The sequence below is a fragment of the Euprymna scolopes genome, chromosome 22 (genome assembly GCF_053919585.1).
Source record: "Euprymna scolopes isolate OS-2025 chromosome 22, ASM5391958v1, whole genome shotgun sequence".
Taxonomy (NCBI): Eukaryota; Metazoa; Mollusca; class Cephalopoda; order Sepiida; family Sepiolidae; genus Euprymna; species Euprymna scolopes.
The window spans coordinates 89,775,080-89,847,168 of record NC_136503.1 but is presented as its reverse complement, the minus strand read 5'-3'; positions in this window follow the sequence as shown (position 1 = coordinate 89,847,168).

Here is a 72,089-nt window from a genome sequence, read left to right as displayed (position 1 = left end):
AAACTAAAAATGATCATTCAATAAGAATAAAATTACATATAACAGTAAACTAAAAATGATCATTCAATAAGAATAAAATGACACATAACAGTAAACTAAAAATGATCATTCAATAAGAATAAAATTACACATAACAGTAAACTAAAAATGATCATTCAATAAGAATAAAATGACACATAACAGTAAACTAAAAATGATCATTCAATAAGAATAAAATTACACATAACAGTAAACTAAAAATGATCATTCAATAAGAATAAAATTACACATAACAATAAACTAAAAATGATCATTCAATAAGAATAAAATTACATATAACAGTAAACTAAAAATGATCATTCAATAAGAATAAAATTACATATAACAGTAAACTAAAAATGGTCATTCAATAAGAATAAAATTACATATAACAGTAAACTAAAAATGATCATTCAATAAGAATAAAATTACATATAACAGTAAACTAAAAATGATCATTCAATAAGAATAAAATTACATATAACAGTAAACTAAAAATGATCATTCAATAAGAATAAAATTACATATAACAGTAAACTAAAAATGATCATTCAATAAGAATAAAATTACATATAACAGTAAACTAAAAATGATCATTCAATAAGAATAAAATTACATATAACAGTAAACTAAAAATGATCATTCAATAAGAATAAAATTACATATAACAGTAAACTAAAAATGATCATTCAATAAGAATAAAATTACATATAACAGTAAACTAAAAATGATCATTCAATAAGAATAAAATTACATATAACAGTAAACTAAAAATGATCATTCAATAAGAATAAAATTACACATAACAATAAACTAAAAATGATCATTCAATAAGAATAAAATTACATATAACAGTAAACTAAAAATGATCATTCAATAAGAATAAAATTACATATAACAGTAAACTAAAAATGATCATTCAATAAGAATAAAATTACATATAACAGTAAACTAAAAATGATCATTCAATAAGAATAAAATTACATATAACAGTAAACTAAAAATGATCATTCAATAAGAATAAAATTACATATAACAGTAAACTAAAAATGATCATTCAATAAGAATAAAATTACATATAACAGTAAACTAAAAATGATCATTCAATAAGAATAAAATTACACATAACAATAAACTAAAAATGATCATTCAATAAGAATAAAATTACATATAACAGTAAACTAAAAATGATCATTCAATAAGAATAAAATTACATATAACAGTAAACTAAAAATGATCATTCAATAAGAATAAAATTACATATAACAGTAAACTAAAAATGATCATTCAATAAGAATAAAATGACACATAACAGTAAACTAAAAATGATCATTCAATAAGAATAAAATTACACATAACAATAAACTAAAAATGATCATTCAATAAGAATAAAATTACATATAACAGTAAACTAAAAATGATCATTCAATAAGAATAAAATTACATATAACAGTAAACTAAAAATGATCATTCAATAAGAATAAAATGACACATAACAGTAAACTAAAAATGATCATTCAATAAGAATAAAATTACACATAACAATAAACTAAAAATGATCATTCAATAAGAATAAAATTACATATAACAGTAAACTAAAAATGATCATTCAATAAGAATAAAATTACATATAACAGTAAACTAAAAATGATCATTCAATAAGAATAAAATTACATATAACAGTAAACTAAAAATGATCATTCAATAAGAATAAAATTACATATAACAGTAAACTAAAAATGATCATTCAATAAGAATAAAATGACACATAACAGTAAACTAAAAATGATCATTCAATAAGAATAAAATGACACATAACAATAAACTAAAAATGATCATTCAATAAGAATAAAATTACATATAACAGTAAACTAAAAATGATCATTCAATAAGAATAAAATTACATATAACAGTAAACTAAAAATGATCATTCAATAAGAATAAAATTACACATAACAGTAAACTAAAAATGATCATTCAATAAGAATAAAATGACACATAACAATAAACTAAAAATGATCATTCAATAAGAATAAAATTACATATAACAGTAAACTAAAAATGATCATTCAATAAGAATAAAATTACATATAACAGTAAACTAAAAATGATCATTCAATAAGAATAAAATTACACATAACAGTAAACTAAAAATGATCATTCAATAAGAATAAAATGACACATAACAATAAACTAAAAATGATCATTCAATAAGAATAAAATTACATATAACAGTAAACTAAAAATGATCATTCAATAAGAATAAAATTACATATAACAGTAAACTAAAAATGATCATTCAATAAGAATAAAATTACACATAACAGTAAACTAAAAATGATCATTCAATAAGAATAAAATGACACATAACAATAAACTAAAAATGATCATTCAATAAGAATAAAATTACATATAACAGTAAACTAAAAATGATCATTCAATAAGAATAAAATTACATATAACAGTAAACTAAAAATGGTCATTCAATAAGAATAAAATGACACATAACAATAAACTAAAAATGATCATTCAATAAGAATAAAATTACATATAACAGTAAACTAAAAATGATCATTCAATAAGAATAAAATGACACATAACAGTAAACTAAAAATGGTCATTCAATAAGAATAAAATGACACATAACAATAAACTAAAAATGATCATTCAATAAGAATAAAATGACACATAACAGTAAACTAAAAATGATCATTCAATAAGAATAAAATTACATATAACAGTAAACTAAAAATGATCATTCAATAAGAATAAAATTACACATAACAGTAAACTAAAAATGATCATTCAATAAGAATAAAATGACACATAACAATAAACTAAAAATGATCATTCAATAAGAATAAAATTACATATAACAGTAAACTAAAAATGATCATTCAATAAGAATAAAATTACATATAACAGTAAACTAAAAATGGTCATTCAATAAGAATAAAATGACACATAACAATAAACTAAAAATGATCATTCAATAAGAATAAAATTACATATAACAGTAAACTAAAAATGATCATTCAATAAGAATAAAATGACACATAACAGTAAACTAAAAATGGTCATTCAATAAGAATAAAATTACATATAACAGTAAACTAAAAATGATCATTCAATAAGAATAAAATGACACATAACAGTAAACTAAAAATGATCATTCAATAAGAATAAAATTACATATAACAGTAAACTAAAAATGATCATTCAATAAGAATAAAATGACACATAACAGTAAACTAAAAATGATCATTCAATAAGAATAAAATTACACATAACAGTAAACTAAAAATGATCATTCAATAAGAATAAAATGACACATAACAGTAAACTAAAAATGATCATTCAATAAGAATAAAATTACACATAACAGTAAACTAAAAATGATCATTCAATAAGAATAAAATTACATATAACAGTAAACTAAAAATGATCATTCAATAAGAATAAAATGACACATAACAGTAAACTAAAAATGATCATTCAATAAGAATAAAATGACACATAACAGTAAACTAAAAATGATCATTCAATAAGAATAAAATTACACATAACAGTAAACTAAAAATGATCATTCAATAAGAATAAAATTACATATAACAGTAAACTAAAAATGATCATTCAATAAGAATAAAATGACACATAACAGTAAACTAAAAATGATCATTCAATAAGAATAAAATGACACATAACAGTAAACTAAAAATGATCATTCAATAAGAATAAAATGACACATAACAGTAAACTAAAAATGATCATTCAATAAGAATAAAATTACATATAACAGTAAACTAAAAATGATCATTCAATAAGAATAAAATGACACATAACAGTAAACTAAAAATGATCATTCAATAAGAATAAAATTACACATAACAGTAAACTAAAAATGATCATTCAATAAGAATAAAATGACACATAACAGTAAACTAAAAATGATCATTCAATAAGAATAAAATTACACATAACAGTAAACTAAAAATGATCATTCAATAAGAATAAAATTACACATAACAGTAAACTAAAAATGATCATTCAATAAGAATAAAATGACACATAACAGTAAACTAAAAATGATCATTCAATAAGAATAAAATTACACATAACAGTAAACTAAAAATGATCATTCAATAAGAATAAAATTACACATAACAATAAACTAAAAATGATCATTCAATAAGAATAAAATTACATATAACAGTAAACTAAAAATGATCATTCAATAAGAATAAAATTACATATAACAGTAAACTAAAAATGATCATTCAATAAGAATAAAATTACATATAACAGTAAACTAAAAATGATCATTCAATAAGAATAAAATTACACATAACAATAAACTAAAAATGATCATTCAATAAGAATAAAATTACATATAACAGTAAACTAAAAATGATCATTCAATAAGAATAAAATTACATATAACAGTAAACTAAAAATGATCATTCAATAAGAATAAAATTACATATAACAGTAAACTAAAAATGATCATTCAATAAGAATAAAATTACACATAACAGTAAACTAAAAATGATCATTCAATAAGAATAAAATTACACATAACAGTAAACTAAAAATGATCATTCAATAAGAATAAAATGACACATAACAGTAAACTAAAAATGATCATTCAATAAGAATAAAATTACACATAACAGTAAACTAAAAATGATCATTCAATAAGAATAAAATTACACATAACAATAAACTAAAAATGATCATTCAATAAGAATAAAATTACATATAACAGTAAACTAAAAATGATCATTCAATAAGAATAAAATTACATATAACAGTAAACTAAAAATGATCATTCAATAAGAATAAAATTACATATAACAGTAAACTAAAAATGATCATTCAATAAGAATAAAATTACACATAACAATAAACTAAAAATGATCATTCAATAAGAATAAAATTACATATAACAGTAAACTAAAAATGATCATTCAATAAGAATAAAATTACATATAACAGTAAACTAAAAATGATCATTCAATAAGAATAAAATTACATATAACAGTAAACTAAAAATGATCATTCAATAAGAATAAAATTACACATAACAGTAAACTAAAAATGATCATTCAATAAGAATAAAATTACACATAACAGTAAACTAAAAATGATCATTCAATAAGAATAAAATGACACATAACAGTAAACTAAAAATGATCATTCAATAAGAATAAAATTACATATAACAGTAAACTAAAAATGATCATTCAATAAGAATAAAATTACATATAACAGTAAACTAAAAATGATCATTCAATAAGAATAAAATGACACATAACAGTAAACTAAAAATGATCATTCAATAAGAATAAAATTACATATAACAGTAAACTAAAAATGATCATTCAATAAGAATAAAATGACACATAACAGTAAACTAAAAATGATCATTCAATAAGAATAAAATGACACATAACAGTAAACTAAAAATGATCATTCAATAAGAATAAAATTACACATAACAGTAAACTAAAAATGATCATTCAATAAGAATAAAATTACATATAACAGTAAACTAAAAATGGTCATTCAATAAGAATAAAATGACACATAACAGTAAACTAAAAATGATCATTCAATAAGAATAAAATTACACATAACAGTAAACTAAAAATGATCATTCAATAAGAATAAAATGACACATAACAGTAAACTAAAAATGATCATTCAATAAGAATAAAATTACACATAACAGTAAACTAAAAATGATCATTCAATAAGAATAAAATTACACATAACAGTAAACTAAAAATGATCATTCAATAAGAATAAAATGACACATAACAGTAAACTAAAAATGATCATTCAATAAGAATAAAATTACACATAACAGTAAACTAAAAATGATCATTCAATAAGAATAAAATTACACATAACAATAAACTAAAAATGATCATTCAATAAGAATAAAATTACATATAACAGTAAACTAAAAATGATCATTCAATAAGAATAAAATTACACATAACAGTAAACTAAAAATGATCATTCAATAAGAATAAAATTACACATAACAATAAACTAAAAATGATCATTCAATAAGAATAAAATTACATATAACAGTAAACTAAAAATGATCATTCAATAAGAATAAAATTACATATAACAGTAAACTAAAAATGATCATTCAATAAGAATAAAATTACATATAACAGTAAACTAAAAATGATCATTCAATAAGAATAAAATGACACATAACAGTAAACTAAAAATGATCATTCAATAAGAATAAAATTACACATAACAGTAAACTAAAAATGATCATTCAATAAGAATAAAATGACACATAACAGTAAACTAAAAATGATCATTCAATAAGAATAAAATTACATATAACAGTAAACTAAAAATGATCATTCAATAAGAATAAAATTACATATAACAGTAAACTAAAAATGATCATTCAATAAGAATAAAATGACACATAACAGTAAACTAAAAATGATCATTCAATAAGAATAAAATTACATATAACAGTAAACTAAAAATGATCATTCAATAAGAATAAAATGACACATAACAGTAAACTAAAAATGATCATTCAATAAGAATAAAATGACACATAACAGTAAACTAAAAATGATCATTCAATAAGAATAAAATGACACATAACAGTAAACTAAAAATGATCATTCAATAAGAATAAAATTACACATAACAGTAAACTAAAAATGATCATTCAATAAGAATAAAATTACACATAACAGTAAACTAAAAATGATCATTCAATAAGAAAACTGAAAAAAAAACTAATAGGGAATTAATTAAAATGCATGTTTAAAAAATATGTAAATTAGCTTGATTTTTTCCCAATGAATACAATTCCATGACGCATGTATTACAAAGTTGTATTTTCTTTTTAAATACATAGAAAAAGGGTTTTTAATATGAATATCAATACAAAAAATATATATAGAAGTATAGACTTTTAACTATTGTAAATTATTAGATGTTATCTTTTTTACATTCTCTTTGACAATTATTTGTAGTTTTGTGTTTTATAATAATCACACTTTTATGTGAATATTTAAAACTACTTTCAAATTCTTACAGTTCTAAAAGTAATTCATTTTTATTTTTCCAACTATTATGATTTGTCTTCATAATTATTAAGGTTCGAAATTTGGAAAAAGTGCTTTTTATAAAGCTCTAGAAAAACGAAATCCAGAAATCACTGTTCTTAGGGGTTAAACGACGTCAGGGTTACAGCATCAAAAAATACCAAACTAATTTTACATACACAAATAAAAACAAAAATATATGTGTTCGCTAATTCAAAGAAACCAATTTTTTTTAAACAGAAAAAGAACAGTTGTTATTAAAAAAAATTAAATGAAACCAGTAAAGGTTATGAATTTATTACGGTAGGTTATTTGTTTTTGACAAACACAAAGAAAGATAGAAGAATATAGAAGATACATTTACTACTTGAGACGATATATATGTTTGTATATGTATTAGTTCTAACAGGGAAGGTAAACAGTCATTAGTAATGCAGAAAGGGTGGAACAATTGGTTGCTGTTGTTATAATGTTGGAAAATAATTGTAATTGATGATGTGTGATGCAATATTTGTCCTAGCGGTAGGACTTAGAGGAGAAAATAGTGAATAAATTAAAATGCATGTTTAAAAAAATCTGCAAATTAGCTTGATCTTTTGCAGATGGATGCAATTCCACGAACCATATGTAACAAAGTTGTATTTTCTTTTTAAATAAATAGAAAAATCATTTTTAATATGAATATCATTACAAAATATTATAAGAGTATATATATATATATATATATATATATATATATATATATATATATATATAAGGGAGTTTTAAGCATGAAATGAGATCTCAAATAAAATAGCAGAACCAAGATATAAGCTCCGATTTCTTTTCAATAAAGTTCATTATTTACAACAAATAAATAAATGAAATTCCTATGTCAGTCACGTAAAATGAGATTCAACATTGTACGAAACATTTTTTTTATTCAAAAACCATTTTGTTAAAAGAAATAACTGCTTTAAATTATAGCTTAAATACAAGTGGGCGTGTATTTAAAATTCAATTCTACATTTATGTGAAATCAAAAGAAATAAGCCAGCTAAATCCGGAACGGATTATCGACGACAAAACGCATGTAATATTCGATAAAAAGCACTATAGCCTTTCAAAATATAATGTGACAGATAAATCGACCGATAAACCTGAAGCCGAGATGAGAGAAGGCATCGACTAACTGATGCCAATAATAGTCCGAACTAAATAGCTGCTGGCACGGCTTGCTGACTGCAATAGAGAGGCCGCGTCTTCGAGGAGTTCTGAGTCCTTGTCACGCGACTAACGTATTTGAATGGCGAGGAACAAGATTGGCCTTGCTTTTTATATGACAATCAGACGATTTGACATGAGGAAAGGTTTGGATGGAAATGGATAACAATTATAAAATTGTGAAAATCTATTTTTCTTTCTCGATTTCTATTTGGGTAATTTTTTCACTCGTTGTTTTCTTTTTATTCCTTTCCTTTTGTATTGTGTTGCTTCATGAATGTGTACTTTCTTACTTTCATTGTTCATTATTTATTTATGTATGTGTACATTCTTACTTTCATTGCCTATTATTTATTTATGTATGTGTACATTCTTACTTTCATTGCCTATTATTTATTTATGTATGTGTACATTCTTACTTTCATTGTCCTTTATTTATTTATGTATGTGTACTTCATTACTTTCATTGTCCATCATTTATTTATGTATGTATACCTTCTTACTTTCATTTTCCTTATTTATGTATGTGTATTTTTTACTTTCATTGTCCATTATTTATTTATGTATGTGTACATTCTTACTTTCATTGTTCATTATTTATTTATGTATGTGTACATTCTTACTTTCATTGTCCATTATTTATTTATGTATGTGTATTTTTTACTTTCATTGTCCATTATTTATTTATGTATGTGTACATTCTTACTTTCATTGTCCATTATTTATTTATGTATGTGTATTTTTTACTTTCATTGTCCATTATTTATTTATGTATGTGTACATTCTTACTTTCATTGTCCATTATTTTTTTTATGTATGTGTATTTTTTACTTTCATTGTCCATTATTTATTTATGTATGTGTACATTCTTACTTTCATTGTCCATTATTTATTTATGTATGTGTACTTTCTTACATTATTGTCTATGATTTATTTATGTATGTGTACTTTCTTATTTTTATTGTCCATTATTTACTTATGTATGTGTACTTTCTTACTTTCATTGTCCTTAATTTATTTATGTTTGTGTATTTCTTACTTTCATTGTCCTTAATTTATTTATGTTTGTGTATTTCTTACTTTCATTGTCTCTTATTTATTTATGTATTTGTACTTTCTTACTTTTATTGTCTATTATTTATTTATGTTTGTGTATTTCTTACTTTCATTGTCCATTATTTATTTATGTATGTGTACTTGCTTACTTTTTTGTCAATTATTTATTTATGTATGTGTACCTTCTTACTTTCATTGTCCCTTATTTATTGATGTATGTGTACATTCTTACTTTCATTGTCCCTTATTTATTTATGTATAGGTACTTTCTTACATTCATTGTCCATTATTTATTTATGTATGTATACCTTCTTACTTTCATTGTTCCTTATTTATGTATGTATGTGTATTTTTTACTTTCATTTTCCCGTATTTATTTATGTATGTGTACATTCTTACTTTCATTGTCCCTTATTTATGTATGTATGTGTACTTTCTTACTTTCATTGTCCATTATTTATCTATGTATGTGTACTTTCTGTAGTACTTACCAACAAAACAAACGCCCACGTGTTTGTGCCTTGTATAGGCATGCGCAACAACAAAACTTTGATTTTTATAAGCGGAAGTCTCGAGGTTGTCAGGAATCTACAGGCGCATGTGCAAGAGAAAGGATTGAGATAGTGCTACAAAAGGCAAGTCGAGTGAGAAGGTTGTGGTTGTTGTTGTCATTGGACGTTACAGTGACGCGTGGGTTAGCAGGTGATTAAGAGACTGGGTTTTTTTTGTGTGTCAAGTCGAGCACCTCGGTGAAGATCATATAAGTCATGCACCTCGGTGAAGGTGATGGTCATAAGCTATTTCGGCTATTTCGTTTTGTCTCTGTTCCAGGACAACTATGGCTGGGGCAAAGTTTGATTTAAAACTGATACCCGAATTCGACGGATCCACTTCTGTTTTCGACTGGGTCGAAAGGGTTGAGCTGACTCTGTGAAGTAAAGGGGGTGCATACCGTGATTCCCCTGAGATTGGCTGAAGGCGCCCTAATTGTATATCAGCAACTTAGTGCCGTGGAGAAGGCTGATGTTACCTGTATAAAAATGCTTTATACAAAGCATTTGCCATGGATCCCTGCACGGCCTACGAAACATTTGCCGCTAGGAAGCTCAAACCCTGGATTTATTCTTCGCGGAGCTGAAGAAACTTGCAGTTCTATTTGGCAATGGAGTGTCAGAGCAAACACTGGCGTATGCGTTTGTGGCCGGCCTTCCCACCCATGTTAAGCAACTGTTGAGGGCTTCCACCAGCGTATCTGTAACGCCCATGGAACATTTGTTAGAACGCGCTCGAGCCATTATCAGAGATGAGGAGGACCTGAGGGAACCGGTTGTAATGATGGCGCAGGCAGCCAAGACTAATGCTGAAAAGAGTCCCAGTTTGAGACCCACGACCAATGGGAGATGTTTCTGCTGCGGCCAGCGAGGCCATTTCGCAAGAAATTGTATTAACAAGGGGCGGGGGCGCCCGCGCTGTTTCCAATGTGGTAGTCATGGACATTTATACCAAGATTGTGCGGGAAATGCATCAGGAGGCAGGACGTCAGCGCCGCCCTGTTCCCCGGACAAGATTTAATTGAGGCGCAACCGACAATAAATGTGTACGTGGACCAAGTGCCTTGTTCAGCTCTTCTCGACTCCGGGTGCTCACACACCATCATGAGTGCCAAGTTGTGTCGAAACTGGACAAAGCAGAACATCAAAGTAACCACAATAGGTGGCAATACGCAAGCTTGCTGTGGAGTCGGAACTGTCAAAGTCCACACAGACTCTGGTGTGGCCGCAGACATTAATGTGCTGGTGATGCGAGGGGATTTGCTGGGATTCGATGTACTGTTGGGATATGATGCTATTAAGGCACTGGGGGGAGTGGTTATCGGAAGAAATTGGACTGTGCGATTTTTGGAAACCCCAGTGTGTGCTGCAGTTCACATTGATCGGCCTGATTTTAAGGTGGACTACGACCCTCACCGAAAAGCATGGACTGCATCGTGGAAGTGGACAGAAGGAAGGGCGCCAACCGAACTCAAGAATAGCATTGCAGAGTACTCGATACCCGACAAGGCCCGTAATGAATACGAGAAGGAACTTGAGGCATGGATCCAGAATGGATGGCTGATCCCCGACCCCAACAAGCTGGGACCACCCAAGGGTCTGATTCCCTTAATGGCGGTAGTCCAGCATAACAAATCAAAACTTCGTCCGGTGCTAGACTATCGTGAACTCAATAGATACATTGAGACGTACACTGCCGATGCTGACGTGTGCGCCAGCAAGCTGAGAAAATGGCGCCAGAAGGGCTCCAATGTGTCTATAGTAGACTTGCAGAAGGCTTATTTGCAGGTGCGAGTGGATGAGACATTGTGGCCGTTCCAGACAGTGTGGTTCCGGGGTCAGAGATACTGCCTTACTCGACTTGGCTTTGGGCTGAATGTGGCACCGTAAATCATGAAGACCATCGTAAATGCAGTGTTGTCGCAGGAAAAGACTACTGAGGACGCAACATCGGCCTATATTGACGATGTGTACGTGAATGAAGACGTACAATCTGCGTCGCACGTCAGAGAAATGTTAGCTCAATTCGGGTTGGAGTGCAAGGATCCCGAACGTCTGAGGGATGGAGCACGGGTATTAGGATTGGACGTTTGCGGGAAAGACGGTACCTTATGATGGAGGCGTGGCAGTGAGATTCCAAACATCCCTGATGTTATTATGCGGCGGACTATTTTTTCCTTGTGTGGGAAACTTATTGGTCACTTACCAGCGTGTGGCTGGCTCCGAGCAGCTGTGGGCGTCATCAAACGCAGGGCAGGTTTAGTAACTACAGGTTGGGATGATGTATCTGATGATGCTCTTCTAACTCTGATGACGACAGAAACCCTAGAGAGAGTTAACAAGGAGGACCCTGCCCGTGGAGAATGGTGTGTCGATGAGGACACTGTGAATGTGTGGGTTGACGCTAGTTCTTTGGCATTGGGAGTGTTATTGGAGCAACGTGGAAATGTAATTGAAGACGCGTGCTGGCTGCGACCCGTGAATGATGCTCAACACATCAACCTGGCGGAACTGGATGCTGGTGTGAAGGGTTTAAATCTGGCACTGCAATGGCAGTCAAAGAAGTTACACTTGTACACAGATTCTCTCTGCGTCTACCACTGTGTGTCCAACACTCTTTCGGGACGAACGAGAGTCCGCACTAAGGCAGCCAGTGAGATGTTAATCCGGCGGAGGCTAAACACCCTGAAGAGTCTGGTATCAGAGTATGACCTGTCGATGAGTGTAACGCTTGTGGCATCACATTGTAATCGTGCAGACCGACTAACCCGTGTGCCTCACAAATGGTATGAAGCTGTGAAGACAGGCGTGGAGTTCGCTGCTCGATCTTGCGCAGTTGGCGCGATTAGCTCATGCCAAATACAAAGAATTCATGTGCAGAGTGGACATCTTGGTATCAAAAGAACTTTGGATTTTGCGAGGCGTGTGGACCCGGCAGTGACAAGGGTGGATGTTAGGCAGATCATCAAGCACTGTGAGGCATGCCAGTCTATCGATCCTGCACCGGAGCAATGGCAGAAGGGGCGATTGGAAGTTCAGCATGTGTGGCAACGATTAGCGATGGATATTACCCATTACAGTGGTAAGCCCTTTCTAACCCTTATCGACTGTGGACCCACTCGTTTTGCAGTGTGGCGGCAAATGACCAGGCAGGACTCACCGAATGTTGTCCGCCAACTGTCATCTATCTTTTCTAAGCGAGGTGCGCCGGAAGAGATATTGACGGACAACGATGCTGCTTTTTGTAGCCACCAAGTTCGGCAGTTGTTGAATGAGTGGGGTGTCCGACTACGACTGCGATGTGCTCATGTGCCATCAGGGAATGGCATTGCCGAGAGGAGCCATCGCAGCATCAAGAGAATTGCTGCCAGAAAGCAATGTACCATTACGGAGGTCACGTATTGGTATAACATCACACCAAAGGATGGGAAGACACTAACAACAGCACCGGCCAATGCCATACACAAATACCGTGTTAGGATAAAGGGCATTGACACTGTCCAACCAATCGACGAGGAGAGTCATTACAAATACTAGGTAGGGGATCCAGTTTAAGTTAGACCCCGGAAACCGGTGCACCACCAAGTTCAAGCGAGGACGAATATCTGGAGTGGTCAGCCAGCAGTCGGTCCTTGTTGATGGAACCCCACGCCATGTGCGCGATCTTCGCCGAGCTAGTGAAGTACATCCCACAACTACAGAGAGCGATGAATCATCAGATGATGAGCTTCTGATGAGTGAGGTCACCGAGCAAGAGAGTGGTAGTTGTAGCTCGTCTGATCAGGCAGGATCAGAACCAGAACTAGAACCACACCCAGAACCAGAACCTGTGAAGTGAATAGTATCAGTAAGTAAAGAATTGCCTTTTAGAAAGGTTTTATTAACTGTAAAATACACGGACGCTCTTGAAAGGATCGAGCGGGAAAATGAAACAGAGGGCGCTTTTATTATGAATGTCAATCCCAAGGGGGATAACTCTTAACAACAAATTAAATCATAACATTTTCCCCGTCCTAAAGTATTCAAGTAAGGGGTAATTAATTATAGACAAATTTTTTTTTTTTTTTTTTTTTTTTTTTTTTATAATCACATAAGAATCATTTTATTTACAAATAACATATGAACCCAAACTGCAGTTTTTTCAGTATTTAGTCACAAAATCCTTATATTTACTAGGGAATTGTCGAACTCGGGACGACCTCCGCACAGATTGGCAGGAATGCTGATTTTCAGTATTATTTTTTAGTGAAATCTGATTTTCTTCAAGATCAGAGGATTGATTTTTGTCTTCCTCATGACCAATGTTTTCATTAGTAGAAGGTTCAAATAAAGTCTCTGAAGTAGTAGGATTATTATTAGAGTTTTCTTCATTTGATGAGTTTGGAGCTAAGTCTCGAACGATCCTTTCAAGAGCGTACGTGTATTTTACAGTTAATAAAATTGAAGTGAATAGTATCAGTAAGTAAAGAATTGCCTTTTAGAAAGGTTTTATTAACTGTAAAATACACGTACGCTCTTGAAAGGATCGAGCGGGAAAATGAAACAGAGGGCGCTTTTATTATGAATGTCAATCCCAAGGGGGATAACTCTTAACAACAAATTAAATCATAACAACCTGAATCCGAGATTGTACATACCACCCTTCGCAGAAGCTAACGAACTAAGAGGCAACCCCCAGAGTGCACTCTATGTGATCATCAGATCAGGGGGGAGTGTAGTACTTACCAACAAAACAAACGCCCACGATTTGTGCCTTGTATAGTCATGCGCGACAACAAAACTTGGATTTTTATAAGCGGAAGTCTCGAGGTTGTCAGGAATCTACAGGCGCATGCGCAAGAGAAGGGATTGAAATAGTGCTATAAAAGGCAGGTCGAGTGAGAAGGTTGTGGTTGTTGTTGTTATTGGACGTTACAGGGACGCGTTCGTTAGCAGGTGATTCAGAGGCTGTTTTTTTTTGTGTGTCAAGTCGCGCACCTCGGTGAAGATCATATGTCGTGCACCTCGGTGAAGGTGCAGGTCATACCTTCTAACTTTCATTGTCTATTATTTATTTATGTATGTGTACCGACTTCTTTATTAACCCTTATTTATTTATGTATGTGTACTTTCTTACTTTCATTGTATTATTTATTTATGTATGTGTACCGACTTCTTTATTGACCCTTATTCATTTATGTATTTGTACTTTCTTACTTTCATTGTCTATTATTTATTTATGTATGTGTACTTTCTTACTTTCATTGTCCTTTATTTATTTATGCATGTGTACTTTCTTACTTTCATTGTCTATTATTCATTTATGTATTTGTACTTTCTTACTTTTATTGTCCATTATTTATTTATGTATGTGTACTTTCTTACTTTCATTGTCCTTTATTTATTTATGCATGTGTACTTTCTTACTTTCATTGTCCCTTATTTATTTATGTATGTGTACTTTCTTACTTTCATTGTCCTTTATTTATTTATGTATGTGTACTTTCTTACTTTCATTGTCCATTATTTATTTATGTATGTGTACTTTCTTACTTTCATTGTCCTTTATTTATTTATGTATGTGTACTTTCTTACTTTCATTGCCCTTTATTTATTTATGTATGTGTACTTTCTTACTTTCATTGTCCATTATTTATTTATGTATGTGTACTTTCTTACTTTCATTGTCCTTTATTTATTTATGTATGTGTACTTTCTTACTTTCATTGTCCATTATTTATTTATGTATGTGTACTTTCTTACTTTCATTGTCCTTTATTTATTTATGTATGTGTACTTTCTTACTTTCATGTCAATTATTTATTTATGTATGTGTACTTTCTTACTTTCATTGTCCTTTATTTATTTATGTATGTGTACTTTCTTACTTTCATTGTCCTTTATTTATTTATGTATGTGTACTTTCTTACTTTCATTGTCCTTTATTTATTTATGTATGTGTACTTTCTTACTTTCATTGTCCTTTATTTATTTATGCATGTGTACTTTCTTACTTTCATGTCAATTATTTATTTATGTATGTGTACTTTCTTACTTTCATTGTCCTTTATTTATTTATGTATGTGTACTTTCTTACTTTCATTGTCCATTATTTATTTATGTATGTGTACTTTCTTACTTTCATTGTCCTTTATTTATTTATGTATGTGTACTTTCTTACTTTCATTGTCCTTTATTTATTTATGTATGTGTACTTTCTTACTTTCATTGTCCATTATTTATTTATGTATGTGTACTTTCTTACTTTCATTGTCCTTTATTTATTTATGTATGTGTACTTTCTTACTTTCATTGTCCTTTATTTATTTATGTATGTGTACTTTCTTACTTTCATTGCCCTTTATTTATTTATGTATGTGTACTTTCTTACTTTCATTGTCCATTATTTATTTATGTATGTGTACTTTCTTACTTTCATGTCAATTATTTATTTATGTATGTGTACTTTCTTACTTTCATTGTCCTTTATTTATTTATGTATGTGTACTTTCTTACTTTCATTGTCCATTATTTATTTATGTATGTGTACTTTCTTACTTTCATGTCAATTATTTATTTATGTATGTGTACTTTCTTACTTTCATTGTCCTTTATTTATTTATGCATGTGTACTTTCTTACTTTCATGTCAATTATTTATTTATGTATGTGTACTTTCTTACTTTCATTGTCCTTTATTTATTTATGTATGTGTACTTTCTTACTTTCATTGTCCATTATTTATTTATGTATGTGTACTTTCTTACTTTCATTGTCCATTATTTATTTATGTATGTGTACTTTCTTACTTTCATTGTCCTTTATTTATTTATGTATGTGTACTTTCTTACTTTCATTGTCCATTATTTATTTATGTATGTGTACTTTCTTACTTTCATTGTCCTTTATTTATTTATGTATGTGTACTTTCTTACTTTCATTGTCCTTTATTTATTTATGTATGTGTACTTTCTTACTTCCATTGTCCTTTATTTATTTATGTATGTGTACTTTCTTACTTTCATTGTCCATTATTTATTTATGTATGTGTACTTTCTTACTTTCATTGCCCTTTATTTATTTATGTATGTGTACTTTCTTACTTTCATTGTCCATTATTTATTTATGTATGTGTACTTTCTTACTTTCATTGTCCTTTATTTATTTATGTATGTGTACTTTCTTACTTTCATTGTCCTTTATTTATTTATGTATGTGTACTTTCTTACTTTCATTGTCCATTATTTATTTATGTATGTGTACTTTCTTACTTTCATTGTCCATTATTTATTTATGTATGTGTACTTTCTTACTTTCATTGTCCTTTATTTATTTATGTATGTGTACTTTCTTACTTTCATTGTCCATTATTTATTTATGTATGTGTACTTTCTTACTTTCATTGTCCTTTATTTATTTATGTATGTGTACTTTCTTACTTTCATTGTCCATTATTTATTTATGTATGTGTACTTTCTTACTTTCATTGTCCATTATTTATTTATGTATGTGTACTTTCTTACTTTCATTGTCCTTTATTTATTTATGTATGTGTACTTTCTTACTTTCATTGTCCATTATTTATTTATGTATGTGTACTTTCTTACTTTCATTGTCCATTATTTATTTATGTATGTGTACTTTCTTACTTTCATTGTCCTTTATTTATTTATGTATGTGTACTTTCTTACTTTCATTGCCCTTTATTTATTTATGTATGTGTACTTTCTTACTTTCATTGTCCATTATTTATTTATGTATGTGTACTTTCTTACTTTCATGTCAATTATTTATTTATGTATGTGTACTTTCTTACTTTCATTGTCCTTTATTTATTTATGTATGTGTACTTTCTTACTTTCATTGTCCTTTATTTATTTATGTATGTGTACTTTCTTACTTTCATTGTCCTTCATTTATTTATGTATGTGTACTTTCTTACTTTCATTGTCCATTATTTATTTATGTATGTGTACTTTCTTACTTTCATTGTCCTTCATTTATTTATGTATGTGTACTTTCTTACTTTTATTTTCTATTATTTACTTATATATGTGTACTTTCTTACTTTTATTGTCCATTATTTATTTATGTATGTGTACTTTCTTACTTTCATTGTCCTTTATTTATTTATGTATGTGTACTTTCTTACTTTCATTGTCCATTATTTATTTATGTATGTGTACTTTCTTACTTTCATTGTCCTTCATTTATTTATGTATGTGTACTTTCTTACTTTCATTGTCCATTATTTATTTATGTATGTGTACTTTCTTACTTTCATTGTCCATTATTTATTTATGTATGTGTACTTTCTTACTTTCATTGTCCTTTATTTATTTATGTATGTGTACTTTCTTACTTTCATTGTCCATTATTTATTTATGTATGTGTACTTTCTTACTTTCATTGTCCTTTATTTATTTATGTATGTGTACTTTCTTACTTTCATTGTCCTTTATTTATTTATGTATGTGTACTTTCTTACTTTCATTGCCCTTTATTTATTTATGTATGTGTACTTTCTTACTTTCATTGTCCATTATTTATTTATGTATGTGTACTTTCTTACTTTCATGTCAATTATTTATTTATGTATGTGTACTTTCTTACTTTCATTGTCCTTTATTTATTTATGTATGTGTACTTTCTTACTTTCATTGTCCTTTATTTATTTATGTATGTGTACTTTCTTACTTTTATTTTCTATTATTTACTTATATATGTGTACTTTCTTACTTTTATTGTCCATTATTTATTTATGTATGTGTACTTTCTTACTTTCATTGTCCTTTATTTATTTATGTATGTGTACTTTCTTACTTTCATTGTCCATTATTTATTTATGTATGTGTACTTTCTTACTTTCATTGTCCTTTATTTATTTATGTATGTGTACTTTCTTACTTTCATTGTCCATTATTTATTTATGTATGTGTACTTTCTTACTTTCATGTCAATTATTTATTTATGTATGTGTACTTTCTTACTTTCATTGTCCTTTATTTATTTATGTATGTGTACTTTCTTACTTTCATTGTCCTTTATTTATTTATGTATGTGTACTTTCTTACTTTTATTTTCTATTATTTACTTATATATGTGTACTTTCTTACTTTTATTGTCCATTATTTATTTATGTATGTGTACTTTCTTACTTTCATTGTCCATTATTTATTTATGTATGTGTACTTTCTTACTTTCATTTTCTATTATTTACTTATATATGTGTACTTTCTTACTTTTATTGTCTATTTTTCATTTTTCCTTATTTATTTACGTGTACTTTCTTACTTTCATTGTCCATTATTTATTTATGTATGTTTTAGTTTTAAATTGAATACATTTGTGCAATTAATATTCAAATTAACATGAAAATTCGTACTACAGACAATTGCATTTATTAATATTACACAATTAATAATATAACACATATTCGTAAATTAAAACCGAACAAATTTTAATGTAATCCCTATTAATACGTTTCTATACACTTTTAACTTTTCGTGTTTTTTTTAGTTTGTTCAAAGAATTGAGTTTTAAAGTATGAGAGTCTAAACTGTCTACGCATGTTATTTTTCTGGATTCAAAAGTAACCAATGCTATAATAACAACTGCATGTTCTCATTGAAATTGTGAATAAGAAAGTAATATATTTTACATATATTTCTTTATATACAAGATAGAAATTCAATAATACTACATTACATTATAATATTACAAATATTATAAATACATAGAAATTCAATATTACACCGTTACATTGTAATATTACAAATACTTAAAATACATGAAAATTACATAATACTAAAATACATTAAAATATTATCAATATTATGAATACATGGACATTAAATAATACTACATTACATTGTAATATTACAGATATTGTAAATACATTGAAATTTACTAATACTACAATACATTATAATATTGTCATTATTATAAATACATGGAAATTCAATAATATAAATCACATTGTAATATTACAAATATTATAAATACATGGAAATGTTATATATTTCAATACATTATAATCTTACAAATATTATAAATTCATGAAAATTCAATAATACTACATTACATTGTAATATTACAAATATTATAAATACATGGAAATTAAAAAATACTACATTATATTTTACTACTACAAATATTATAAATGTATGACAATTCAATAATACTACAATACATTATAATATTCCAAATATTATAAATACATTTAAAATAAAAAAATATTAAAATATATTATATTACTTATATAATGAACACATAGAAATTCAATAACACTACAATACATTGTAATATTGTAAATATTATAAATATATTGAAACTCAATAATACTACATAACATTGTAATATTACAAATATTATAAATACATGGAAATTAAATAATCGTACATTTCATCATATTATACATACATGGAAATTACATAGTTCTTGAATACATTATAATATTACAAATATTATAAATAAATGGAAATTTAATAATCGTACAGTTCATTGTAATATTAAAAATATTATACATGGAAATTAAATTATACTACAATACATTGTAATATTACAAGTACATACATAGAAATTGAAAATTAGTACATTACATTGTAATATTACAAATATTATAAATACATGGAGATTTAATAATACTACAATATATACTAATCTTACAAATCTCATGAATACCTGGAAATATATAATACTGAATTGTATTGTAATATTGCAAATATTATAAATACATGGAAATTCAATAATATAACAATATTTTAATTTTACATATTATAAATATATGGAAATCACATAATACTATATTACATTGAAATATTAATGGAAATATTAGTGGAAACTACAAAATACTACATTACATTGTAATATGACAACAATTATAAATACATGGACATTCAATAATACTACAATACATAATAATTTTACAAATATTATAAATACATGAAAATTCAATTGTACTGTAATACAATAAAATTTTTAAAATATCATAAATACTCAGAAATTTTATATTACTACAATACATTGTAATATTACAAATATTATAAATACATGGAAATGCAACATTACTTCATTACATTTTAATATTTCCAATATTATAAATACATGGAAATTAAATTACATTATATAACATCATAATTTTACAAATATTATACATATTTGGAAATTCAATAATGCTACAATACATGATACTATTTTAAATATTAATAATAAATGCAAATTCAAAATACTTCAATACATTATGACATAAAAATATAATAAATGCATGAAAATTCAACAATACTAAAATACTTTTTAATATTAAAAATATGATAAATAAATGAAAATTCAATAATACTACATTATATGGTAATATTAGAAATATTATAAATATATAAAGATTCAATAACATTACAATACATTATAATCTTACCATAAATACATCGAAAATTCAATAATACTACAATATATTTTAATAATTCAACTAATAATAATATATTGAAATTCAATAATACTACAATACATTATATTATTACAACTATTATACGCATGGAAATCAAAAGTACTACATTATATGATAATGTTACAAATATTATAAATACATAGACATTCAAAATTCATACGTTACATTGTAATATTGCAAATATTTTAAATACATGAAAATTCAATAATATTACAATACATTATAATATTACAAATACAATAAATAAATGAAAATTCATTAATAGGAATTATTTTACAAATATTATAAATACATTGAAATTCAATAATACTACAATACATTGTAATGTTATAAATACATGGAAATTTAATAATAGTATAATACCTATAATATAAAAAATATTATAAATACCTGGTAATTTTATACTACTACATTACATTGTAATATATCAAATATTATAAATACACGGATATTCAATAAGCTTACATTGTAATATTACACATATTATAAATACATGGAAATTCAATAATATTAAAAATATTATTATATTCAAAACATAATAAATACTGGACATTCAATTATACTGATTACATCGTAATATTAAAATATAAAAATTACATGGATATTCAACAGTATTACATTACATTATAATATTACACATATAAATAAGTGAAAATTCAATAATACTACATTACAGTATAATATTTAAAAATATAACTTCATGGAAATTCAATAATACTAAAATACAGGGTATTATTACAAATATTAAAAATACATGAAATTCAATATGATTACAATGCATTATAATATGACAAATATAATAAACCATGGAAATTAAATAGTAACGCATAACTTGTTAATATTATGAATAAGCAAAATATATAGAAATTCAATTATAATAATACATTACCTTGTAATATAAAAATATTATTAATACATGAAAATTCAAAATTAATACATTACGCTATTAATATTGAAAATATTATAAATACATTAAAATCCAATAATACTATAATACATTATATTATATATATTATAAATGCATTGAAATTCAATTATACTACAATATATTATCATATTATCAATATTATAAGTACATGGAATTAATTATACTATATTACATTGTAATATTACAAATATTATTCATACATGAAATTCAATAATACTACATAACCTTGTAATATTACAAATATTATAAATACATAGAAATACCATAATACTACATTACATTGTAATATTACAAATATTATAATACATTGAAATTCAATAATACCACATTACATTTAATATTACAAATATTAAGAAGACATAAAAATTCAATAATACTACATTACATCATAATATTTTCAATATTATGAATGCATGTAAATTTAATAATACTACAATGCACTGTAATATTACAAATAATATAAATAGAGCAAAATACAATAATACTACAATACATAATAATATTACAGATAATAAAAACATATAGAACTCAATAATATTGCAATATATCATTATATTATCAATATTATAAATACATGGAAATTCAATAAAACTACATTACATTGTAATATTTTAAATATTATTTATACATGAAAATCTATAATACCACATTACCTTGAAATATAACAAATATTATAAATACATGGAAATTATAATGTAATATTAAAAAAATTATAAATACATAGAAATTCAATATTACACCGTTACATTGTAATATTACAAATATTTAAAATACATGAAAATTACATAATACTAAAATACATTAAGATATTATCAATATTATGAATACATGGACATTAAATAATACTACATTACATGTAATATTGTATATACATTGAAATTAACTAATACTACATACATTATAATAGTGTCATTATTATAAATACATGGAAATTCAATCATATACATGACATTGTAATATTACAAATATTTTAAATACATGGAAATGTTATATATTTCAATGCATTATAATCTTACGAATATTATAAATTCATGAAAATTCAATAATACTACATTACATTGTAATATTACAAATATTATAAATACATGGAAATTAAAAATACTACATTATATTTTACTACTACAAATATTATAAATGTATGACAATTCAATAATACTACAATACATTATAATATTCCAAATATTATAAATACATTGAAAATCCTAAAATATTAAAATACCGTATAATATTACTTATATAATAAACACATAGAAATTCAATAACACTACAATACATTGTAATATTATAAATATTATAAATATATTGAAATTCAATAATACTACATAAAATTGTAATATTACAAATATTATAAATACATTGTAATTTAATAATCGTACATTTAATTGTAATATAAAACATATTATAAATACATGGAAATTACATAGTTCTTGAATACATTATAATATTACAAATATTATAAATACATGGAAATTCAATAATACTACATTACATTATAACTACATGGATATTAAATAATACTAGAATACATTGTAATATTACAAATATTATGCATACAAAGAAATTGAAAATTAGTACATTACATAATAATATTACAAATATTATAAATACATGGAAATTCAATAATCCTACAATATATTATAATATTACAAATATTATAAATGCATGGAAATTCAATATGCCATTTTTACAAATATTATAAATACATGAAAATTTAATAGTACTACATTACATTGTTATATTAGAAACATTATAAATTCATTGAAATTCAAAAATACTACATATATTGTAATATTATTGAGTTACAAACGTTAATAATATTTGTAATATTATAATGTATTGTAGTATTATTGTATTTAGCTCTGTTCATATTATTTGTAATATTACAGTGTATTGTAGTATTATTACAATGCAATGCAGTATTATAGATTTCAAGGTATTTATGAGATTTGTAAGATTAGAATGTGTTGTAGTATTATTGAATCTCTATGTATATATAATATGTGTAATATTACAATGTAATGTACTAATGTTGAATTTCCATGTATGTAATGTTACATTGAATACATTAAAATGCAATAATACCACAATGCATTATAACATTAAAAATATTATATATACATTGAAATTACATCACACTAGATTACATTGTAACTTTACAAATATTTGAAGTACATGGAACTTCAATGACACAAAAATATATTATGATATTACAAATATTCTAAATACATGAAAATTCAATAATACTACATTATATTTAAATATTTCAAATATTATAAATACATGTAAATCAAATAATACTACATAATATTGTAATAGTACAAATATCGACATCGAAATTTTATAATACTACATTACATTCTAATATCACAATTAAAATTCAATAATATTATTACACATTATATTTTTAAAATACTATAAATACATGGAAATCCAATAATATTACATAACATTGTAATATTACAAATGTTATAAATTCATAGAATATCAATAATACTATATTACATTGAAATAATTCAAATATAACAAATACATCAACATTAAATAATACTACAGTGCATTATATTATTACAACCATTATAAATACCTGGAAATTCAATAAAGTAAATTACTTTGTAATATTGCAAATATTATAAATACAAGGACATTTACAAATACTACATTACATTGTAATATTAAAATATTATAAATACATTAAAGTATAAATTATAGTCTTACAAATATTATGAATACATTGAAATTACAAATATTATAAATATATAGATATTCAATAACACTACATTTCATTGTAATATTACAAATTTTATAAATATATAGAAATTCAATAATACTAAATTACCTTGTAATATTTAAAATATCATAAATGCGTTAACATTATATAATACTACAATTCAATATAATATTATAAATATTAAATATATATTGACATTCGAAAATACTATTTAATATTGTAATATTAAAAATATTATAAATACCTGGAAATTCAATAATACTAAATTATATTGTCATAATACAAACATTATAAATACATGCACATTCAATAATATTATTACATAATACGATTAAATATTATATTTTTTCTAATGTAATAAATACATGGAAATTAAATAATACAACATTATATTGTAATATTACAAATATTAAAAATACATTAAAATTCAATAATACTACAATACATTATAACATTACAATATTATTAATACATGGGAATTTAATAATACTATATTACGTTGTAATATTACAAATATTATGAATACATAGCAATCCAATAATATAACAATAAATTAGAATATAACAAATATTATAAATACATGGAAATTAAATAGTACTACAAATACTATGATATTTAAAATATAATACATACTGGAAATTCAATAATACCGATTACCTCATAATATTACAAATATTATAAATACTTGGAAATTCTATAAAACAACCGTACATGCTAATATTACAATATTATAAATACATGGACATTCAATAATGCTACACAACATTGTAATATTACAAATATGATAAATACATACACAATTCAATAATCCTACCATATATTATAATACTAAAAATATTATAAATACATGAAAATTTATTAATACTACATTACACTGTAATATTACAAATATTAAAATACATAGAAATTTAATACTACTACAATACATTATGATATTTTAAATATTATTAATACATGGAAATTCAATAATACTACATTATGTTATGATATTATAAATATTATAAATGCATGGAAATTTTACAATACTAGATTATAATATGATATTACAAATATGATAAATACATATTAAATAGAGCAAAATACAATAATACATTACACTATTATATTACAAATATTATAAATACATGGAATGCAATAATACTACGATGCATTGTAATATTACAAATATTATAAATGCATGAAAATTCAATAATACTACTATACATTACATTATTACAAATGTTATAAATACATTAAAATTATAATACTACAATACATTATAACATTACAAATATTTCAAATACATTGATATTCAATGATACTACATTTCATTGTAATATTACAAACATTTAAATACATGAAACGCCAATAATATTACAATACTTAATACAAATATTGTAAATAAATAGAAATTCAATAATAATTGTCATTTTATTAATATTAGAAGTACATGGACATTCAATAATACTAAAATATATTATGATATAACAAATGTTAAAAATACATGAAAATTCAATAATGCTACAATATATTATAATATTACAAACATAAAAAATACATGGACATTCAATAATTCTACATTACGTTCTTATATTATCAATATTATGAATGCATGTAAATTTAATAATACTAGATTACATCGTAATATTACAAATATCATAAATTGAGCTTAATACTACATTACATTATGGTATTACAATTATTATAAATACTTTATATTATGGTATTACAGTAATTATAAATACATTACATTGTAATATTAAAAGTATTATAAATACATTACATTATGGTATTACAATTATTATAAATACATTACATTGTAATATTAAAAGTATTATATATACATTACCTTGTAATATTACAAATATTATAAATACATGGAAATTCAATAATACTACATAATATTCTAATATTACAAATATTATAAATACATAACAATTCAGTAATACTATTATACATTATATATTTTTAAATATTTTAATAATATAAGTACATGACAATTCAATAATATTACATTACATTGCTATATTACAATTTATATAAATTCATCGAATATCAATATTACTACATTACATTGTAATAATACAAATAAAATAAATACATGGACATTAAATAATACTACAATACATTATATTATTACAAATATTGTAAATACCCGGAAATTTAATAATATAAATTACTTTGTAATATTGCAAATATTATAAATACAAGGAAATTTAATAATACTACATTACATTGTAATGTTACAAATATTATAAATACATGAAATAAATAATAATACTATAAATAAATTATAGTCTTACAAATATTATGAATATATTGAAATTCAGTAATACTACAATATATTATAATATTACGAATCATATAAATACATTGAAATTAAATAACACTACAATATATTATAATATTACAAATATTATAAATATATGGAACTCAATAACACTACATGTCATTGTAATATTACAAATTTTATAAATATATAGAAATTACATTACCTTGTAATATTAAAAATATTATAAATCTATAAAAATTACATAAAACTACAATACATTATATTTTAAATATTAAATACACATTTAAACTCAATAATGCTACCTGATATTGTAATATTACAAATATTATAAATACATGGAAATTCAATAATACCACATTATAAGTGATAATACATAATTATAAACACATGCTAATTCAATAATACTATTACATAATACATTATACATAAAACATTATATTTTTTTCTAATATGCGCAATCCGTTAAGTCCAAAGTAGCTGAGCAGCGGCTTGATTCCCACCAATTCTGGCAAATAGCAAATAGGATCCTGAACAGAAATGTGCTTTCTATCCCAACCATTATCAATGGAACAGAGGTCATCTCGACAGCATCCGACAAGGCCAAATTATTTGCCAAACACTTTGCGGCAAATTCTACCCTGTGTGACGAAGGCCATCAACTCCCTATACCCCCTCCTATAACAGACAACACGCTATGCAACATACAATATCTGTGCGTGAGGTCGCCAAGCTAATCAAGAACCTTGACTCCAGTAAAGCAACTGGTCCCGACGGTATTCCAATTATAGTGTTAAAAAAGCTTCAACCAGAACTTGCCCCCATACTTTCCAAACTGTTTAAGCGTTGCCTTAAGGAGAAGTGCTTCCCAACACCCTGGAAAACCTCATCAGTATGCCCTGTATTTAAAAATTCAGGAGATAAGTCATCCCCCTCTCAGTACAGACCAATAAGTCTCCTGTGTGTCATAAGTTGCTGGAATCCACAATAAATAGAGAAACCACCTCAGCAGAAATAACCTTCTTAGTGACATGCAATATGGTTTCTGCTTTGCTAGATCTACAGCAGATGTGCTAACGGTTATATCTCATAGGATTAGTGAATCTCTCGACAAAGGCTTCATTTCTAGGGCAATTTCTCTCGACATATCAAAGGCCTTCGATAAGGTTTGGCATTAAGGCCTACTACACAAGATTTCCAGCTACGGTATAACTGGAAATGTTTTCTCTATCATTAAGTCATTTCTCTCAGATAGACTCATAAGAGTAGTGGTTGATGGGCAGAAATCAGAGGCCCACAGTATTAATGCTGGAGTCCCTCAGGGGTCCATACTGGGCCCAACTCTCTTCCTGATCTACATCAATGATCTCCCAAAACACATACTAAAGTCTTTCATTGACATCTATGCTGATGACACGACCATCTATGGCAACACATCAAAGGCTGTAAATGATGATGTTCTCTCTGATCCACTCTCCTCTGATCTTAAGCGCGTGGTACAGTGGGGAAAGAGGTGATTGGTTACCTTTAATGCATCTAAGACCAAGCTCCTATCTCTACATCATAAACGCTCTGATCCCCATCTGGCATCAATTGAAATGGATGGCTCTTGTCTAAGGGAGGCCCCAGGCTTTGATAAGGTCCTGGGTTTGACCTTTACACCTGATCTTAAATGGAATACATACATCAAGCCTGTGGCCAAGGTTGCTGGGAAAATGGTGGGATACTTCTACGGTTCCAGAAGATATCTCACTAATTATGCAATTCTCTATCTATATAAGAGCCAAGTACGTCCAAAGATGGAGTACTGCTGCCACATTGGGGCGGGGGCTGCTAAAAACAGACTATCTTGCCTTGACAGAGTACAAAATAGACTCCGTGGCTTGTTGGGTGATGCCCTTTTTTCTACCCTGCAACCTCTCTCCCACAGGAGAGACGTAGCGAGCCTGTCATTGTTCTATCGTTATTTCCATGGCAGGTGCTCGTCTGAGCTTCATTTTCGCCAATCTTTTTCCAAAAACACCCGACTAGCTGAAACCAGCGTCAATAATTTTCCCCACTCCCTATCTGTGCCTAAATCAAAACGCAGATACCATGAACAAAGCTTCTCTCTTAGGACTGCACGCCTGTGGAACTCTGTTCTGCTTGCCTGTTTCCCTCCCGACTTCAACCTGGATGTCTTCAAGTCCAACACAAAAAAAATCCTGATGAACCCCCCCCCTAAGTAATGACACCTCACAATTTCTCCAATACTATTGCTACACTATCCCTTTGATTACAGTACACACAATGATCCTCATCCCTGAGTGGCCATTGGGCCTTGATAAGTGGTGAACTCATGTAAAAAAAATACATTGATATTCAATACTACATAATATTGTAATATTACTAATATCATAAATACATTAAAATTCTATAATATTACAATACATTATTATATTAAAAATATTATAAACACATAGAAATTACATATTACTACAATACATTATAATATTACAAATATACATTCATGAAAATTCAATAATAATACATTATATTGTAATATTACAAATATGATTAATACATGGACATTCAATAATATTTACATTTGTATATTACAAATATTATAAATACATGAAAATTATACAATACTACATTATATTATAATATTACAAATATTATAAATACATGAAAATTATACAATACTACATTATATTATAATATCAGAAATATTATAATTACATGGAAATTCAATTACATTGTAATATTACAAACAATAAAAATACATAGAAATTCAATAGTACTAAAATACCTTATGATATTTAAAATATAATAAATACATGGAAAGCCAATAACACTATAATACATTGTAATATTACATATATTTTGATTGCATGGAAATTCAATAATACTACATTACATTATAATATTACGAATATTATGAATACATGAAAATTCAATAATACTATATTGATCGTAATATTACAAATATTATAAATACATGGAAATTAAATAATACTACATTACATTATAATATTAAAATATTATAAATACTTGGAAATTTAATAATACTACAATACATTATAATACTAAAATATTATAAATACATGGAAATTAGATAATACTACATTACATTGTAATATTACAGATATTAAAAATACATAGAAATTCAATAATACTACAATACATTATGCTATTTTAAATATTATAAATACATGGAAATTTAATAATACTACATTATATTATAATATTACAAATATTATAGATACATTGAAATTAGATTATACTAAAATACATTACAATCAGATAAATATTATGAATAATTAAATTCAATAATACTACATTACATTGTAATATTACAAACATTATAAATACATGAAAAAGTAATAATACTACAATGCATTATAATATTACAAATAGTATAAATGCATGGATATTCAATAATACTACTTTACATTGTAATATTACAAATATTATAAATGTATTATAATATTACAAATATAAATACATGAAAATTTAATAATAATACAATAAATAAATAGTGGTTGATGGGAAGAAATATGAAGCTCTTAGTATTAATGCTGGAGTCCTTCAGGGGTCTATCCTAGGCCCAACTCTCTTCCTTATCTATATTAATGATCTCCCTAATCACATTCTTACATCATTCGTAGACAACTATGCTGATGACACTATCTATGGTAGATCATCTAAGACCGTAAACGACCAAGGTCTCTCTGATTCTCTCTTCTCTGATCTTGAGCATGTGGTACAATGGAGAAAGAGGTGGCTTGTTAATTTTAATGCATCTAAAACCAAGCTTTTATCCTTACATCATCAACGCTCTGATCCCCGTCTTCTATCAATTGAAATGAATGGCTCTTGTCTTTAGGAGGCCTCATGTTTTGACAAGCTTCTGGGCTTGACCTTTACTCCTGACCTTAAATGGAACACATACATTAAATCCGTTGTCAAGGCCGCTGAAAATATGGTGGGATCCATCTATCCATCCAGTACATATCTCACTGCTGATGCAATTCTTTATCTATATAAGAGCCAGGTACGTCCAAGGATGGAATACTGTTGCCACATCTGGGCAGGAGCTGCTAGAAAGGATATATCCTGCCTTGATAAAGTTCAAAATAGACTTCGTAGCCTTGTGGGGGATGCCCTTTTCTCTTCCCTGCAACCTCTTTCTCACAGAATAGATGTTGCGAGTTTGTCTCTGCTTTATCGTTATTTTCATGGAAAGTGCTCGGCTGAGCCCATTTCTATGGTCCCCCCTCGCCAAACTTTCACAAGAAACACCCGTCTAGCAAAAAACACTATAACTAATTTCCCCCACTCTTTATCTGTGCCTAAACCTAAACGTAGATCCCATAAGCAAATCTTCTTTCTTAGAACTGCACACCTATGGAATGAATTACAAATATAAATACATGAAAATTCAATAATACTACAATAAATTATAGTCTTACAAATATTATACATACATGCATATTTAATAATACTACAATACATTGTAATCTGACAAATATTATAAATACATTGAAATTCAATAATAATACATTACATTGGAAATCTTATAAATACATTGAAATTCAATAATTTGTAATTCAATATTGTAATATCACACATATTATAAATACATTAAAAGTAAATAATATTACAATATATTATAATATTTTAAATATTATAAATATATTGAAATTCAATAATGCTACAATACATTGTAATATTACAAATATTATAAATACATGGAAATTAAATAATACTGCAATATATTATATACATAAAAGTCAATAATACTAATACACGTTATTATATAACAAATATTATTAATACATGGAAATTCAATAATACTACATTACATTGTAATATTACAAATATTAAAAATGCATGAAAATTCAATAATACTACAATACATGATAAGATTACAAATATTAAAAATACATGAAACTTCAGTAATACTGCATTACATTATAATATTACCAATATTATACATACATGAAAATTCAATAATACTACATTACAGTAGAAGAATGTTTGACTCCTACTGGAGGCATTGTAACGTGCATCCAGGAGATAAGCGCCCGCGTGTTTGCGTGTTGTGTGGGCACGTGGGAGAAACGGATGAGGGGAAAAGACTTACCTCGAGACCAGCTCAGCGTTACCGACCAAAAATAAAAAAGAAAGACCAAGTTGGCAGCCGCTGTCTTTTGTAAAGTATGATGTCTCGCAAAGTCACACGAATTCTCGGAATATGCAAATTTAGCCGGCCTAGAACGACGATAAAAGCGGGTGAGGAGAAAGACGTGTGAGAGCGACGATTGAGTTGGCCGGGGAATCATGTGACTGTTGCTTCTTGTGCCGTGTGAGGATATTTTACCGTTGTTGGATTCCGTGCAGAACCGGTGTACATTGGTTATTGAATTGCTGCAACATTTATAACATCTTTTCCTGAACTTGCCGTGTTAAAGAGAGAGTCGGGCGCCATCTTTAATTTTTTCCTTACACATTTTTGTTACCAGCTATCTCGGCCATTTGGCCTCTAGGACTATGACCGAGTCGAAATTCGACTTAAAGCTCATACCCGAGTTTGACGGGTCCACGTCTATCGTCGACTGGGTTGAAAGGGTCGAGCTGACGTGCGACCTTTGTGAGGTGAACAAGGTACACACTGTGATTCCCCTGAGATTGGCTGGGGGTGCCTTGAGTGTATATCAGCAACTCAGTGCTGCCGAAAAGGGAGATGTCACCGCAATTAAAGCTGCGCTGTACAAGGCATTTGCCATGGATCCTTGTACGGCCTATGAAAAATTTGCTTCCAGAAAACTTCTACCGGAGAAAAGCGTGGACGTTTTCTTCGCTGAGTTAAAGAAACTCGCAGTTCTGTTCGGTGGAGGGGTGTCGGAGCGGACGCTCGCGTACGCGTTTGTGGCGGGCCTTCCCACTCGGGTGAAGCAGCTACTGAGAGCCTCAGCCAGCGTTTCAACAACGACCATGGAACACTTGATGGAATGTGCTCGAGCCATCATCAAAGATGAGGAGGACCTGGGGGAACCAGTTGTGATGGCGACACAGACAGGCCAGATTGGCGCTCGGGAGATTCCGAATCAGAACCCTGTAAGCAATGGGAAATGTTTTCGCTGCGGCCGACGCGGACATTTTTCAAGGAATTGTACCAACAGGGGGCGTGTGCGCTGTTTTAATTGTGGCGGTTTGGGGCATCTAGCCCAAAATTGTGCGGGAAACGTATAGGGGAGAGGACGTCAGCGCCGCCCTGCTCCCCGAGCAAAATTTGAACAAGGCGCAACCAGTGATGACCGTCTACATAAACAGGATACCCTGCTCAGCACTTCTCGACTCAGGCTGTTCGCATACTATAGTGAGCGCCAGGCTGTGTCCAAGTTGGACTAAGAGGGAGATCAAAGTCACCACGATAGGAGGCGAGACCCAGACATGCTGTGGAGCTGGAACTGTCAAGATCTATACGGACACCGGTGCAGTCACTAAGATCAATGTGCTCGTGACCCAAGGAAATCTCCTAGGGTTTGACCTGTTGCTCGGATACGATGCCATCAAGGCGCTGGGGGGAGTCGCAATTCATCGGGATGGAAAGGTGCGATTCTTGGAGGCCCCAGTGTGTGCAGCGCTCCATATCGATCGGCCGGATTTTACAGTGGACTACGACTCGTGCAAGAGGGCCTGGATTGCATCTTGGAAGTGGACCGAGGGAATGGCACCGACTAAACTCAAGAATGGGGTTGCAGAGTACCCTATACCCAGTGAGGCCCGAGCAGAATACGAAAGGGAACTAAAGGCGTGGATCTAAGATGGCTGGTTAATCCCCTACCCTGAGGACAAGATTGGGCCTCCCAAGGGTCTAATACCCTTGATGGCAGTATTCCAGCATAACAAGTCGAAAGTACGGCCCGTGCTGGTCTATAGGGAGCTTAACAAGCATATTGAAGCCTACACTGCCGATGCTGATGTATGCGCCAGCAAGTTGAGGGAATGGCGTCAGAAAGGCACTAATGTCTCGATATTGGATTTGCGAAAAGCCTATTTACAGGTGCGAGTTGATGAGACGTTGTGGCCGTTCCAGACAGTTTGGCTCCAGGGGCAGAGGTACTGCCTTACACGCCTCGGCTTTAGCTTAAATGTGGCACCACAGATCATGAAGACTATTGTCAACACAGTATTGTCCCAAGAAAAGCCCATGAGGGACTCAACGTCAGCTTACATTGATGACGTATACGTCAATGAAGATGTACAGTCTGCGTCGTGTGTCAAAGAAAAGTTGGCTCAGTTTGGTCTGGAATGCAAGAATCCCGAACGTTTAAGGGAAGGAGCACATGTATTGGGATTGGATGTTTATGAAGAAGATGGCACCCTACAATGGAGGCGTGGCAATGAAATTCCAAGCATCCCCAACCTCGTTACAAGGCGGACCGTTTTTTCTTGGTGTGGAAAACTTGTTGGTCGCTTACCGGTCTGTGGCTGGCTCCGCGCAGCTGTTGGTGTAATTAAACACAGAGCAAATTTAACAACCACGGGTTGGGATGACATATCCGATGATGTCCTACTAACTCTGATGATTAAAGAGACACTGGAGAGAGTGAACAAGAAGGACCCTGCCTGTGGGCGGTGGTGTGTTAACGGAGACAACGTAGGTGTGTGGGTTGATGCCAGTTCTTTGGCGTTGGGAGTATCGTTGGAGCAAGGAGGAAAAGTGTTCGAGGATGCGTGTTGGCTGCGGCCTGTAACAGATTCTCAGCATATCAACCTGGCAGAGCTGGACGCTGTTGTAAAGGGGGTAAATCTGGCCCTGCAGTGGCAGTCTAAGAAGTTGACCTTGTACACAGATTCTCTCTGTGTCTACCACTGGTTGTCTGACACACTTTCAGGACGGACACGAATCCGTACAAAGGCAGCAAGCGAAATGTTAATACGGAGAAGGCTAGACACGCTAAAAAACCTGGTATCTGAGTATGGGCTATCACTGAGCGTCACTCTGGTGCCATCACATTGTAATCGTGCTGACCAACTGACCGGAGTACCTCACAAATGGTATGAAGCCGCGAAGATGGGAATGGAGATTACTGCTCGATCTTGTGCAGTTGCAATCGACCCATGTCAAATACAAAAAAATCATGCACAGAGCGGACATCCGGGTATCAAGAGGACCCTTTATTTTGCGAGGCGCGTATACCCAACAGTGACCAAGATGGATGTCAGACAGATCGTCAGAAATTGTGAAGCTTGCCAGTCTATTGATCCTGCACCATAGCGATGGCAGAAGGGTCGCTTGGAAGTTGAGAGTGTGTGGCAGCGGCTGGCCATGGATATTACCCATTACAGTGGCAAGCCCTTTCTAACTCTCATTGATTGCGGGCATACGAGATTTGCGGTGTGGTGGCAGATGACCAGACATGATTCAGCAAATGTTGTTCGCCACCTATCATCCATTTTTTTTGAGCGAGGTACGCCGGAAGAGCTCCTGACTGACAATGATGCAGCGTTTTGTAGCCAGCAAGTCCGGCAGTTGTTAGATGAGTGGGGCGTCCGACTACGGTTGCTATGTGCGCATGTGCCGTCAGGAAATGGCATTGCTGAAAGAAGCCATCGCAGCATCAAGAGAATTGCTGCCAGGAAGCGATGTACTATTACGGAAGCCACATATTGGTACAACATTACGCCAAAGGACGGGACGTCCCCTTCAACCGCACCTGCGAATGCTATTTACACGTACCGAGTCGGAGTGAAGGGAATCAACACTACGCAGCCAGCCGACAAGGGAACATATAACAGATATGAAGTGGGAGATCCAGTGTGGGTGCGGCCCCCAGGGAATCGGTGCACCGACAAGTTTAAGCGAGGACAAATATCTGGAGTGATTAGCCAGCAGTCTGTTTTGGTCGATGGAACCCCACGACATGTGCGAGATCTTCGCCCAGCTACGGAGGTGCGTCACACAACTACAGAAGAAAGCAGTGAAGCGTCTAGCGGTGAGCTGCCGATGCACGGATTCAGTGAGCCCCCTCCAGAGACTGATAGCGATACTTCATCTGATGAGGCGGAACCAGATCCAGAGCCCGAATCTGAAACAGTGAATGTACCTCTTCGCAGAAGCACACGCACTAAAAGGTCCCCCCAGTGCTCTCTATGTGATCATCAGATCAGGGGGGGGGTGTAACGTGCATCCAGGAGATAAGCGCCCGCGTGTTTGCGTGCTGTATGGGCACGTGGGAGAAACGGATGAGGGGAAAAGACTTACCTCGAGACCAGCTCAGCGTTACCGACCAAAAATAGAAAAGAAAGACCAAGATGGCGGCCGCCGTCTTTTGTAAAGTATGATGTCTCGCAAAGTCACACGAATTCTCGGAATATGCAAATTAAGCCGGCCTAGAACGACGATAAAAGCGGGTGAGGAGAAAGACGTGTGAGAGCGACGATTGAGTTGGCCAGGGAATCGTGTGGCTGTTGCTTCTCGTGCCGTGTGAGGATATTTTACCGTTGTTGGATTCCGTGCAGAACCGGTGTACATTGGTTATTGAATTGCTGCAACATTTATAACATCTTTTCCTGAACTTGCCGTGTTAAAGAGAGAGTCGGGCGCCATCTTTAATTTTTTCCTTACACATTTTTGTTACAGGCATTCGTGTTTAATTGCCGTCAATACTACTAGTCGGGGTGAAAGTAGCTATGTGTTTACGTCAAAGGATGAAAACGTGGCTGTGCCAAGTTTGAATCAAGTTGGTTCCATAGAAACACTTTGATCAAACTTACAATTTTCCTTGTGTCTTATATCCTGGAGAATAAATTAACAAAAAAATAGTATATTTGTTTCTTTTCGCTGTTCTAACATAAGCATGTTTCTATTCTTTCCACAATGCGTTTCTTTTGTTTACGAAATTATACTTTTGGTCGTCAAGTGGACATTATATTCTGATTTTAAAGGAGATAATCGTACGCAAAAAATACAAATAGCCAGTTAAGAACTATTGTTACATGATAAAAAGGCTGTCCCTTAAAAATAGGGAATTAGTTAAATGTAAATATGAAATAGGATAGTCAAGGATTCGACCTTGTGAAGTTAGAATCAAGACACCCTCTAGAAGTGATAGGGTTTTAGAAATAACCATGTAAAGAAATCATAGACCGGTCATGAATAAAAGACGTCATCATCATTGTGTATCTGCGTCTTCTGTGTTCATCATTACAACGAGAAAGGTAACGTATTTATATTATATGTACAACTGTCAAAACGTAAATGTCAAACGTACTATCTCTCGGTCTATGTATCAAGATATTTATAAATCTCCTCTCATTGAATTGGTTCTCTTGTAGTAACATGTACCTGTCTATTATATATATATATATACAGAACTATCTCTCTCTCTCTCTTTATGCGTACTCTGTCTCTATATATCACCAATATCTCCATGTCTTACAACATTTTAAGACATATGAACACTTTTAAGACTGTCTCTAATCTCTCACTAAGACTCTCACAAACACTAAATAAGAACTCCCGTAACATATGCGCGCAAGTGGTACGTTTTAATAATAACACCCCTATGCAACACTATAATTTGAATAAAATTTCAGTTTGCGTAGGCAGCGTATAAAAACAAGCTATATATACCTGTGTGGTTCCGGTGTCAGAAACTATCTGGTTAGGACGAATCTATAAAGACAGATATGAAGCCACAATCATGATTTTTAAATAAGATTTTCGCCATTAAGCGTTAAGATGGAATGGACACTTCTTACGAATATCTGCTCTTATTTTTTGCATTCATCAAATAATATAGGACAGCCGATTATGCGTCTAGACTTTAACATTAGTAGGAATAAAATAACAATTGTACGTGTAGGTAATCGCCGAGGAAAAATCAATCAAACCAAATGATGAAATGGCTAATAAAATGAAGGGAATATAAATCTTTCTTAAAATGTTGTTACTTTAATCTGTTTAAATCTTTTTTGTATATTATAAGTAGAGATTATCACCAAAGATTGGAGTCGTCAAAAAAATAAATAAATAAATAAATCGGCATCTTTTGGTAGGGTAATTTAATCTAGGAAATTTAGCCGAGATAATCGTTTAGGCAATATTGACAGGGCAATGTAATGATGTGTTTCAATCCAATCCGGAAAATGATCTGAAGTAAATATAAATAGAAAAAGACTAACACTAAAAAATTTGCACACACACACACACACACACACACACACACACACACACACACACACACACACACACACACACACACACACACACATATATATACATATACATATATATATATATGGATTAAAAATAGAAAAGATATTACTCGCCGTTTCGCCAATTTCGTGTGCTTTTTTTTTTTTCAAGACTGAATATTTAAAAAAATAGTCCATGACGAAGGGTCAATTATCCCAGGAATATCCCGAAAGGAAAGAAGGATAATGTTAAGAATAACGTAAGTGCGTGTGCATATATTCAATATATTCAAATTTGTAATATACACATGAAATTACAATAATATATATATATATATATATATATATATATATACACATGAAATTACAATAATATATATATATATATATACACATGAAATTACAATAATATATATATATACACATGAAATTACAATAATATATATATATATATATATATATATATATATATATATATATATATATATATATATATATATATAGTTATATATATACGGGAGACGCTCTAAAGATATTAACTGTAAATCTGTGCACTTGTTTAAATATGAAATATCGTGCCGAACGCGTGGTCTGTCAAACTGCTGTGTTGCCAGGCCCGACATATTTTATATCTTTGCTAACCTCTCGCTGCTTACCTCTCCACAATACCTGAAAAGTCTGGCACAAGGTTTATACTCCGTAAGTCCCCAGCTCCCGCTAAAAGAGCTTCATCAGTGTACCACATTCGTCCTCCCCTCTTTGTGACTTTTTCTCAAAAACAAAGCTCATAATACTGTCGCTCGCTAGCAAAATGACTAGATTTGATCAGTTTGCTTTCCTCTTAATTTCCTGTTCAAGGAATAATATTTAAATGATTTTCTCTCTGCAACTTTTATTTTTATCTTTTTGTAAATAAACGTTAATTTTCCCCTGTTTTTTAAATAGTCATTTGTTTTTTTTATTATATTGTATTTTCTTTTAATTATCTTTAATTGTCCCTATTGTTTCTGACAATAATTATTAATATATGTCTTGGTCGGGATTGGTGACGATTTCTCTTTGTCTCATGCACACGTTTGCATCAAATTATTGGCCGTTTGAAAAGCTTTTTGTTTTATCGTCGGCTACTTATTTTCTACTTATGATTCTATATTTTGGAAGGGAAGCATTTTCGAGAATTATTTGAATTGGATTTTTCTCTAATATAATTCACGGGTCTGAGAGTGGTTGCCGTCTGTGGGGGGGTCATTTGAAGTCTCTTTTAAGCTTGACTATCAGGTAGAAAGCTGACAATATTTTTGAGGCTTAGGAGTTTTACAAATTTAGATATGTTGCGCTCCTTTTGCATACATACTTATGAATTAATAATAAATTTTGGAAAAGTTTGCGAAACGGATGAAAAGTCATACATTTTATTTTTCTGCAATATATATATATATATATATATATATATATATATATATATAAGTGTGTGCGTGTTTATATCTCTATTTGTACAAAGTTCTGTATGTGTATATGTTTACAAGTTTGTATGTACACGGGCACACTCATAAACTAATTAACTGATCATTATGAATTTAGGAGGAGCATAGGATGCACATGTGACCTATATTATTTTAATTTAGCTTAATGCAAAGAGGGTAAATGGGAGTGCAAACCTTTTTTAGAAAGAAAATAACTATTATTATTATAAAATGTTTCCACTAATTGACATTTATTAATATTTATTAATAAATGTCAATTAGTGGAAAAATTTGATAATAATAAGAGCTATTTAAGAAATTTCACATTTTGGGGGGGTATATTCACGATATTTTAGAAGGCATAATATAGACAAAAACATCATTGCCTTGAATTTGAGCCGTATTTATTAATCATAGTAAAATAAGATTGGATGGATTGTAATTTATCTTAAGCCATTTCAGTATACTTCTATTTGAGACATTTTCTAGAATCTAATTCACGTAACGGATTATGATTAAAATTGGAATAATGATTGTAGACATAACGTCTAATAACCTTCTGTATTGAGTTTCATTTCCAACATGAAAAATATCCGTGTGCTGATTATTCGACGAGGCTATATGCTGCAGTCAAATATTATTAGTATTTTGGACTAAGCGTGAAAATATTTTCGCGAAACTGAAAAAGGTCATTTTTGTTGGAAAGGTGACATCAGTAACGCATATATTAAAAATGGAGAAAGAATGTTCTTATCTGTATAAACATTCATCACGATAAATATTGTACAAGTTCGAACTTTACTGTCTGGTCTAAGAGTGGTGCTGTATTGTGCTGTGTGACTTGGATTTTGCGGTTTTATATTGCGACGACACATCATTAAACAGTAAAAATACAGAGCAGTACAAGGGAATTGTTGACACTGTTTCTCGAGACTGTAAGAGTGCGGTATTAAAGTGAAAGAATACATCTGGGACATTTATGGAGAAGATTAAATACTAGAGATGCAATATCGATAAAGACGACAGAAGACGCAACCCAGAACAGACGTCCACAATCAGAGACATGCCAAACATTGAAAACCTATCTTTATAAAAAAAGAATCTTAGAAATAGGAATCTACTACCAAGATGTTTTCATTTAAACGATTAATAAATAAGGGCAAAGCCAGAGAGTGGACATCTGAATACCAGGAAAACTTTATAATGTAAAAAGAAGTCGTAAGGTTAGACTTATTTTTCGAAAGAGCTTATTTGTTACGGCTTCCCTTCTGTGAATCACATTACCCTGGGTGCACTACTTTTTCGATTACAGCATGGCCATCTACATACCCCAAATCAACAAATTCCTGTCATTTTCCCCATATTAAACTGTATCAATTCAACCAATCATTCGTAATGTTCTTACACAGTAATTCAACTAACAATCATCTCATCTAACGAGATGAGATTGAATTCTCATCTAGATAGTTTGTAATATATAAATACAATAGAACTGACTTACGGAACGGAAAGATTATGACTTAAAGTGCATTATTTTTGCAAATATCAAAAATTGTTGTTTGCTCATTACCTGTCAAAACAATTTTTTATTTACTGATGATGTGGAAAGCAATTTCGTTTGAAACGGAGCATAGGAAAATACCATCATGTTGCTAAAATGAAACTTTACCATCATGTTGCTAAAATGAAACTTTACCATCATGTTGCTTAAATGAAACTTTACCATCATGTTGCAAAAATGAAACGTTACCATCATGTTGCTAGAATGAAACTTTACCAACATGTTGCTAAAATGAAACTTTACCATCATGTTGCTTAAATGAAACTTTACCATCACGTTGCCAAAATGAAACTTTACCATCATGTTGCCAAAATGAAAATTTACCATCATGTTGCCAAAATGAAACTTTACCATCACGTTGCCAAACTGAAACTTTACCATCATGTTGCTAGAATGAAACTTTACCATCATGTTGCCAAGATGAAACTTTACCATCATGTTGCCAAAATGAAACTTTACCATCATGTTGCCAAAATGAAACTTTACCATCATGTTGCCAAAATGAAACGTTACCATCATGTTGCCAAAATTTAACTTTACCATCATGTTGCTTAAATGAAACGTTACCATCATGTTGCCAAAGTGAAACTTTACCATCATGTTGCTAAAATGAAACTTTACCATCGTGTTGCTGAAATGAAACTTTACCATCATGTTGCCAAAATGAAACGTTACCATCATGTTGCCAAAATTTAACTTTACCATCATGTTGCTAAAATGAAACTTTACCATCATATTGATAATATGAAACTTTACCATCGTGTTGCTAGAATGAAACTTTACCATCATGTTGCTTAAATGAAACTTTACCATCATGTTGCCAAAATGAAACTTTACCATCATGTTGCTTAAATGAAACTTTACCATCATGTTGCTAGAATGAAACTTTACCATCATGTTGCCAAAATGAAACGTTACGATCATGTTGCTGAAATGAAACTTTACCATCATGTTGCAAAAATGAAACTTTACCATCATGTTGCCAAAATGAAACTTTACCATCATGTTGCTTAAATGAAACTTTACCATCATGTTGCTAAAATGAAACTTTACCATAATGTTGTCAAAATGAAACTTTACCATCATGTTGCCAAAATGAAGCTTTACCATCATGTTGCTAGAATGAAACTTTACCATCATTTTGCCAAAATAGAACGTTACCATCATGTTGCTAAAATGAAACTTTACCATCTTGTTGCTAAAATGAAACTTTACCATCATATTGCTAAAATTAAACTTTACCATCATGTTGCCAAAATGAAACTTTACCATCATCTTGCTAAAATGAAACGTTACCATCATGTTGCTAAAATGAAACTTTACCATCATGTTGCTTGAATGAAACTTTACCATCATGTTGCTACAATGAAACTTTACTATCATGTTGCCAAAATGAAACTTTACCATCATTTAGCTAAAATGAAACTTTACCATCACGTTGCTAAAATGAAACTTTACCAACATGTTGCTAAAGTGAAACTTTACCATCATGTTGCTGAAATGAAACTTTACCATCATGTTTCTAAAGTGAAACTTTACCATCATGTTGCTAAAATTAAACTTTACCATCACGTTGCTAAAATGAAACTTTACCATCATGTTGCCAAAATAAAACTTTACCATCATGTTGCCAAAATGAAACTTTACCATCATGTTGCTAGAATGAAACTTTACCATCATGTGGCTAAAATGAAACGTTACCATCATGTTGCCAAAATGAAACTTTACCATCATGTTGCTAAAATGAAACTTTCTAATCTCAATCTAACAAAAGTTGTGGTTTCCGTTTGATTGCTCAAATTGTTATAATCGCAGGCGAAGGCACCATTGCTAAATTTATTCGAGTAATAGGTATCGCCGATGGGCATCTCATATTTTACTTGTTCCAGTAATAGTAATTACAGGGGGAGACAACTCATGATTCATTATTCTAGTGATCGCTGAAGGGACTACATCTTTTACAAGTAGAAATGATTATATGATGAGAAAAATTATGTTTTATTTATTAAATTTATAGTGATCTTAAAATGGAAAATCTCATGCTTAACCTATTCAATAAGTACTAATTACAATAAAGCAACAACTAATTACTTATCTAGTTAATATAATCGACACAAATGCTGGTTTCTGTTGAAAACTAAAATCTCACATATGCTAAAATGATTATTTGTTTCACTTTACTCGATATGTGTAACAAAAAATGTTTTTATTATGTTATTATGTTATCATGTTATCATGTTATTATGTTGTAATGTTATTATGTTATCATGTTATTATGTTATTATGCTATCATCTTATTATGTTATCATGTTATTATGTTATCATGTTATTATGTTATTATGCTATCATGTTATTATGTTATCATGTTATCATGTTATTATGTAATCATGTTATGATGTTATTATGTTATTATGTTATCATGTTATTATGATATCATGTTATCATGTTATTATGTTGTAATGTTATTATGTTATCATGTTATTATGTTTTTATGTTATTATGTTATCATATTGTTATGTTATTATGTTATTAGGTTATCAGGTCATTATGTTATTATGTAATCATATTATCATGTTATCATGTTGTTATATTATTATCTTATAATGTTATTATTTTATCATATGATTATGTTATTATGTTATTATGTTATCATATTGTTATGTTATTATGATATCATGTTATTATGTTATTTTGTTATCATGTTATTATGTTGTAATGTTATTATGTTATCATGCTATTATGTTATCATGTTATTATATTATCATGTTATTATGTTATGTTATCATATTGTTATGTTATTGTGTTATTATGTTATCAGGTTATTATGTTATTATGTTATCATGTTATCATGTTATCATGTTATTATGTTATTATCTTATCATGTTATTATTTTATCATGTTAATGTGTTATCATGTTATCATGTTATTATGTTATTTTGTTATAATGTTATCATGTTATTATGTTATTATGCTATTATGTTATTATGTTATTATGTTATCATATTATCATGATATTATGTTATTATGTTATCATGTTATTATTTATTATGTTATTATGTTATCATGTTATCATCTTATTATGTTATTATGTTATCATGTAATTATGCTATTATGTTATCATATTATTATGTTGTTATGTTATCATGTTTTTACGTCATCATCTTATTATGTTATCATAATGTTATGTTATTATGTTTCCATCTTATCATTTTATTTTGTTATCATGTTATTATGTTATTATGTTATTATGTTATAATGTTTTCATGTTATTATGTTATCATGTTATCATGTTATTATGTTATTATGTTATTATTTTATTATGTTATTATGTTATCATGTTATTATGTTATCATGTTATTATGTTATCATGTTCTTATGTTATCATGTTCTTGTGTTATTATGTTATTAGGTTATTATGTTATCATGTTGTTATGTTTTTATATTATTATGTTATCATGTTATCATGTTATTATGTTATTATGTTATTATGTTATTTTGTTATTATGTTATCATGTTATCATGTTATCATGTTATCATGTTATTATGTTCTTATTTTATTATGTTATGTTATCATGTTATTATGTTATTATGTTATTATGTTATCATGTTATTATATTATTATGTTATTATGTTATTTTATTATTATATTTTCATATTATCATATTATTATGTTATTATGTTATCATGTTATTATGGTATTATGTTATCATGTTATTATGTTATCATGTTATTATGTTATTATGTTATCATGTTCTTATGTTATTATGTTCTTATGTTATCCTGTTATTATGTTATCATGTTATTATATTATTATATTATCATGGTATCATGTTATTATGTTATTATGTTATCATGTTTATATTATTATGTGATTATGTTATTATGTTATTATGTTATCATGTTGTTATGTTATCATGTTATCATGTTATTATGTTATCATGTTATTATGTTATCATGTTATTATGTTGTAATGTTATTATGTTATCATGTTATTGTGTTATTATGTTATCATGTTATTATGTTATTATGTTATTATGTTATCATGTTGTTATGTTATCATGCTATCATGTTATTATGTTATCATGTTATTATGTCATCATGTTATTACGTTATTGTGTTATCATGTTATTAGGTTATCATGTTATTATGTTATCATGTTATTATGTTATTATGTTATTATGTTATTATATTATCATGTTATCATTTTATTATGTTATGATGTTATCATGTTATTATGTTATCATGTTATCATGTTATTGTGTTATTATGTTATTATTTTATCATGTTACTATGTTATTATTTTATCATGTTATTATGTTATCATATTATTATTTTATTATGTTATTATGTTATTATGTTATCATGTTATCATGCTATTATGTTATTATGTTTTTATGTTATTATGTTATCATGTTATTATGTTATTATGTTATCATGTTATTATGTTATTATGTTATTATGTTATCATGTTATCATATTATTATGTTATCATGTTATTATGTTACCATGTTATTATGTTATTATGTTATTATGTTATCATGTTATCATGTTATTATGTTATCATGTTATTATGTTATCATGTTATTATGTTATTATGTTATCATGTTATCATGTTATCATGTTATCATGTTATTATGTTATCATGTTATTATGTTATCATGTTATTATGTTATTATGTTAATATGTTATCATGTTATCATGTTATTATGTTATTATGTTATCATGTTTTCATGTTATCATGATATCATGTTATTATGTTATCATGTTATTATGTTATTATGTTATTATGTTATTATGTTATTATGTTATGTTATTAGTCTTACAGACTACACTTCCTCTCTTGTTGATTACTACTTCATTATTGCTCCAACAAATCGGACTAATTTAACTGTGATAGCGAAATAAATTTTTTAAAATAGACAAAAATATTCTTACACTGAGAGTAGGCGTTTAGTGAGGAATCTTTTATTTCAAACTTAAGCGTGACAGAGCAAAAATGCATGTTTTAAATAATTTGATATTATTGCGTGAATCCAAACCATCGCCGATATTAGAACAATCGGAATTGATTAGATATTAACCGTGACAATTTCAAACACAAAACAAGGGAAATATGATTTCAAAGTAAAACATGTCCGACTGATAGCAAATCCATTTTAAATCTATGAATGAAAATATACGACAAAATTATTTCAGACTTAAGCCTCATCGACAAATGATAATGCTATCTAGAACTTGAGCATGGAAAACCAACATCGTATTAATTCAAACAAAAGTGTTGCAGACAATTAATGAGCTATTTCAAACTGAAGAGTAACAGTCTGACAGAACGACGGACAACTCGTTTTATAGAGAGTCGATGATGTATTCATTAAACGAATAAACCTTGGCATGCCGTGTGTCTAAATCTTGTTCGGCTTTTAAAGACGCGCCGGTCGATGGCTGCGGGAATCAGTCATTAACGATTTGCCGATAGAAGAACACAGAAACAAGCGAAAACAATTTTAATCTAATTTCGCTTTTAGTCTTCTTCAATCAGCTTTTAATTGCACGCTATTAATATTCCATTGATTTTCCTCGATAAACGAATCAATTAAAATCATTAAGTTAATTAAGTTAAACATCGAAAGCGTGTATGTAAAACTGCGCAAATCGTTCGCTTTGAGGAGTAATTTCGAAAAGTTTTCGTTCCGCGGGGCTTACACATTCGAAAATAATGGGCTCTTTCATTGTTTCAAGTAAGCAACCATGTTTTGGTGCGGACATGAGTTGGATTCATTTACGCATTGATCTTTCTTGGCTCTATTTTCATCTACTTTTGAAGGATAATTCCGGCAAAATAGTAACCCATTAACTAGGATAATTTGCTGTAAACTAGAAATGAGTAAGACTCTAGTATTATTTCGGAATTTCTTTTCATAAAAATTGCTGTACTGAAGCAAAATAAATTGCTCACTGTCAGCAGTCATGGTGGGCGTTCTTGTCAACATCGCTGTGTTATGCGTTGAAAGAGAGACAACGGTTCATACAAAGGTTGTCGGCACGAAGGTGGGATATTTGCATCCAAACACATTGTCAAGATAATAGCGTTTATGTCCATGCTATGCGGATGGGTGTTTTTCTGAAGACTGAGAATCTACATCATTTGTTTGACATGCGCCTAATATAAGTGAGTCTCTCTCGTTACTTTTTATTCATCTGATATATATATATATATATATATATATATATATATATATATATATATATATATATATATATATATTCGTTGAATATTCAACATTTCAATTGTAAATCCTTTAATCTATTGCTAAGTAAAATTGTGTTAATTAAAAACTGAAAAAAAAAACTTTGCCTCCAAAATGACCGCGCAACTTGCGGTGCTATGGGGTAATATAATAAAAGATTTCAAATATATTCAGCTTAAAAACATGACGTCAGTTAATCCATAATAATTCTTATGGATAATCACAATTATGCAACTATGGATTACACCGAAACAGATTTTAATGATTCATATTTCTTTTTTTATCAAACTTCTATCTTGAAACAAAATATTCATCGTAAATTACCAATTTCGTAAACAACATTAAACACCCGAGAAAATATAAAATTATCTAAAATCAACAAAAAAAATTTTGCTACATAACACAATTCTTTTAAAAGACAAGTCAATGGAAATAAATTTCGTAAACAACATTAAACACCCGAGAAAATATAAAATTATCTAAGAAACAACAACAAAAATTTTGCTACATAACACAATTCTTTTAAAAGACAAGTCAATGGAAATAAATTTCGTAAACAACATTAAACACCCGAGAAAATATAAAATTATCTAAAAAACAACAACAAAAATTTTGCTACATAACACAATTCTTTTAAAAAACAAGTCAATGGAAATAAATTTCGTAAACAACATTAAACACCCGAGAAAATATAAAATTATCTAAAATCAACAAAAACAATTTTGCTACATAACACAATTCTTTTAAAAGACAAGTCAATGGAAATAAATTTCGTAAACAACATTAAACACCCGAGAAAATATAAAATTATCTAAAAAACAACAACAAAAATTTTGCTACATAACACAATTCTTTTAAAAGACAAGTCAATGGAAATAAATTTCGTAAACAACATTAAACACCCGAGAAAATATAAAATTATCTAAAATCAACAAAAAAAATTTTGCTACATAACACAATTCTTTTAAAAGACAAGTCAATGGAAATAAATTTCGTAAACAACATTAAACACCCGAGAAAATATAAAATTATCTAAAATCAACAAAAAAAATTTTGCTACATAACACAATTCTTTTAAAAGACAAGTCAATGGAAATAAATTTCGTAAACAACATTAAACACCCGAGAAAATATAAAATTATCTAAAAAACAACAACAAAAATTTTGCTACATAACACAATTCTTTTAAAAGACAAGTCAATGGAAATAAATTTCGTAAACAACATTAAACACCCGAGAAAATATAAAATTATCTAAAAAACAACAACAAAAATTTTGCTACATAACACAATTCTTTTAAAAAACAAGTCAATGGAAATAAATTTCGTAAACAACATTAAACACCCGAGAAAATATAAAATTATCTAAAAAACAACAACAAAAATTTTGCTACATAACACAATTCTTTTAAAAGACAAGTCAATGGAAATAAATTTCGTAAACAACATTAAACACCCGAGAAAATATAAAATTATCTAAAAAACAACAACAAAAATTTTGCTACATAACACAATTCTTTTAAAAGACAAGTCAATGGAAATAAATTTCGTAAACAACATTAAACACCCGAGAAAATATAAAATTATCTAAAAAACAACAACAAAAATTTTGCTACATAACACAATTCTTTTAAAAGACAAGCCAATGGAAATAAATTTCGTGAAACGCTTATGATCTTGCGATCATTTGTCGATCAATCTGTTTCATCCTGGACATTTTCAGGTCAGGAAAACACTATAAAACAAATTTAAGAATTAATCAATGAGATTTAATCCTGTATATGTTTGTAAGAAAATCATTTAGAGATTATAACCAGCTTGAATACGAAATATGTGATATTTTTCCATAAATTATTTTGATTCTTTAAGAATTTTGAGCACGTTACACAAACCAATTTTACTTTTCATAAAATACACTTCTTCTTTTAGATAAAATTGCTATTTTCACAAGGTTAGCCCTGCTAATTTGGCAACTAATCTTTTGAAAATTCAACTTTGTTTGACCCTCTGTCAGCTTTGGGTGTTTCAAATCTTGAATTTGATTATATTTTAATTTTACATTTTTAAATCTCACTTATTATGAACATTTTGTGTTCAGATCAACGTAATTCCAAAATGTTCATCATTTTTACAACACACGTTAATATGTCTTGACCATTTCGACCAATCAATTTTACTTTTATATGAAAATTTATATTATTTACAATCAGAATAGATTCATAGAGTTCCAAAGTTTACTTAATACTTAGACGATGAAGAATACTCATTTATTATACTTAATTTAAATATATTCATATATAAACTAAGTACAATACGTAATAATGAGTATATTTCATTAGTAATTCTCCATTTCCTCGTAGAAATAATAAAAAATGTTCCCGTTCACTCTAACCAAATGGTGATTCTAGATCTGTTCACAAAAGTAGCCATTGATGAGACTCTGACAGTTGGGCGAGACCAGCTGATCTCTTATACATTGAAGGAAAACGTTGACCTTCCGTGTAGAAACTACATACTTCCTGACGGGATCTGATATATATATATATATATATATATATATATATATATATATATATATATATATATATATATATATATATATATATATATATATCAGCAGAAAGAAGGTCTGGCGATGGGATCACTATTGTTTCTAGGACTGGCCAATGCATACATGGAATACTTTCTTTGAGGAAATAGCATAAGGGTCAACACCATTAAAGCCAAGACTGTGGAAAGAGAACATACCAAAAAATCATCGTTCCTAGGTCTGCTGATTATCCGCAATGGTCAGGGGTTTATGTCATCTGTATACCTAAAGCCAACTTTGGACAGTACCTAGACTTCAACTCTCAGCATCCTTATAATGTAAAGAAAGGAATCGTCCATTGCCTACAACAAGATAAAGCAATATGTAATAGCAGCAATGCATATCAAAACGAGGTAACAGTTAAAGAGAAACGTACCATCGACACAACTACCCACAGAGCATGATATCAGCTCCAAGATATCTGGACCAAAAAAGAAACACAAAAGAACACCACTCAGAAACTCACCATATTTTGTATACCATACAGGAAGGGCTTGTCTTAAGAACTTCAACGAATATGTAATTTATATGACATCAGGGCAGTGCCCAGGAGTTATTTAACTCTCCTGAGACAGCTTCCAAAAGTCAAACTCCCTAAATCATAATTAAGAACTGTGTATATGAGATCCCATGTGAATGTGGAAAACTATACAAAGGTGAGATATGTTGTCCACTAAAAGTATGGTTAGAAGAACATCGAAAAACCGTAGTACGTGGAGAGATTGAAACATCGGGTATAGCTGATCATATCTAAAAACAAAATAGAAACTATCTACCATTATGGGACGAAGTAAAAGTTATCGACAGAGAAGAACAGCAGAGAGGAAGATGACTCAAATAAGCAGCACATATGCTGGGAGACGATCACTAAGTAGTATACAATGGAATACGATATAGGAACCGTTAAAAGTAAATAATAGATAATATATACAAGCAATATATATATACATATATATATACATATATATATATATATATATATATATATATATATATATATAGCAAACAGTTAATAAAATATGTTAAAAAACTCTTTGAAATGAGTTAAAAACATATTTAATCTGAAAAGGAAACACTAAATAAATGGGTAGTCCTTAATCCGCGGAGTTTCGAAGAAATACTTTCCTTCTCATCAGAGGGTAGGAATTAGCAAAATGCGGGATCGGATTTTGCATGCAGAAGTATTTGATGAAACAACAAGTAAGTCTTGAAAATAAAAAAAAAAGTGAAGCAGAGGGAATATGGTAAAGAAAAAGGTGATACACACGAATGGATAGTCTGGTGAAAGATAAAAAATCCAGTGACGGAAAAATCCAAATGTAAAACTTCATATTATAAGCTCTATTTCCTATTTGGTTTTATCGAGCTTTCATATCTTGCTGAGATAATTTTATAAATATTAATTCTTTAATATTTATAATTTACTTTAATTTTACCATCTTGGATCATTTTGGTAAATTCAATTGTGTTTTTTATTTTATATATATATATATATATATATATATATATATATATATATATATATATATATAACATTATATAATAATAATAATTAGTAATAAATAATGATATTTACAACAAGAAATAAAATAAATTTAATGCTTCTAAAATTCGTACGAATTGTTCGCAAGGACCCTTGACGCAGTGATTAGAGTACTTGAAAAAAGTGAATTCTCCTGAAAGTTGAAGGTTAAACTCTCAGTGTGGACACTGAAAAATACAGTTGCGAACTTCTATCCGGCCATGAATGAGGAAACAAGAGCATAAAGTAAATAGAGGGTTTCGTTCGAAATTCTGTCCAAATTCCCAATTTCGACAGAAAAATTCACGAGTTCGTCAGAAAGATTCCCGAGTTCGATAGAAAGACTCCCGAGTTCGATAGAAAGATTCCCGAGTTCGATAGAAAAATTCCCGAGTTCGTCAGAAAGATTCCCGAGTTCGACAGAAAGATTCCCGAGATCGATAGAAAAATTCTCGAGTTCGACAGAAAAATTCTCGAGTTCGTCAGAAAGATTCCCGAGTTCGTCAGAAAGATTCCCGAGTTCGTCAGAAAGATTCCAGAGTTCGACAGAAAGATTCCCGAGTTCGACAGAAAGATTCCCGAGTTCGACAGAAAAAATTCTCGAGTTCGTCAGAAAGATTCCCGAGTTCGTCAGAAAGATTCCCGAGTTCGATAGAAAGATTCCCGAGTTCGATAGAAAAATTCTCGAGTTCGACAGAAAAATTCTCGAGTTCGTCAGAAAGATTCCCGAGTTCGTCAGAAAGATTCTCGAGTTCGACAGAAAGATTCCCGAGTTCGACAGAAAGATTCCCGAGTTCGACAGAAAAAATTCTCGAGTTCGTCAGAAAGATTCCCGAGTTCGTCAGAAAGATTCCCGAGTTCGATAGAAAGATTCCCGAGTTCGATAGAAAAATTCTCGAGTTCGACAGAAAAATTCTCGGATTCGTCAGAAAGATTCCCGAGTTCGTCAGAAAGATTCCCGAGTTCGACAGAAAGATTCCCGAGTTCGACAGAAAGATTCCCGAGTTCGACAGAAAAAATTCTCGAGTTCGTCAGAAAGATTCCCGAGTTCGTCAGAAAGATTCCCGAGTTCGATAGAAAGATTCCCGAGTTCGATAGAAAAATTCTCGAGTTCGACAGAAAAATTCTCGGATTCGTCAGAAAGATTCCCGAGTTCGTCAGAAAGATTCCCGAGTTCGACAGAAAGATTCCAGAGTTCGACAGAAAGATTCCCGAGTTCGACAGAAAAAATTCTCGAGTTCGTCAGAAAGATTCCCGAGTTCGATAGAAAGATTCCCGAGTTCGATAGAAAGATTCCCGAGTTCGACAGAAAAATTCTCGAGTTCGACAGAAAAGTTCTCGACTTTGACAAAAAGATTCTCGACTTTGACAAAAAGATTCTCGACTTTGACAAGATACACCTGAAGAAAGTTGGAGGTTACATCGACATAAACGTTGGGAAAATCAGACAAAATACAATGAATGCAAATAATATGAATGATATAGAATGAACTTTGTTCGTTACCTATGGACTCGAAAACGGCTGAGTTGATTTTTATGAAATTTCACACGAGTGTTCTTAGATATTTTTCGTAAGAATAGTTATGTATTGGCAATCGAAATAATTTGATGAAATAATGGACCAGATGATGCTGACCAATAAATGTTTCTATTTAGAGCACAATTAAAACATCATCATCCTTGGCTTTTTACATTTAAAACTTTAATTGAAGCCATTATATATAAAAATCATTTTATAAAATACACCATTAGGTTCTCTACAGTGCAATGTAAAGTCGTATATTGTGAACTTATTCACTGCGAGAAGCATGGGAAGCTTTCTCCAGATGCATCGCAATGTGCCTCTAATTAGAGAAGGCAATCAATCGATTTGATCGAAAAACAGACTCAAATCAATAATAATAAAAATATGGGAGTGGGATCATCAATCAATCACGGCCAACGTTGCACCCTGCTAGTATCTATCTACCCCCCTCTCTCTCTCTCTCTCTCTCTCTCTCTCTCTCTCTCTCTCTATATATATATATATATATATATATATATATATATATAAAGTAAACGTAAAAAAGTAATATATATATATATATATATATATATATATATATATATATATATATATATATATAAAGTAAACGAACTCCACTCGTTTGCAATTGACAAACAAATATGAACAATACAGAGGCTTCTAGTTAAAATTTTTAAATATAAATTGATTTAATATTCATAGACGATATTGTGTTAAGTAGCATAATTAATCATGGTAATGACCCAATAACATTTGATTAAAAAAAAACACTTTTACGGTGAATTGTATTAAAAAAGTTTGACTAATTTTGATTTGAGCCTGATACGTAGCAATAAGAAACCACAACTCAAAATAAGATGCATCTAGTAAGAAAGCTGAATAAACAATCCCATCGATAATATGCAGACAATATCTAACCAGTTAAACACCTAATAATACTGTCATAACAACACTATAACATTAATAGAATTTTTTTCAATTTGTGAAGGTTATGAATAATATATGAAACTATATTACAATTTTAAAGCAATATTTAGCCAGATTATAATACTAATAAATGTGCATCAAGTCACGTTGAAATAAGAAAAAGCGTTTTTAAAGTACATATAGCGGTAATATTAAATTAATTTGGACAATTAATAATTGCAGTATAATCCAGTATATGGCATTAACAAAGAGTCAGGCAGTTAGAAATTTGAATTAAATATTTTATTCGAAACGACTATTTTGATAATATTGAATTAAAATTAATTTAAATAAATAAAGTTCAATGGAAAATCATGGAATAGCAGATTTCTTAATTAATAAATTTGTGAAAATAAGGAGTAATTAACGTCTCATATGCATGCCATTCCGACTAGGAAAGGAAGGAGTTCGAAAACCATTGCTTTTGTCTAGTCCGAAAGAGTGGAAACTTGATGTTCACTCGGCAGAATGGCCACTTTACTTGATTGGAGCTTAAACTGGTGAATCTGCAGAAAAGAGAGAGCGAAAAGTAAACGCAACAGATAGGCCACAGTTTTTTCGTTTTATGAATAAAAAAAATGATTTCAGTACAATATTAAATATTACTATTGAATCCCTGTTGCTTCTTAATAATAACAATAGTAACAGCATTGCATCATAAATACAAATTCGCCCAAATTTAAATCAAAACTGTAATTAAAATTAAGACAATATAAAAGAAAACCATTTCATATAAATGAAGGAAACTCAGAATTTCTCTCATATCTTTAATCAATACAACTTTACAAACAACATCTATATATGATTATGTTTTATTCGTTTTAGATGTTTTTATGTACCTTTTATATCCTTTCTAGGAACGCATACTAATAGGAACTGCTTAGAGAAAAATAGTTTCGCTCGAATTCATTCGCTGATTTTTATGTATGATCCGCTCAGCTCTTCTCTGATTGTTTGATAATTTTAGAGCGAGAGTAACTAAACCTCTTTAGTATTATATCGTTATCGTTCAACTGAGTACACCGTAATTATGTATTAGAAACTTTTGTTAGGGGTACATGTTTCATGTTACACAATGCATTCGCATACTCCAAATTGAATCTATTCACCAAATAGCGATGAAATTGCTATTAACTGTACAAATCTAACTTTGTCTAATTTCAAATAATACAAACATAAAGGTATTTTTCACAATACCATTTTAATGACGATAGTAATAGTAAAATAAAAATATCAAAGAAAAAAGACTTTCTTACAAACACATGATGCAATTATCGGAGAAATTTGCATGTAGAAATGCCGAATTGGTAAAAATGATGTAAATGAAAATAAATTGAAAAAAAATTAAAATAAAAGGATTGATATATGGTCAAAACGTCACGCAACGCGCGAACTTCAATTTTCAAAGGAGACAGATAAAGCAGACTGAACATAGGCCAATAAAGAAACATTATAATCCCCCTTTGTTACGATTTGAAACCGACTGTATCGATGTTATTCTGATTTTCTGCAATACATATATAAATAGTCTTAATAATCGAGCATTGTCCTCGATTATTAAGAATTATAATTTGGCATACAGGTGCACACACACACACGCACACACACACACGCACACACACACACGCACGCAAACATATATGTATATGATGATTGCTGCATTTTTTCAAATGATTGCCGTCATATTAAGTTATACTATCTCGTTGTCCATGCCATCTCAAATGACACTACTGTCCCGCCACAGATTTTCACATCTTTAAACAGATGTGACATACAAACATAGCAATTTCCGATGAGTTGATTTCCTTTGGAGTCTGAAGGGTATTCCTATAAACAACCATATGTCTTCTCAACCATATGTCTTCTCTGTAGATTTGCAAACCCTGCTGTATGTCAAACAGATCTTTTGGCTTGGATTAATAGGCACACAGTTAACCTAGATAGGTGTTTTTTGTGACTTAAAGTGGTTGACTTAACCAACTTTTGACAGAAGCACTCGTTCACATGTCGCATTTCCAACTCTGGGTGTCATAGTTAAGACTATCAACTAAACCTTTACAAAGCTCTCGCTTCGAATTTAGGAAAACTCGTCCCCGAAAAACTCGCCCCTGGAAAACCTGTACCCGGAAAACTCATACCCGGAAAACTCATACCCCCATAATATTTAAAAAATATTTTTACTTGTTTACTGTTGTTTTTAAAAGGGCAAAATCGATTTTCTCCCTCGCTGGCTAAATTCTTAGTGGTTTAATTTATTTTGAAGCGTTTATTCAGTAACAAGAAGTCTTTATTGATTACTTTTTCTAATGATTGATTTGACAAGATGAGATGCCGTGTGTTAAAAATCTCTCGTTAAATCATTTTAATCATTTTAGTTTTTTTTACTTCAACATTATTAAATCAATTATTAAGAAAAAGTAATGACTTTGTTTTACTTTGGCATCCCTGTTGTTCCGCGAGACTGTGAATATGGCGACGTATGCAAACAATTCGTCCTGGACAATATTTTAGGTCTAACGTCAACGTTAATTTTATTTTTAATAAAAAAAACGAGACGTTTTTTTTTGGGGGGGGGATGAGATTTAATTATATATATACAAACATGCTTTTTTAATTTGTCACTTTGCCACTCATGTACTGGATACGTTTTTTTATAATGCTTGATTAAAATAAGTGAGAAATGTAAAAAAAAAACAAAACTTTTTGTTCAATAAATTAAAAAAAATACATTATAAAAGATCTATAAAGTCTATTTTTAAGTATGTAAAAGTTTGTTAAGAAGTTGAAATAAAGTTTGTAATGTAAGTAAAAAAAAACACCTCGCTTTTTATTAAAATTATTTAAAAGAAAAAAAACAAGTTTTTTTTTAATTAAATGACTTTTTTTTTCAATTACATTGACGTTTAACTTAAAACATTGCCGGGGGCGATTTTTTCGCATACACCGCCATATTCACAATCTCACAGAACAACGAGGCTGCAAAAGTAAAACAAAGAAAAAATAATCAATAAACGCTTCAAAATAAGTAGACAACTAACAAGTTAGCCAGCGAGGCAGAAAAATCGATGTTGCCTTTTAAAAAACAATAGCAAACAAGTATAAATATTTAAAAACATATTATGCGGTCTGTAGTGTCGTTTTTGAACAGAATAAACGCTTTAAAATAAGTGAAACCACTAACAACAGTTAGGTAGGAAACGGGTACTTGGAAAATCGATTTTATTATTTTAAAAACAGTAAACAAGTAAAACTATTTAAAAAAAAATATTATGGGGGGGGTATAGTCCCTTTTAAAACCATTATCCCATTCAAGAACGGTCATAAAATGTGTTTTCAATCGATATTTATTTAATAAGGGACCAGTTTTCTTACCTAGCAAAAAGGAACGAGTTTTCCGGGTACGATTTTTCCGGGTATGGGTTTCCGGGTATGAGTTTTCCGGAGACGAGTTTTCCGGGAACCCTCGATTCATATTGCTGTGGGCCTTTTTTCTTTTCTCTATACGATTATTTTCACGTACAAGCTTTCGCCACTTTGGCTTTGGCAGTGTAAGTTCTTTCCCCGTGTCGATGCTAATTTGCAGGATCTTCAAATTGTTCTTTGTACAGCCCCTGAACATCTATCTAGGCTTATGTTGAGGGCGTACACACACACACACACACACACACACACACACACACACACACACACACCACACACACACACACACACACACACACACACAGATATATATATATATATATATATATATATGCATATGTATATATATTTATATATATATGTGTGTGTATGCATATATATATATGCATATGTATATATGTGTCAGGTCATGTCATATGCTACTAGTACCAAGTAACCCAGTACTACCTGCCTCATCGTCGGGTCACCGGCGACTAAACTGGTTCCCCCACCAAACTTGTTTGGTGAGGAGGGTGGTTAGTCTCCCTGAAGGATTAAAAACAAGACCTTCCAAAGGGCGAATGAACCCGTTTTCGGGGTCAACGGTCAACTAGCAGCGTGTGTGTTTGTGTGTATGTATGTGTGTGTTGGGGTCGAGAGGGCTCCTGTTAGCCGTGGTGAAGGCAACCTTTCTAGGAGAAGCAAATCTCTGATTTAAAAAACCATAAAGCGGGAGGCCAGTACCCGTATTAAGCTGGTTTACAGTTTAACTTGTTGCTGGCTATCTTGCTCTTGCTTGTTGCTGGATCTCAGCATTTGAACTTAGATGTTGTACAAACCTAAGACTCTGTAACATCATCTGTATATAGATAATCCCCCAGGGATTTGTCTATAAAAATTGTCCTGTGGTGATGGAAGTCATTTTTGGGCTCATGGACTTTAAGTGACCGAGGGAGTGGCACTCGTCTGACAAGACGTTCCAATCATCATATATATATACATACATTTTCAAACATTCATAAACTACATTTTTCATCCAAATTAATGCTTTGACGATGACACTTCCGACTTTTAGAAGGCGAACCATTTACAGATACATCTGTCTTACCTAAAAATGCTAGTTTTAATTTTGGTGTCTTTAACAAAAAAAAAACACCCAATATTTTTGCTGATGAAGAGACTTTGCTTCAAAAAACTATATGATGAAATTATTGTCCAAGATTTATTGTCTATCTCAATAAAAACATCGTTTCCGAAACGATCGTACAATTTGTGAGTTCTTCCTTATGAAACCGAATTTTTATTTTTAATTTTAATTTTTGTATATAAATTTTTTAATTTAATTATAAAAAATCAAGGTAGGTAAGCACAAAGGTACAAAAACACATTTACTTACTCGTGGTGAAATTCAAACAAATTCAAAAATAATCATCTTTCTCAATATTAAAATAGCTCTAGGACATACATGCCTATCGAGCTTATTATATATCTGCAACGAGCACTGTTTTATTTTATTTTAATTGTATTAATTTACTAATACATTAAAATTTACTCTGCTCTTAAAATATATATATACATACATATATACAGTGCCACGCAAAAGTATTGGATACATTACATTTTTCTTCATAACTTTAATTAGGGCTCAAGATTTTACCTAAAATTTGGTCAGTATATTCCTATTACTATTCTAGCTAATATTTGGGGTAGTAATTACAAAATTAAAGTTTAGAAAGTTTAAAGGAAAATATAAATCAACTAACGCAAAAGTATTGGATACATTGATTTCATATTTGGTTGCATAGCCATTATTGCGTTCAGTAGCTTTCAATCGCTTTCTATAGTTGCACACATGTGTTTTGCAAAGACATGCAGGTATTTTGTGCCATTCATCTTTGTAGAACTGTTCTAGTTGTTGAATATTTTTTTTGATTCCTCTTGTGAACATTGATCTTCAATATTTTCCACAAATTTTCAATTGGGTTGAGGTCTGGAGGCTGACTGGCCAAATAGTAACGTCAATTTCCTTATTTCTAAGTCATTCTTTGGTTAGTTTAGCAGTATGCTTGTGATCATTGTCCTGCTGAAACACGAAATTGCTATTATGTCCCAACAAATCAGCAGATTTCTGGAGGTTTTTCTCCAAAATCTCCGTGCACATACGTCCATTCATTCTACCATTGATGATTTCTAGTTCACCAGTACCTTTGGATGAAAAACACTCCCATACCATAATCGAACCACCGCCAAACTTTACCGTAGGAATTATATTCTTTTTGTTATAGGTGGTACCATTTTTACGCCATACATGTGTCGATGTGTTTCTTCTAAAGATTACGATTTTCGTTTCGTCTGATCAAATTACCTTGTTTACAAATTTTTGGTGTTGTTCACCATATGTTTTAACATAATTCAAACATGATCTGGCACGTTTAAGCTTCAATAATGGAACTCTTGGGGACCTTGATACAAAACCTGCACGATTTAGAACTCTACTGATTGTATCCTTGCTGACATTAATCCCAGCTTCCCTGAGGTCGGTTTGAATTTCACCACGAGTAAGTAAATGTGTTTTTGTACCTTTGTGCTTACCTACCTTGATTTTTTTTTCGTTTAATTTCCTTGGACGACTACATCTTGGAAGATTTGTAACAGCTTCACCAGAGTTTGTAAACTTTCTAATAACGTTTCCAACTGTACTAAGTGGTAGATTAAGTTCCCTTGATATTATTCGATACCCTTTTCCTTCTTTGTTTTTATCAATGATTTTTTGACGAATGTCTATTGACAACTTTTTAGTTTTAGGCATTTTCATAAATTGACTGGTTGACTTTGAGGAGTGAGCCCAAACTGGAAGAATTTATAAAATTATTTTAATATAAAGCTCTGATTGGTCAGTGATAACTCGTTTGCATTATTGGATAACGCTAAGCAAAAGTCATTTAAATTTATGTTAGAAAAATAATTTTTAAAAGTGTATCCAATACTTTTGCGTTTGTTAATTCATATTTCCCTTAAATATAAACTTTGTAAACTTTGATTTTGTAATTACTACTTAAAAATAATTTAGAATAGTAATAGGAAGATACTGACCAAATTTTAGGTAAAATCTTGAACCCTAATTGAAGTTATGAAGAAAAATGTAATGTATCCAATACATTTATATGGAACTATATATATATATATATATATATATATATATATATATATATATATATATATATATATTCGAGGGAATTAGACCTGGAGTCTAAAGAGCAGAGTTTTTTTTATGTATTAATAAATATATTAATATTTTTAAAAGAAAACCGTACCCATTGTACTGTAGATATATAATAAGCTCAATAGGTATAGATATCCTAGAGTTATTTTAATATTGAGTAAAACGATTCATACTTGTGAATTTAAAATCAGTTTCAAAAGGAAAAACAAAAAAAAATCAACTCGATTGTACGATTGTTTCGGAAACGATGTTCATTTTATTGAAATTGGCAATAAGTTTTGAAAATAACTTGACAAAAGTTTACTTGTAAGTAATTATTTCAATTCGGAGACAAAATATAACAGCATGCCAAAAGATAGACTGGTTGAATTTATAATAAAAATAAGGAATATCTGCCTTACTCACGACGAAAATGCTGGTTTTATTTTTGTGGGTTTAACTTCTCCTCCCGCGTATTTTTGTTGATGAGAAGACTGTGTTTTAAAGGACAGAACTTTTGTCAAATTATTGTTGATACTTATTGTCAATTTCAATAAAATGAACATATAGTAGCAACTATATCTATGTAACATTATGTACTAAAATCTATGTAACATTGTGTACTATAAATCTATGTAACATTGTGTACTATAAATCTATGTAACATTATTTACTATAAATCTATGTAACATTATTTACTATAAATCTATGTAACATTATGTACTATAAATACTCCCTAACAAACATGCAATCTTTTTAAAAATAACAGTAAAACCTAGCTAGTTAAGTATCTAACGAATATAATTATTGTTCCATTGCTAAATATAATTAATATTAACTATAAAAACAGTAAGCAAATATTTGATTTTTAATAAGAGCACGGTAAATATTTATACCAGTGGAGAATATGATATGCTGATTGCATGACATAATATTGAATAAATAATTATGTAAATATATAAATAAATTAAAAGTTTGAAACTAATTGTCAGAAATGAATAGTATTTTAATAAAATCCATTTCATTTTAATAAAATCCATTTCATTTTAATAAAATCCATATCATTTTCATTATAATATAAAGATAAAGATTAAACAAAAAATGCTTTGAATTTATAATACTTTTTTATTCAGCTCTATGATTTGATTGGAAGTTATAAAGAAAAATGTAATGTATCCAATACTTTACGTGGCACTATATATATATATATATATATATATATATATATATATATATATATATATATATATATATATATATATATATATATATGTGTGTGTGGGTGGGTGGGAGTGCCTTCGCATTTATGTTGTAAATGAACTAATTTAAGTTTTTCTGCATTTGCATTATACATTAAACTTTTCACGGAATCTATATAATAATTAATATAATAATTAATAATAATTAATATAATAATTAATAATAATTAATATAATAATTAATAATAATTAATATAATAATTAATAATAATTAATATAACAATTAATAATAATTAATATAATAATTAATAATAATTAATATAATAATTAATAATAATTAATATAATAATTAATAATAATTAATATAATAATTAATAATAATTAATATAATAATTAATAATAATTAATATATATGTCGGCGTTGTTCTTCTGATGTATAATTTTTGTAATTTTGTAATTAATTAAAATTTGAATAGTGATGATGAAATTCATGATCGATTGAAATATAAAACAGGTTCATAGATTCGATTTAAATTTCTAATTCGATGCCTTTAATATGAATGCCATAAAAAATCTCTGATAATTATAAACTATGGATAAATATAGTATGTGATAGGTGATTTTGATAACTGTAACTTATTTGTGATTTAAGTAAATTAAGATAAGTTTTGGCTATTTTTTTTATACCTTTTAGTGTATGTCTAATTCTATGTGATTGTGATTTTCAAAAATATTGATTTTCACCTAAAAAGATTCTGGCACATCTTTTTTTCGTTCACAAGTAAACTGCGACAAAATATGACAGTAAACTCCTGATATAAAATTATGAAATAGATCTACTAAAGTAGCATTAATATAAGTTTTTTTTTTGCTGTAATGAGATATGTAATCACCGATTCTACTACTACTACTACTACTACAACAACTACTACTACTACTTAACATAGAAAATCTACTACTTCTACTACTACTACTACTACTACTACTAATTATAATAATAATAATATTTACCCATCTATTACTTCCTAAAAAATAGACTTCACATTTTAATACATTTTGAATAACAACTATTTTATATCTCGTTTTTCTTTTTCAAATTTCTCATTTTTATATAAACTTTAAAAATATAATCTAAATTAAGTCATCAGAAAACAAAAACAAATGATCTGTTATCGTTGACGACTTTTCCCCGCAGGAAAACACAAATAACGGCTCAGTACTATTCGCTTTCAATTATAGATCTGTAATCGAAACTCAGCTTGTAACGTGACATGGGCTAGCTTTTACATACAACACCTTGTATCATCCATATAAAGAGACCGGAATGACAACGTAATTATTATAGAAAAGACGACACGAAATGTAGACTTTAATATAAAGAAGCATGGTGTCTCATGGATATGCTTGTTAATTTTCAATCAATAATTACCTTGATCACATTGTAAGATTAACATTTATGCAGATGACACATTAATCTATTGCATCATTTTGAAGAGCATTAATTATCAACACTTTTCTGGTGTTCTCTTTTCCGATATGGAGTACGCTGGACAATTTTAAACCAAGCGTCTTTCTTTTCAACATTATTTTGCCTTAATTGGAATGAACATTCCTCTTCTTGAGGAAGCTCCCGGTTGTGATAAGCTTCAGAAACTTATCTTCACATCATTGAAATAAAGGAATTGCATCAGATGCGTTGCTAAGGCCGCTGAAAATGTGGTTCGATCATTCTACCGCACTAAACCGTATCTTGCACGCACACCAGTTAAAAACTGTTCGAATATGTAGTGAAACAAAAGGCAGCTTCTATTCCCAGAATATCGTCCGTTGAATATGATATCCAGCTGCCTACATTGTCCTATATTTGATTTTACTCTAATCAAACCGTCCAAACGTGTTACTTTTATTTTGTTTCTAAAATGTCTTTTCGTCTTTAATATAACATATCGTTGCTTTTTAAATGTATATGCACGTGCTTTTTCTTTCTGTTAGTTTTTGTTGGTTTTGTTTTCCGAAACCTACATTTCTACTTATAACCCTTATCCATTTAACTAGACACGTCTTCTCTTTCCCGCTTCTGCTAAGAAAAACATTATTCCCCGATTTGATGAATCGGAAAGGACAGAAAAGTGAGAAACATCTTCGTCGCCATGTTGGCTGAAGGTGTGCCATCCTGTCAAGCAAAAATACATGGCGGAAGCAAGAACTGAACTGGAGGAAGGAGGGGGTATGGCCAAGCTGGAGTAATAGACTTATAGTTTCTGGCAAGAGAAATAGCCGCAACATTATATTGTGTCTCTGCCTAGGAAGCGTGACCTGCTCCGGTCAGAAACATTGATAATACTTGCGACAAGGAAGATAGACGCTTTGGTCTTGTGATTAACCAATGTCCACTTTTAACAACTTGGTGGATGCTCTTCCTGATCGTAATATTTCTTCTTTGAACCAGAGAAGACAGTGCATGTTTGTTTGTTTGTTTCTCTCTCTCTTTTCTCTCTCTGATATATATATATATATATATATATATATATATATATATATATATATATATATATATTAGTGTTGGGACGATTGATCGGAATCGGAAAAATCGGAACTTTTGGAGGTATCGAAATCGGGAAAATTTGAGCCCCATTTTCGAATCGAAAACGATTCTATTATTTTTTCCTAGAAATTATAAAGAAACAAACATGTTTTTATTTATTTATCAGAAAAATATTTATTTATAACATGGAAGTAAGGAACACAGAACCAGCGTTTCTTGGTCCAATTTAATTATTTTATTGGAAAATTATGGCAAACAAAGTAAATAATCAAGTGTTCACTTAGTTTTATTGCCTTGGAAAACCTTTCGAAATACTCACACTTATTTTATTACTTTGGTGATCTCAGATTTCACAATTAAATTTTAAAAGGATGAAGCCGCACAGGAGCTGTTTTATTTTTAATTTTTCTGGCGCCAATCTGGTCTCGTGTTCTCTGGAGTGGTCATCTTTGAAATAATCTTATGTTTTATTGCATTTATTTATTTTGCCACAAGTGAAAATCACATAAAAACCTCATGAGTTAATCAAAACTCAGGATAAAATACGTAAAAGTATGAACATTAGAGATTTATTAAATAAAATTAAAATATATATATATACATTTTAAATCATTCCCTCAACGAGATTCTACTTTTTTAAGCGATTGTGTGCGAACACACTGGAAAGAAAACATAATTATTGTAGAATTTAGAGTGGGTTGAGTGGCGCATATAAATTTAGCGTAAAATGACCCCCCCCCTTTTCGGGCGATTCTAATTTATAGGGTAGTTAACCAAATTTTTTACCACTAACCTTATGTCTGGCCGGGTGCCCGGAAAACTCGTCCAGGGAAAACTGAATTTAGGAAAACTCGTACCCGGAAAACTCGACCCCGGAAAACTCGTCCCCTTTTGCTAGGTAGGAAAATTGCTCCCTTATTAAATAAATATCGAATGAAAACACATTTTATGACCATTCTTGAAGAAGATATTGTCTTTAAAAGAGAATACACATCCCATAATATTTTAAAAATATATTTTTACTTGTTTACTGTTGTTTAAAAAAAATTAAATTAATTTTTCTAAGTTTTAGTTTTCTACCTTGCTTTATTTTAAACAGTTTATTTAGTTAAAAAAAAAAGTAATATCGAGTGTTACATATGAACAAAAAATGTCCGACATAAGAGGATCACGTCGTAGGAGGATTATTGCTTCTTCTTCTTCTTCTTCTTCTTCTTCTTCTTCTTCTTCTTCTTCTCTTCGTCTTATTATTATTATTATTATTATTATTATTATCATTATTATTATTATTATTATTATTATCATTATTATCATTATTATTATTATTATTATTATTATTATTATTATTATTATTATTAATCTATTGTTGGTGGTGGTGGTAATGGAAATAGTGGTGGTGACGGAGGAAAAAGGTCGGCAGGAGATCTTTGACTTTGGTGGGGAACCCTCCTAGAGATAATGTCTCGATAAAACTATCGGTGGTGGTGTAACCTTAAATTCACTAACCCCATTTATGGGAGAATGTCAAATCAAAATATTGAAAATAATGACGTGAATGAGGCTAGAACATCTTGTGATGGTCTCACGTCAGGTAGGTGTCCCACTGGTCAACAGGGTGGGTCCTGTCGTCATCATACAACTGTTCGAAAATTTGAGGATGTGGCTGGATATAAGGGGTGTGAGAATTACCAGAGATGATCCCAAGACACGAAGGGAGTTGGAACAGGAAATGTAAAGTACTGTGGGAATGCTTTGTAAGAAGTGGAAGTACCAAATCTGGTGGATATATCCGAAAGGTGAAGGGAGAATGGGAATCGAGAAGAGGAGGAGCTAGAAGTGTCGCGAGTTTTGTATCCCAGTTAAAACAAATTAAAAATAACAACCTACTTTCAGTGATTGCAAGAGAAGAGATTGAATGGATGGTTAGGAATGAAATGAATAACGAAAGTAAAATTGATGAAACTAGTTCTGATGAAAGAACTGAGAGAGTGGAAGTGCAGAAGGGAAATGTAAGCGATGAAGGGAGGTGGACAACTGATGAGGTATGGAATCCTATGGTAAGGGGAAGTAATGAGAAAGAGTTTGAAGGATCTAAGGCAGATGAGATCATTGACTCTGAGACAATGGATCCAGTGAAAGGAGCAGATGTATGGAGAAGTGGTGATGAAGTTCGAACTTTGACGTCTGTAGAAACCATAGTACTCCAGAAGTTAAGAGAGGTTCTTCTTAGAGACGATATCATAGACATTCTAAGTATGAAGAGTAGTTGTAGGCGGAAGATGAAAAACGAGTTAAAAATAATTCAAGGAGTAATTCACATCATAAGAAAGAACATATCGATTACGGAACTTAACAGGCTTCTGTAGGCAGTGTCATACGTTATTGCGAATCGTCTTGACTTATTACAGAAGAAAAAGGGAGAAATGAAGGATAGAATGTCACACTAGCAGAGGCGGCTTGAAGAAAGTATTAAACGGTGGCGGAAAGACATTGGTAGAATCGAAGAAATAAGAAAAGAAGTTAAACTAGGACAGACAGCCAAGGACGAGCTTGAAAGGAGGTATAGATTGCTGGAAAAGGTAACGATGAACGTTCTAACAATGTTGAAAGAGAAGGTCCACACTGGTGGTATGAAAATTAGGAACTTTGTTGGAAAAAGTGTTGCATTTCGGCAGAACAACCTTTTCCGGAACAATCTGTCTCAGCTGTATAAAGAATTTAATGGTAGTAAACAGGCGGGAAATAACAACACTCCAAATGAAAAAGATGCAAGGAAGTTCTGGAGTGGGATTTGGTCTGTCGAAGGGCGATATAATGAGAAGGCTAGCTGGTTGGGGGAGGTCAGAGAAAGGCTATCAGGAATACAGCAGATGAAGAACGTTGAGATAACCATCGGTGACGTTTAGGCTGGCATATGGAGGATGACAAACTGGAAGCCACCTTGTCCAGATGGAGTGATGGGCTTCTGGTTTAAGCAGTTTCCAGGCCTTTATCCACCTATAGCTGCTGCTCTGCGAAGGGTTGTAGAGTCAGGAGATGTCCCTGATTGGCTTGTGAAGGGAAGAACAACACTGATTAGGAAAGATCCTGCAAAAGGAACAGATGCCAATAATTATAGACCAATTACATGTCTGCCATTCGTGTGGAAACTGTTGACTGGAATATTTGCAGAGAAAATTTATGAACATCTAGAGAGTAATGGTGTCTTTCCTGACGAACAAAAGGGGTGCCGGAAAGGCTCGAGAGGTACTAAAGAGCCACTACTAATTGATAAAGCAAATATGCAGGATGCGAAGAAGAAGAGGAATCTGAGCGTAGCATGGATCGATTACAGAAAGGCTTATGATATGGTTCCTGATTAATTGATACGTGAAACACTATTTAAGATGAAGGTTGCTGAGAATGTGGTAGGGCTTTTGGAGACAAGTATGGCTCAATGGAAAACGGTGCTGACAGCAAACAGAGAGGAGATGGGGCAGGTTGGCATTAAACGTGGGATATTTCAAGGAGTTCGTTATCGACACTTCGTTTTTGATAATGATGCCACTTTTTGAGAATGATGCCACTGGTGAGAGAAAAACTGGGGTATAACTTTGGATCTGGTGACAGACGCCTCAACCATCTACTGTTTATGGATGATTTTAAAATATTCGGTTGAAATGCGAAGGAAATGGAGAGACTAGTAGCCCAACCCTCTTCCTGATCTACATCAATGATCTCACAAAACACATACTTACATCATCAACGCTCTGATCTCCATCTGGCATCAATAAAAATGGGTGGCTCTCGTCTAAGGAAAGCTCTATGTTTTGATAAGCTTCTTGGCTTGACCTTTACTCCTGACCTGAAATGGAACACGTACATCAAGTCAGTTGCCAAGGTCGCTGGAAAAATTGTAGGATCCTTCCATCGCTCCAGAAGATATCTCACTGCTGATGCAATTCTCTATGTATATAAAAGCCAAGTACGTCCTAGGATGAAGTACTGCTGCCATATCTGGGCAGGAGCTGCTAAAAACTGCCTTGACAGAGTACAAAATAGGCTTCGTGGCTTAGTGGGGATGCTATTTTCTCTTCCCTGCAACCTCTCAGGAGAGACGTTGCGGGCCTGTATTTGTTTTATCATTACTTCCATAGCAAGTGCTCGTCTGAGCTCCATTCTCTGGTCTCTCCCCGCCAATCTGTCACGATAAACACCCGTCTAGCTTGAACCACTGTCAAAAATTTTCCCCATTCTTTATCTGTGCCAAAACCAATAGGTAGATTCCATGAACAAAGCTTATTTCTTAGAAGTGCACGCCTGTGGAACTCTGTTCCGGTTGCCTCTTTCCCACCTGACTGCAACTTGGATGTCTTCAAGTCCAACATAAACAAATTCCTGATGAACTGCCACCTTAAGTAAGACACTTTATCAAATCTCCAATACTAACGTACTGTACACGCAATAACCCTTATCCCCGAGTGGCTTCTGGATCTTGATAAGTGGTGACCACCTTGTAAAAAAAACCAAAAAACAAAATAAAAACAATGTAGTCTTGACACCCGTTTCAAAATCAATGCTTTTTTGATCTGATGAAGTCCCTGAATTGGGACTCCATTGAAACATGTATGCACATGCACATATGTAGCCAATAATTTGTGCAATAAACAGACTATATATATATATATATATATATATATATATATATATATATATATATACTAGATGTACCCTGCCACGCGTTGCTGTGTAATGGAAAATTCTAATAAAAAGAGAAAATGCATGTTTCTTATATTCTTAGTACAGCAATCCACTCTAAAAAAAAATAAAAAAAAAATGATACTCTTGCAGAATTGGATCCTGATCCTCAGGATTACCGTCAATCATTGCTTGGGCTCGACCAACAATCAGTGGATGAAGCTAACGCTAAATGTTTTTTTTATTTTTTTTTTCTGTATACAAAAATGTGAGTTAGTAATTAATATTTGAGTGAGGGGGGTACTATACACAGATTCTAAAAAGTTGTCCAAAAACAAATGAAAGCAAAGGTAAGGTAAGTTACATTTCTACCTAACTGGATAATTGTTTAGTGTTTTTATGTAAGGTAAAATGTTTAATCGGCTGGAAAAACAGAAATGGTTGCAGACTGTTGAATACATTAAGTTTGGGAAATTAATTTGAAAACTAAAAACTATACAATACAGTGTCAAAAACCCACCGAATATGTTACCATGACATAGGCTGACATAATCGGTAGGTTTGTGACAATATTTTGTATAGTTTTTTAGTTTTAACTCATTTTCTCAAACTTAACATAATCAACAGTGTCCGCCACCATTTGTATCTTTCAAATACCCCGATAAACACTGTTTTTCGAGCTGATTAAACGTTACATTAAATGAAAAGGGTTTGTATTAACAGATACAAAGAAGTTGTCAAAAAATAAATATATAACAAATAAATGTTATCAAAAGGCAAGAAAAGTAAATGTTCTACCTAACTGGATAAGATTGTAGTGTTTTTATGTAATGTATAATGTTTAATCAGTTCAAAAACATGCAGTGTTTATCGGTATATTTGAAACATACAAATGGCGGCAGACTGTATCGAACACGTTAAGTTTGGGGAAATTTTGGGAAAATGAGTTTAAACTAAAAAACTATACAAAATACTGTTAGGAGCTCACTCAATATATGTTACTGTGATGTAGGCTGACATATAATCAGTGGTTTTAAATTTTGATCGACACAGGTAACGACTTTTAAGAGTCCATTTTAGTGATTACCTGGTTTGAGGATATTATACAACTAAATGGCAAATCTGCCCCAAAAATCAGGTATTATTTTACTTTAAGGCCCGTCTCATGTTCGTATATAACGAAATATTTTATTGTAGATTTCAGTGTACTAAAAACGAATCTGCAAACCGTTTCCGTCGCAAAAAGAAAGTTTTCATGATATGAAGAAATTACTTTTTCGAAAAGTGGGTGATCACTTTTCAATTTAAATTTAACTTAGAATGAGCACCCACTTTCTGGCCACCTGTGTGTGTGTGGGGGGGTGTTTTGGCGGCCGCCCTCCAACCAATTTAAGCAGGTAATTTTAAAAGATGTTCAAAGGGTAGAAAGAAAGTCCCCACCCCAAAAATCGTGGCCACAAAGTGGGTGATCATTTTACGTTAAATTATTATGGAAAAGTGATCCTCCACTTTTTTAAACTAACATTTTTTCATATCTTGGAAACTACTCGTTTGCCTTAATTATAAAGGTTATTTTCGTTTTCAGCGACCCCGAAAACCTATAGGAGTGGTAATTTAAAAGGAATTTTTGAGGGTGGAGTAATTCCTCATATTTACCTTCTTTTTTTTTTTTTTTTTTCCAATAACATAAGAAATTAAGAATTAGACAAGTTTATGGTGCTAATGAACTTACCGATCCGTACTATTTTTTAAATCGTATTTCCAAGTTTAATTAAAGTCTTTTTTTTATTCAATTGTATTCTAAATAATGTTAATGCTTCTGTACTGTTCCTTATCTGCTTAAGTTTAATTTTTGTTTATTAAATTGTTAGGTGAAAGTCCAGAATAGTTACAAAACACCCTCTTCTCCCCATGTTAAGAATGGCTTTTAAAATAATATCGTTATTATTTCAGCACGGATCAATAAGTGCACGAGTAGCCAATGTCTTTAATAAAGAAAAAGCATTCATATTTTAGAATATATGCAAAACTCCCTCCCCATTTTAAGAATAGCTTTCTAAATAACGGTATTATTTCAGCACGGTACCTTCTCTGCATAAGTACTATCTTTTGTTTATCAAATTGTTAGGTGAAAATATAAAATAGTTACAGAACACTCTCCCTTTCCCATGTTAAGAATGGCTTTCTTAATAGCGTTATTTCAGCACGGCATCTTCTCTGCATAAGTACCATCTTTTGTTTATTAAATTGTTAGGTGAAAGTATAGAACTGTAACAAAACGTCCTCCCCATGTTAAGAATGGCCTTCTAAATAACGGTATTATTCTATTATTATATTATTATGGTACTTTCTCTGCATGAGTACCATGTTTTGTTTATTAAATTGTTAGGTGAAAGTACAATACTCATGCAGAGAGTAATCCGTGTTGTAATAATAACGTTAATATTTAAAAAGCCATTCTTAACATGGGGAGGGGAGGGTGTATTTTAACCTTACAATTGAATTAAAAAAACATAATAAAACTGTAATTAAACCTGGAAATACGATTTAAAAAATAGCGCGGACAAAAAAAAACTGTACTTTACCAACCAATCTTATATCGAAAAACAAAAAAAAAAAACTCAAAAAGCAAGCGACAAACTTTTTTTTGGCCTTATATAATAAAGAAAAGTGTGTAAATTAAAAAATTTGGAAGATAAACAAATGAATTATGTTTTTTTTGTTTTTGTTTT